A 72,089-nucleotide genomic window follows, 5' to 3' on the forward strand; every position below is an offset into this window, starting at 1 on the left:
TCACTGCACCTGATGGTAAGTGATGTAGGGTCCAATAGAATGTCGACTGACGTGAGATAACTACCAACAGGCAGTCGACATAATAGGGTACCGGACTCATTTTTGTTCTTTACTATTATCAAATATTAACATCATATAAATTATAACACTGAAAGAATTATTAAAATCCGGTAAAAAATCAACAAGTTATAAGACTTTGAATTTCAGTGGAAAGGGTAATTTACAAGAAACAGAAAAGAGACGAAATACGCACATGTGACGTCATCGGGAATTACGACGCGTGCTAAAGAAAGAGATGAAGCGATATCCCCACATCGCGCCCACTTCTGTACATTACAATATTTTAAATATGAATTGCTCGCTCATTTTTAAACCAATTTTTATGCAGTTTTCGCAGCAGTGCTTCTTTTTCGTATTATTAAACATTACATATAGAATAATGTACAAAATCAAGCATAGGCCGGTCCCCTATTATGTCGGCCTGTTGGAACCGGATACACAGGCTGGTCCTGGAACGCGACACTTACGTACGCCACAATGGCGGGTTTTAATACCTTGTACTGTGGTCGCTATCCGGGCGGATATAAAATATATTCTACCACGACTCTGGAATATTCTGTTGCTTTATAAATATGCGGTACAATGCTGCATAAAAATTCGTTGGGTGACATCAACAGGTAGATGAACTCCGCTCTCACTCAATAAAAAAATATATGATATTTATTTCACAATGTAATCGCCGCCATTATTATTTATGTTAGTGTAAGTTTTCTAGCATTAGTAAGTAACTACCTGGGTAACGTAGTTGTCTTACGGTGAGATTGCCATGCCGAGGACTCTGGTTCGTTCCCTGGGTCAGGCAAAGTGATATGTTCCTTTTTTTTTTATTATTGCTTGGAATGACGAGACGAGCCTGCCCTTCGCCTGATTGTAAGCGATACGACCGCTCATGCACAGTAGGAACACAATCCAACACCTTGAATTATAAAGTATTGTTTAGTATTCCACTGCGCTCGCCATCCTGAGACATGGGATGTTAAGTCTTATTATGTCCAGTAGTTACAATGGCTACAATGTTCTTCAAACTGGAACACAACAGTGACTACAAGCTGCTGCTTGGCGGCAGGAATCAACATTGCGGTGGTACCTACCCAGGCGGACTCTCACATATGAGAAACCTACCACCAGTGTATTTTAAGTATCGATTCAATTTAGATCCGGTATTGCTAATTGCTGACATCAAAATGCGGGTGTGGTGACACCTCTGCCCCGCCTGAAAATGGCGTCATTTAACCTATGAAATTCAGGGAAAATAAATATAAAAATGATTTTAATTTTAATTTTAGGTAGCGGGTTATTTGGTGTCGTTCATGGCTATGAGGTATCCTTGACTTTTTGCAGACGGGAAAATATAATTCGTGATATTTCGCATGAAAATAAAATTAGTATTAAATTAGTAGTATGAATTATGAAATCATAAAACAGTGAGGAAACTAATACTCAAGCACACTTGGGTTATATTAACGGTTTTTATATGAATAACTCGACAGTCCCCACGAAAAGTATCGAATCAGCAAAATTGCATTTTGCAGATGCAATACTTTACGTAGGAACCGTGGAATAAACATTGCTTGTTGAGTGTTAATTACCATGGCGATAAGCACTTTGATCCTTATTGTCTTAAATAAATGCAGTTCATTTTAATAAGGACCGTTTAAATATCGACAGTCCTTACGCAAAGTAATTTTGCAGATTCAATACTTGTTGCGTAAGTGCCTGATATGGCGATAGTCTCGCCCCCTTTCATATCCTGGGACGGAACACACTCGGCGAAAGGTGGGTGCCCTGGTTGCACCTCTGCATACCCCTTCGGGGATAAATGCGTGATGGTGTGTGTGTGTGTGCCTAATTTTAATGGAATATTTATTCGTATACATTCAACTTACTTAGCTTTATTTTGACTGCCTCGTTGGCGTAGTTGTAATTGTGCACGGTCCAAGTACGACTACCGCGCTGAGGTCCTGGGTTTGAAACCTGGGTCGGGCCAAAATATTTATACTCAGATGCAGTTCGGAGTCAGGAAGTTGGCGGTGTGATATTCTTGTGCCTCGGAAAGCACGTAAAGCCGTTGGTCCTGCACCTGATCCCTCTCCGGTTATGTCGGATTGTTGTCTCACTGGACTGAGGGAGTGAAGGAACAGAGAGTGCTTGTGTATTGCGCACACACTTATGCAGTATAATTATCTCCTGCGTACCTGGCTGATCTCTGTTGAGATTGGTCGCCGTGGCGGAAATTAGGCTAGGAGGACTCATTCATTCATTCATTTATAACTTTATTTATCTAGCATTTTTATATGTACACGGCATAGATGTGGAGTCTTCTATTTTAATAGTTAAATGAGGAATGATCGCCTTCATCATTGTCAACATTATCATTATCAACATCATCATCAAAATCACTACTATCATTTTCTTTTTTATATGTGCACGGCAAAGTGACTCCACTGCAACTGATGCTACGTACGGGTCCAATAGAATGTTAACTTTTATTTATTTTATGTCCAATACAGGGTCATTTTGACATTGCGTTACTAAATGAAACCACATACTCGTCTTCACCTTTGCTGATATTGTGCCAAAAATCATCCAATTTTCACAAAAAATTCAGGTTTTAATTTTCTGATTTCTTGATCGTTTTGTAGTTTAATGCGAATATGGCGTGTGGATGAGTATTTCTGACTGTAAGTATTATGTCGCTACGACGAATTCTCTTAATAAAAATAATAATGGCATTAGGGCGCATAAATTTAAAATAATTTTTTAGTAATATTTATTTTGTTCGAAACTTACACTTTTTTATTTCATGTGGTTACATTTAGTATGTCAAAATGAACCTGTATAATATGTGTCTAGTTATACATATAAGCGACTTTATTAAGGTAATATTTAAATATTCTCATGTACCTTGACTTATCATAAGTGCAACTATGTTCGCCTACGTAATGAATAAAGCATTTTATTTGATTTTATTTTATGAATGCGAACGGAGCCGCGAGCATAGCCTAGTCAGTTTATATAATTCGCTGTGTGACCTCTTTTATCACGTAGGTAAGTATTAATAACCTTCGTACGATTACTCTTATATATAAACAAATTATTTTTATCAGTTCGTATCAAGTTCTCAATACGACGAAATTAAAATTAATTTATTTTACTTATAACTAAAAAGAAACTGACTGCAAAAATCATTATAATCAAAATAAAAATAAACTTTTTATTTCCTAATAACTTATATTGTAACCTTTATGATGCTCAAAAGAGCGTCGACAGCCGAAGACAGGGGGGGAAGGGGGGCAAGTTGATATGTAGAATGAGAAAATTATGGATTGTAGGTAAATTCGAGGGCACATGTTCCTCCCTCACTCGCCCTCTCTCGCTTTAATAATAACAGAGCGTAATCGAAATACCAACATTCCGATGATAAATGTGTAAAAATGTACTCTAATAACCAAGTTAACAGTTCCAAATAAAAAATTACAAGAATGTTAACAAGTATAGTTTTTATCATTTTCCCTTAATAGGCGCCCATTACCCCGCGCTCCCCTACGGAATATTAGGAATGGAATTGGTGAATTCATTCGAGTTTTAACGTACGGGAATGATCGATCAACCAAATCAAGTTAAAGACTTAGGACTTTGCTTTACATTTGGCAACTTTTTTAGAATCTCTAGCTGCCCCTCCCTGCCACCCTTGGTAACTCAAGATACAAGCGCAGCTTAGTTTGGGTGCCTACTAAGTATGTATTTGAAATGGATAAATAAATAAAAATAGAAAATACAGGTTAATAAGGAACTATTAAAACTAAAAACAATCTTATCTAGTTTCCAATTCGTGCTTTTAGGTTCATATGAACACGAAATACTTTTTGAAGTTGGTGACTTTGCAACGCGCAAACTTTAAAATGCTGGGCCAAGACGCTACAAATACTACATACTGCTTTACATACTGATATCTCGGAAAGATATTACGCGTGTAAAGCTAAAATAATTCGCTCGGTTACTATAGGTAATTGTCTAATGGAAACAATACAAAAGGAACGCATGACTGTTTATAATTGTTTTAACGAATACAATCATATAACTCTGTAGGTTGATTCCCTATGCTACTCGCGATAACACACCGTAAACGCGTGTTGTCAAAACAAGCTCTAAACACAAACGCGTTTCATACACGCGCCACGATGTGTAATTGAAAAATAGGTATTGTGTATGCCATACGATAGGTTGTCTATGCTTAATATTTTTTTATATTACGATGTGTTAATGCGTTCAGAAATCTTTCCTCCCCTCGAATCGGCAAGTATCGGTTTTTTTTGAAAAGGCTTTTTTTTTGTTTGTATTCGTGATATTAAATGATGTAACTCGAATAAATCACTGCCAAACTTTATTTAATCCCATTTTTGTATATACTTAAATGTAAGAAACATGAAAGGAATATAAAAATAATTTAAAGAAATTTCTGTAGATTGTGATTGTTTTCAAACGAAAAAATATAACTTCAAAATTATTGTCAAATGTCAATGTCATTGACTTATTTACTTGATTTGTTTACTAAAGCCACATTTTAAAAATTGAATTGAATTGATATATTGAATGCTACTGAAGATTTTACACGAATGCTGTTATATGAATAATAGTAAATGCTGTTGTGCTTATGCACTTTATGTTAAATTAGCGCTAACAACGTATATTAATAGGAATTCTACGGACCTTCCATTATAAAATTTGTTGCAAAATCGACAAGGCATTAACTCAAATTCTTTTTTTTATTTAGTTAAATAATGTGACGAGGATGCCGTTTACCTGATGATAAGCGATACGACCGCCCATAAACAGTTACAATGCCATCCGGAACTTTGAATTGTAAAGCACTATGTGACGTTCCACAGTAGGTTTTCAGAATGAGACAAAGATTTTAGGTCTTATAAAGTAATTACGCTAGTTACAATTTCCTCTAAACTGGTACACATCAGTGCATGGACACAGTTTAACTTGGCTATAGAAATAGACATTGCCGTAGACACCTTATAACTATTAAGACAGACACTCACATATAACAGACTTACCAACAATAATTAAAATAAGTGTATATTGCCTATTAAACGTTATTTTTAAAAATTTATAGCTCTATTACCTAGTAACTTCTATTTGCCGCTCAACCGGCATTAATCTTTTGGAATAAAAAGTACTCTATTCAATCCACAGCTCACTGTCTGAGTACCATATTTCATACACATTCATTTAGTTATTAAGGTGAAACTGATTAATTAACAAACATTCAAACTCATGTATAGAAATTTTACTTAAGTATATTATGTTATCTAAGACTGAACAACAAATAAAAAAATAAAACAAAAATAATGTGTTGTTAAAACTGAGTATATTTTACTATTATTTATTTGGAATATCTTGCATTACATTCACTATCCTGTAAAAGAAATTATTTTTATTATTACATTTGATATTATCAGTTTTGTTAACATTAGTATTCAATGTAAGATGCCTTTGGTCTCCTAAAATAAAAAGGAAGTGTTTGTACAAACAATTTTAGATTTAACATGATTACATACTTTTGTTTGTAATTGTGTAAAATTATTGGGATTACCTACATGAAATTTTTGCTTTGTTTCCCTGGATCGATATTCACATTTAGAAGATTTTGATATTTAATTTAAAGCTGGCTAAGCCCTTGATTAAAACCTCTACCGATTACTTATAACAATAATAATGTATAACTAGTAAAAATTTCTTCAATAATCTTTATTGTTATCAAACTTTATAGGTACAAAACTTTCACCACAAAGAAACTACATAGTATTAATTGTAATGTACATAATTAAGAAAACATTGTTTAAAAGATACCTTCATTAGTGTTTTATATTTGTTTGGCCTATCTATTTACTAATAGAAATATTACATCGAAGTAATAAAAAATAAACTTGATTGACCTCAATTGTTGTCAAAAGTCGGGTTGCCAGTAGTAAAGTAGCTTATTTTTCACCGCTGAGCCCATAACACAAATTTGACTATCAAGATACAAAAACATAGGTTTGAATATTAATTCGATCATTTAGGATTTATGTTTGTTTTTGTTTCTGATAAGGTAGAATATTATATTTGAGTTTTCACGATGTAAAGAGGATACTATCGTCAATACAAAATTATACAGTCGTTGTATCTAAATAATTAATTTGTCTAAACGCGCATAGACGCGCTGGATTGCCGCACGTTATTTTGACAATTCGTAACATGCCCGTAAGGCGGATGTGTCACACCTCATCGTGTTCATGAAATGTCAAATTAGCATCCAGAATACTCTTACACAGTCATAACACGAAGTTAACGAAACACGCCGTGTTACAAGTTCGACATTGTCGTAGAGAATCATGCCCCTGGTGCGTATAATTTTAATGATGTGTTTACAAATAATAGTTAATTAAGGGGAAAAAACAAACATGATAAAATAATTATTTCTTGTTTACGCAAATGTTAGGTAACGAAATAGAACTATTTAGGGATTTTATAGCGGTTTTTTATATTATTACTTTTTCCCGACATTTTGAGGATTACAGTCTTGCTAGTCACGTGGCGGACTGACGTGTTCGAAAGGTCTAAGTTACAATATCTAACTACATTTCAAAATTATACAAAAAAAATATATTTATACAAATTTTTACGAACTGTTTCGGAAGTTACTATACATATTGCGTGTTATTGTTATTATGTGGACAATCGAACCGATAATCTTGTTCGTCGTCGCAGCAGCCGCTCCAGTAGTTTATCGTCAGTTTCAGAAGCTCCAGAGCCAGACTTTGTTTTTGTGAACAATTGCTTCATCTGTGCCAAAGGGATTCAGGATCCAAGTAATTCGCGTACAAGCCGACAACCGCGGGTTTGTGTTGTACGTAATGAGAGTACAAAAAAAAGTATTATGAACCTTATAAACACACGTTCTGTTGACGTTGCAATGGACATTGCTTAACATTGAATTTCTTAAGATTTTCGCTTATAACTTTTTTATTTATAGTTCTACGACAAAAAGTTACTGGACCAAAGTTGTAGAGAATTCACGGGCCTCCTCTACTACTGAGAGGGATTAGGCCTTAGTCCACCACGCTGGCCCAGTGCGGATTGGTAGACTTCACACACCTTCGAAATTCCTATAGATAACTCAGATGTGCAGGTTTCCTCACGATGTTTTCCTCCACCGTTAGAGCGAACGATAAATTCACAAAGAATACACACATGATTTTTTAGAAAAGTCAGAGGTGTGTGCCCTTGGGATTTGAACCTGCAGACATTCGTCTCGGCAGTCCGTTCCACAACCAACTAGGCTATCGCCGCTTATATGCATCCAATTTTAAATTAAAAAACGTGCGTCCGCATTTTCTAGAGTCTAGTCCCGCTGACGTAGGTATAGGTAACTTAAAGCAAATAGACAAAGATGGAAAAAAAATAGTTTTCCTCATTTCTCTCTCAGCTGTTCCTCGCAACGCTCAAAAATAAAACAATAATTAACTTTTGCTTGCAGTTTAGCCGCGTGAGAGTGTTTTTCCCCAATAAGATTTTTTTCCTTTGAATGACGAGACAAGCTCGCCGTTCACCTGTAAGCGATACGAATATAAACAGATGAAATACCATCCAACACCTTGAATTACAAATTATTGTTTGTTATTTCACTGTGGTCGCCATCCTGAGACATGAGCTGTTACCTAAGTTAAAACTTAGGTAACATCTCATAAAAAGTTATGTTCAGTAGTTACACTTGCTACAATATCCTTCAAACCGGAACATAACAGCGACTACACAATACTGCTTGGCAGAAATAGACATTGCGGTAGTACTTTGTAGCTACCCTGTCTCATATGAGAGTCCTACCAGTAAAAGTTTTTAAGTCGAAAAAAGTATTTTTCTCAATTCAAATATCGAACACACGTTGTTATCGGTTGCGACTAATTAATAAATATAATACGGCTGGAAATTGATTTCCTTTACCTGTTGACATGAAAACATATCCGCCATATTGAGATGACGCGTACGTCTGCGCAGTGCAGGATACGTCATTGTTTGTATTTGTTTTATGATGAGACTAAACTGATATTATGCACTAGTGCCCATAAATAGTAATATGACAATATTACTAATTAATTCGTCACTGTTCTGCGGTCATCTTGGATTCTGAGACATTGGATTTTCAATCTCGTTATTTCCAGTAATTACAGCATTCTTACCCCCTTATTCATAAACGTTATTTATCTAAGGACGCAGCATTGCTGTGATAACAAGTCTGTTTCTCAGTACTGACGGCATTGTAGCCTTCGCAGTTCGTTGACATAGGGCCGTTGTGATTGGCTAATATTAAGATACAACTTTATTTAGTTGGCTGTCAGATAAACAAAGCTGAGAACAGACTTATTATCACAGCAATGCTCTGTCCTTAGATAAATAACGTTTATGGAAAGGCGTTAGTCTATACCAGTTGGGCATCAAGAATATACAAAAGTAGACACGGGCCCATAGAATATTATATTTTAATAATAACCTCACATAAATAAAATGCTTGTTTAGTTTTATCCGGTTCCAAATAGGCCGGCATAATTGAGTCTACTGGCGATGAGTAGTCATCACTCGTCACTCGACATTCTGCCTGGACCCAGCTCTATTTCTCATCAGTAAAGTCCCTTCACTATAATAACAAAACTTAAATATTATAAACGAGTGCATATTGCATAATATGCAACTGGCATTGTCACTGGTGTAATTCTTTTTTTTATATAAAATACATTATTGTTACATCACTAGAGGCACAACACATCCCTACAGAGCGTCTGTCATAAAAGAATGCAATCAATGGCCGTCATCGCGATTTTCATCATTTCATTTTCATTTAGTTTATTGGTCTCTGATTTTCATCTTCTAGCAATAACATATAATACATATAATTAGTACATACACAACATTTATTATATTAAATATTTAGAAAAGGTACCTATTGGGTTACGTAATAGGTATCACAGGATATAAAACTATTTTAAGGAATATGTATAAATTCTTTTTGCGAATAAAATATATTACACAATTACTTATATGTATATAAAATTGTCATAAAGATATTAAACCACGTTTACAATTATGTATAGTAATAAACATTTCAAAATAAATTACTATGTCATACGTATAGAAATAATTATTTACTTACCATTATTATTTCATTGCACAATGCGGAGATGACCTCACACCTATAACTTCAAGGGATCCATCTCTAGTAATGAAATAACGATTTAATTGTTTGATGAAATATTAGCCCCTTATTCATAGAAGTTATTTACTTATCTTACGTTGAAGCATTGCTGTGATAACAAATCTGTTTCTCAGTGCTGACGGCATGGCACCCTTCGCCGTGCGTAGATGTAGAGCCGTTGTGATTGGCTAATATTGAGATACAACTTGAACCTAGTTGGCTGTCAGATAAACAAAGCTGAACAAACAGCAAGCTGTCAGATAAAGCTAAGAAATAGACTTGTTATCACAGCAATGCTCCGTCCTTAGATAAATAACGTCTATAAATAAGGGGGTTATTTTATAGCCTACGAAGGCACACGAGCTGACATTCCATCTGATAAATGGCCATTGTCGCCAATATACCTACTTAGACAAAACCAGGAGCAGAATCAAGCTGTTGCTTACCGCGAATAAAATAGCTTTGTTTGAAGGATCTTATTTTCGTATCTTAGGATGAAATAGGCTACACCATGACTATTACAATCCCTCGAATTTGGTTTTTATGATATAATATTTTCCCATATTAATTATTGTTGCTAGGTATCGCATCTGGAAATGGAAGTATAATTCTGAGCCCAAGTATTATTACCAATTAGAAAAAAATAATCAGAAAATCGATGCGATGGTAATCATGAATAGTTCGTCTCATAACTTTCAAGGCGATAAAACAAATTAAATGTCAATAATGTAAGTAGGCGCAAGCGGCGATAGCCTAGTTGGATGTGGAACGGACTGCCGAGACGAATGTCCGCAGGTTCAAATCCCAAGGGCACACACCTCTGACTTTTCGAAAATCATGTGTGTATTCTTTGTGAATTTATCGTTCGCTTTAACGGTGAAGGAAAACATCGTGAGGAAACCTGCACATCTGAGAAGTTCTCTGTAAGAATTTCGAAGGTGTGTGAAGTCTACCAATCCGCACTAGGCCAGCGTGGTGGACTAAGGCCTAATCCCTCTCAGTAGTAGAGGAGGCCCGTGCTCAGCAGTGGGCAAGTATATAATACAGGGCTAATATTATTATTATTATTAATGTAAGTAGGTATACATACGATAAATTTTAAAAATATACTTAATTCTATCTATTAAGTACTTAGTAGGTAGCTGGTAGGTAAATATTTTACCTAATTATTAATACAAATGACTCATCTAGGTATTTACTTCAATCTAAAATTCCCATATTGATAAATTTGATATCGGCATACGTTATGACCCTACATATTATTATGGTAAAACCCCAACAAAGTGGGTCGCTAGTCGCTACTAAAACTGGTTGTACACTAAGATAAGTTTAATTCAGCCCACATATATAACAGCCGTTTTCAATAAACGATCCCAATCTCAACCTTCAATCCGATTCCGAGCATGAATCAATCAAAATAACTCATTTGTAAGCATGTCAAAAAATATTTGTTCTGATTGGTAAATTTTTGAGATAGATCAAAAAAAGCGATAAGGATCGTCAATTTAAAATGGCGGTAAGTCTTATAAGCCATAACTCTTGTCGTTACTACTTTGCGTAGTAGTAGTTATTGTTGTATATATAATTTAACTGCCTTGAAAAAATTGAGAAGGGTCACACAATAAGTTAACGGAAGGTGTTAAATTCTCGAATTATATACAATAATTCAACCCAAGTACTAATACCTAGAAAAAGTATGTAAGCTGCGCTGCCACCTTGTATACATTGGAATGCCGATTGAGTACTCATTTCAAGTCTTACCCTGTTTCATCATGTTAGGCAGCTTCCATTGTGCAGTTGGTGGTGAGCCGATTATGACCTGTGGGACCACCTCACAATGGTTTAGATTCCTGCAACACGAGATAATTGTGAAATCTATGAGATTCAAGGCCGACCGCAGATCAAGAACGAAGGTGTATTAGTTAGGCTTAGATACATTACAGTCTGCAAAAACTACAAAAAAATGTTTATTACTTAACTCTTAGACTAAATTAACTCAGTATGGTCGAAAGTGAGACGAGTATGCCAAATTAGTTCTAGTGTATAAGATCTATATTTTCCATTAGTAAAAACAACTTAGTTAAATATGTTAATTTGAACTTTTTATTAACAAAATATAAAATAGAATATCAATGAGCAATACGATTTAAACTTTAATCTTCACTTTCTTGTTTCAAATGTCATTTTTTGGGCTGGATCCTTTTAGCGTATAATAATAATAATTTTTATTATACATAACCGAATTTGTTTACAATTTCAATGGTTACAAATTACAAGCTTATTATGAAAAACAAAAAATATACTTATTTGCAAGGGGTGCCAAACTAAGCTAGGCCTGTACCCTGGTATACCAGAAACAAATTAAAAAACATAATTTGGCTGTCTATAATTTTTTGGCTAGGTGAGCACTACCTGGTAATAAAATTAAATAAATAACAAAATCAAGTGAGGTTAGTATTTCTTTAAAACATAATATCGTAAAAAAGGTTTATAAGTCCAATTGCTCTTAGTATACAACTAGCTTGTTGTGACCTTTGAAATCTAGTCATAGTTAATTGCATGACTAGTTTTATATCTCGAAATGGTCGACTATTTGTTTTTCCTTGTGTATAATGCGAATAGGTATCAAATAAAAAATATAAATGTAGGTAACAAATTTATTTCTTGTATCATTGAATGGGTACAAATCACATTTTCAACAAGTATTGTGGGCTGCCAAATCTGCCCTGCATTTCTCATTCTCTGAATAAATTACTCTTTCTATAGACATCACTATATTACAAAATGCGTATGTGTAACTTCTAATTATAGTCACTCCCCTATAATAAACATTCTTAAAATTCAAGTCTTCTTTTTGCTTAGTCAAATGATTTGACAAGTCCAAGAGACAGCATATCAATATAAATGTACAAGAACGGTTTCAAAAAACTGTTTTACATATTATTGATTCAATATGTTTATAGAGAGCCCTTATTTTAAAGTGTTTTACTTATTTGAATAGTGTGTGTGACTTATATCTAAAGACATGTTAATTTATTTTAAATTAAGAATTATCAAAATACATGTTATTTTTTTTTGAGCATGAGAAATGCAGGACATGAGAAAATATAGAGAACATTTATTATTATATTAATGACTTCCAACTTATAAACATTTTAAAACAGTGAGTTATTTTGTCACATAGCTTAATGCCTACTTTATAAGTAAGAGAGACAAAAAATGGCAACACTGAATAAAATGCTCTTAAGAAGGTTAAATATCAGTCAAAAATTGCTTATAATTACAGAGTATTTAGCTGCAGTCTTCAGACCTTAAAACTAACAAAATCTTATAAATAGAATTTAGAAATAAATAACACATATTTAAAAATAAAGCTCTGTTAGACACCTTAGTTAATTGGGCCACCTGATATATGAAATAGGATTTTAACAAAGTTCGAAAGGAGGATTTTCTCAATTTATTTGTATTTTTTTTATCCAATTAGACATAGACATCAAACTTTCAATACTTATGTTTTGCTTAGTATCACAGAGTATATTTTCAATTTGTATATGTTCAGAATTACAGGTTATCAACCTTGAAAAAAGGTTGCCCAAATTTTATTTTTTATTTTTTTCTTTTTGTTATTTTTATATTTTATACATTACATTTTTCATAACATGCTAAATGCCATGCTTATAACAAAAAAAAATAATAATTGAGGTATAAATGACTTGAATACAATAAAATCACAATTCACATGTTTAACATGGCAGTTAACATTACATGTTTAAAATATTTTTTTTAGTTTATTTTTGGTGGGAAGACTGCTGATTGGCTAATAAATATTCTCTATTTGGGCAATATATATCACAAATAAATGTAAAATCCAGGCAGCCCACGTTTTATTATCACAAGTTGTATTTTCCCAGTATTCAAGTTGTCAACAGGAAAATTAATTTTACCTTGTGTGATGCAACTGTTTTGTATTGCTTCACAGTATATAGTATGAGAGTATTTAAATATTGGACAATAGAATGAATAGGACACAATATGGTGTAAAACTCGACAAATATTTAAGCAACTGTTTTATATAAAAAATTGTTTTACACCAAAAGAATGCCTATTCTTTTACTTATAAGTATATACTAAGAGATTCAATGTGGATCAACTTATTGAATTATTAAATATGCACTAATCATACCATTCATGGATAGTTTCAAATGTTTAATATTTGAAAATGGTACAAACTTATGTTGACTAAACTCAACTTTGTTTAGTAAAGAAAAGGTTGTTTGTATATTCCTCCAAAGACAATAGTATTTGTAACTTTTTCTACAATTATATATGAGAATGGCCTGTTCACTTCATACCTAATAATGCCAATGCGGTTACTAAACTCAGCAATAGTGACACCAGAGGCTACTGTGCCTTCTTCGGTCACTTCAATCTCGGCTTTATGTAAAACTTTGGAAACATACATTGGAGTACGAGCCATGTATGGCAACGTAGCTTTATTCTGATCAAACAAGGCTTGAATGCCCATGGCATTCTGTAAAACTTCACTCATATCCAAATCTGCCTCAATTTTGAATCTTGGAAGGAAACAATCTATCTCATCATCGCCAAACTCTTCAGAACTCAAACGCATTTCCTCGAAAAAATTATCTAAGGTAAAAGTTTTAAAATTTAAAAACATATCCTCTACAGAGACGCCTGGGTTTGGCAGCATTATGATCATAGATAGTCTATTTTCTGAACCGTATGGAAGCTCTATCACTCTGGCTTGTAGTTGTCTCATATTTGCGAATGGGTATATTTGTCTGTTATACATCATGTTGACTTCACCGATTTTCTTACCATAACTGTCATGGAATGGCATTTTTGTCGTCGACGACGCATTGAAAGGCACAGTCCACTGCGCTTTGAAGTACAATGCACTCGTCAATATCATTTTGCTTTCTTTGAAGCTCTCGCTGTTAACTATGTTCTTGATGCGGCCATGCGTGACGTTCGAAATTTGTCTATTGATGACATCCGCGGCGACGTCAGCTTCCTCGAACTTAAGCGGCACCATGTTGGTGTCGTAGATTTCTTTAGCGATGGCGATGAAGTCCTCTTGAGGTAAACGTTGCTGATCAACGAATATTGCATTGATTTTTGCAAGTTCCACTGTTTTTGTCTTGACCACAAGCCAATTGGATATTTCACGGTAGTTAGCGCGAGTTACATTTTTATTCCTGTTTGTTATACGTAGCGCGTGGTTAATTTCACGTCTCGTATTGCCAGTAGCGCCTTCGGAGATCACAGCCAATGCCGTCCACACTGTGATAGGCGACAACACCAAATTTTGATTTTCGGGTTGAGATTTCGACGTGTGGTATAACAGTTCGATAGAAAAGTTTCCAATCTTCTCGGTTAGCCCGTTTCTTACTTTCGCAGGTAAATCGTCACAATAACATGATACAATACATAATACAATCACTAACACACACTTCATATTGAGTAGGTTGGTACTCACAAAATGAATTAAACAAATTATTATTTAGTTTTTGCTATACGAGCATGTCCACGGCCGATGCGAATGTGAGCAGACTGCGATATACAAGGAAACTTGTACCGGTTACTAGACTGTTAACCGGTTATTTATTTTTATCGTAGCATATCTGTTTCCTCTACATAAATTAAGCAAATCGCGCGCAGCTCACAAACACAAAGTATACTAACGAGGATAACACAAAACCAGCCTTTTATTGTAAGCGGTGACCGCTGACGATTTTATCATTTGTGACGTCAATTGACGCGACCGACAACAGCCGACTGCAGACCTGCGACCTGCTTGTCATTGTCCTGAGGCGACCACTCAGTAATTTATGCAGGGTTATCAGGTAATCAGGCGAAGGAATAAAAAATGTAATAAGATTTTCACTTTTCGCATTTTGGGATTTGTTTTTTACTCTTTTACAATAATAAAATCTGTACCCGATGTTTGAAATGTTATACCTACATATTGTTCGTTCATTTTAGGATGTTCCAGAGAGTGGACTGTGGAGGTCACAGTTCACACTAGGTAGGTATTCTACAAATAAAGGTCATTGATTAAAAATGTTTCATGTCAAAGTTATTAGCACCTGGTTGCCAAGTCTGTTTGTCGAACCTGTAAAAAATATTGTTCTATCTAAAAACGACTCTAAGTTAGATCTTCAGTCAATCCACTAAAAGTCTGAATTTCCGGTAGCCTTTTATTTAGACTTAGTGACATAAATTTCTTGCGAGCTTTTTTAGGTCGTAACAGACTGTTTTAGCAACGTTCACGTATACACTATTATTTTTGCTGCAGTGTGACGAAAGGATTAAAATATTTAAGTATCGACGGAGTCTAATCTATCAGTTTCCGAGGTAAATTTATTAAGATGGCAACATTGTTGGCGCCACGCCACTGATTGAATAAAAACCTGATTAGCGGTGGAGGCCTTAGGGGAAGGGATTATCTGGCTATCGCCCGAGCCCTTGCGCTATAGGGGGATCGTATGTGTACCTACTTATTATTTTTTTAAGACCCATCCATGTTACCTTTCAACATAAGTTGAAAATTGACAAAATTGGTGCCTTTTTTGCTCCCATCCGGTACCTTGCACTGCCTAAGGCCGCCATTACTGATTAAACCGTCGTAACGAATTTAATTAGTTCAGAAGCTGATCATTAGTCATGCCATGTCACACAGGTGTAGACTGTATTGTTTCTGAGCATTGTTATGATACAAATCATGTTGAGATTATTTAGCCTCGGCCATCTGAGTACCTAACATCTATATGTACTAAGTATACGTAGATAATGTTGTATTAAAAATAAATTGATATCTCATTGACACAAATTTAATGACATGTATTCAAGGAAATAAAACAGTTTTTAAAGTTTCTGATTATGCTCGGACCTCAGTCAATTACCTGTGCTAAGTCAATAAACTCCAACAAAATAAACAATGAAAACCTAAGCATTTTTTTATAGGTACACGGTAAACTGATCCCACTGCACCAGATGGTAAGTGGAATGGGGTCCAATAGAATGTCGACTGACGAGAGATGATTACCCGGCAGTCGACACAATTATGCCGGCTTATTGGACTTTAAAAAAGCGGCGATAGCCTAGTTGGGTGTGGAACGGACTGCCGAGACGAATGTCCGCAGGTTCAAATCCCAAGGGCACACACCTCTGACTTTTCTAAAATCATGTGTGTATTCTTTGTGAATTTATCGTTCGCTTTAACGGTGAAGGAAAACATCGTGAGGAAACCTGCACATCTGAGAAGTTCTTTTTATGAATTTCGAAGGTGTGTGAAGTCTACCAATCCGCACTAGGCCAGCGTGGTGGACTAAGGCCTAATCCCTCTCAGTAGTAGAGGAGGCCCGTGCAGCAGTAGGCAAATATATAATACAGGGCTGATATTATTATTATATTATTATTGGACTTTGGAATTTTATATTTATATAGGTACGAATTATTCCTAAGTCTTCTATTATAAATACAAAATATGGTATTTTAACTATTTCATACAAAATACAGTCAGGTGTTAAGTAAAGTAAATAGACCAGAAGAAATTTTCCGTTTATGAACACTATATTATTTTAAATGTGACTGCCTCCGTGGCGTAGTTGTAATTGTACACGGTACGAGTACGCCTACTGCGCTGAGGTCCTGGGTTCGAATCCCGGGTCAGTCCAAAGTAACTGTGACTGGGTCTTACCAACTTAAAATTAGTTAGTCGCACGTCGGAGTTAGGAAGTTGACGGTGTGACACCTCCGTGCCTCGATAAAGACGTAAAGCCGATCCTGCGCCTGATTCTCTCCGGTCATGTCGGATTGCCGTCTCAACGGACTATGAGAGAGAAGGAATAGAGTGCACATGTGTATTGCACCCATTTGTGCAGTATTATATCTCCTGCGTACTTGTTGATCTCCGTTGAGATTGGCCGCCGCGACCGAACATCGACTAGGAAGGAATCACAATTAATCAGATCGGAAAAACTAGGTACTACAAGGTAGGTAGTTAGTAGGTACTATAAGGTAGGTAGTCCGTAGGTACTACAAGGTAGGTAGTCAGTAGGTACTACAAGGTAGGTAGTCAGTAGGTACTACAGGGTAGGTAGTCAGTAGGTACTACAAGGTAGGTAGTCAGTAGGTACTACAGGGTAGGTAGTCAGTAGGTACTATAAGGTAGGTAGTCAGTAGGTACTACAAGGTAGGTAGTCAGTGGTTACTACAATGTAGGTAGCCGGTAGGTAGGTGTCTACCTACTAGGTAGGTAGACATCGTAGGTAGCTTGCTCGGCCCTGTTCCTTGGCCTTTCACCTTTTTCTCATTTTTTTTTGCTCGTTGGGCTTTTTACATCTAACCATTTATGTACAACAAATAGTACTTAACCTTATTAAGGCGTTTAGAAAGATTAAAAACAACGAAATATATTTTATCATTTATTTCAGCTTACATATTCAATATTGCTCTTCCCTTCTATGTAGTCTGTATGTGCTTCGACCAATATCCTTCCAATTACTTTGACAAGCTGCACTTTGAACTCGGATATTGCGGTATTTTCATCATACTCTACGCTTTGGAAGTCTCTTTCTATGTAATACTGGAATGTTTTCCACAACATCTCTCTGGCTTTTAAGATTTTCTCTGCGTGACTGCAAAAAAAAAAACATAATTCAGGGTTGCCATACATTAAAATTTTTGATGAGTGAAATTAACACACATATCATGTATTTATCCCCGAATGGGCAGGCAGAGACGTGAGCAGGGCACCCACTTTTCGCCAAGTGTTCCGTCCCATGATGTGACAGGGGTTGAGTCTATCGCCATATCAGGCACAAATTCCAGACTCGGGGCTGATATTGAGCAGAAAAACCCAAATATCGCTTTACCCAACCCGGGATTAAAACTCAGGACCTCACAACGCTGCCATACCGCGCATGCAGTACAACTACGCCACCAAGGCAGTCATTCTTAAAACGTTAAAATTGTGTTCGATGTTTAAAAAAAACTTAATAAACTGTCATAATTTGTTTAAGGCGATACCTCAAGGTCCATTTTCATACATTTTGTTTCGGCTTTAATCTGGGTAACTAAACAAGTATTGGCAAGTAAAGAATTTAAATTCACGTCTAGTTAGTGATTAGTTCTCGCAGTTGAAAGAAAAATGTAAAATAATTAATAATCATGGATATTTCGGCCTTTAAAATTTAATATGACGAAATTTTAAAGGCAGAAATATCCATGATTATTAATTATTTTTACATTTTTCTTTCAACTGCGAGAACTAATCACTAACTAGACGTGAATTTAAATTCTTTACTTGCCAATACTTGTTTAGTTACCCAGATTAAAGCCGAAACAAAATGTATGAAAATGGACCTTGAGGTATCGCCTTAACGAACACTCAATGTATAATAACATGAAAGTCCTTTCACAATAGATAATATGAATATCCTTATCATGCACCACTAATGAAAACAAAGTCTCCTACCGGGTCTGTCTCAACGCTATGAACTAAAAATTACCGAACAGATTTCTATGAAATTTGGTATGGAGATAGTTTAAGAATATGGGTGAGATATAGGATTGTTTTATAATGTTTATACACTTTATGTACACAGAAGAATATACTTAATGCCACAGGCATAGTAGTCTGACTCTCATTTTAATAGCCAACAGTGTGGTTCCATAGAAATATAGATTGAATGGCGAAAATATGAAGTTACATCCACGAGGGGGACACTTGCGAAGATTGGTAGAAGAGCGAAGGTTCTTATCATGACTTACACAGATATTAAAAGATAAATACTTAAGTATGAGGAGTCTTTTATCCCGGAAATACTTTTTCAAAATAAAATCTAGTATTCAAATAAATTGTTCTTAGAAATAGTATACCTATTCGTTAAACTATCATTAAAATCCTGCATGTTGCGACGTTCTTTTATGTAAAATCAAATGTGACATTGGTGATTAATTATAAAATTATTCGTTTAGGGAAAAAATAACTTTATTTTATAAGACTTAAATTTCATCATGCTAAATGTATGGATTTAAGTCTGGCAGACTGGTAGGTAGACAATGCTTATAAATATTTATATATAAATATACATTTTTATTGCTTTGTGAATTTGTCGTTCGCTTTAACGGTGAAGGAAAACATCGTGAAACCTGCACATCTAAGAAGTTCTCTATAGGAATTTCGAAGGTGTGTGAAGTCTACCAATCCGCACTAGGCCAGCGTGGTGGACTAAGGCCTAATCCCTCTCAGTAGTAGAGGAGGCCCGTGCTCAGCAGTGGGACAGTATATAATACAGGGCTGACATTATTATTATTGCTTTGAATGACGAGACGAGCTAGCCGTTCGCCTGATGACAAGCGACGATCGCACGTAAATAGTAGAAGCACCATCTAACACCTTGAATTACAAAGTATTGTTTGGTAATCCACTGCGCTCGCCATCCTGAGACATGAGATGTTAAGTCTTATTATGTCCAGTAGTTACACTGGCTACAATGTTTTAAATCGGAACACAACAGTGACTACACACTGCTGTTTGGCGGCAATAGACATTGCAGTGGTACCTACCCAGGCGGACTCTCACATATGAGAGACCTATCACCAGTAAAGTATTATTGTTATATTGTCGGTTGAAAGAGTAATTGTCTTAAGCGACATTTTCATGTTATCGATTTTCTCAAAATCTACTGAACGGATTTTTATGAAGTTTCGTATGGATATAGTTGACCATGGGAAGGTTATAGGCTACTTTCTATCCCGGGAAAATATATAGCGGGACTTTTAACCTGGGAAGCTACATCACGCGGACCAAGCCGCGAGCAAAAGCTAGTAGCTTAATAAAATAGACAATGCGGTGGTACATACAAAGACGAGTTTTCTTGAACGAAATACCATCTGTTTAAATATTAAGTATTGGTAATGAATTAATTAATGTCGACACTAATATACCGAAAAAAATTAACATTTAAAAAAAAAATAGTTCTGATTTTAAATATGTATGAAACTTCAAAAAATCACAAAAAAATGTCGCTTAGGTCAATTAGCCTTTCAACCTTCGATATGTATTATTATATTATGTATATCGGTATATGTATTATTATTTAATTTTTCTATAAGTACATAATTGTACATTGACCCATAAAAGTACTCGTTCAGTTTAATTCATTTTTGTTTTGAACGTAAACGCCTCATATTTTATTTTTGTGAAAAAAAATGTTCTTAGGAATATCAAAGGCAATATAAAGTTTTGCACTTGTACTGCGTCCCATGATATATGCGTATCTATCGCTATATCGAGCAACATCGGTTCAGTGTTAGCCCCTGAAAACGTTACAGATATTGTCACTAGCATTCATATAGGTATCAATAATAATTTTGTTGTGCAACATATTGCGCGTCTTTGTTCCCGACACCATCATGCAGCTTACAACATAAATAAATGTAATTTCCTTTCTATTGTTCAACTGATATGAACACATTGAAATATGTCGTAATAAAAAAGCCATGACATCGTACTGGGGCCTCATGGCCTGGGGTCAAATTTGTGTGGAATTGTATTCTGTATGCCAATTTCTGTTGTATCGAACGTGATGCGATGCGATAAGAGCTTGTTACGCACTGTAAAAATAACGTGTCGTATAGAGAATAAGGTGCCTGGTTTATTTTTTATTTTATATCAGCGCACCGACGCGTTTACATGTAGAGAGAAAGAAAATGTGTGCTCGCACCTTTCTCTCTTCCCTACAGTAATATACGCAACGTAACTCTGTCTCTTTCTATCATCACTAACTTATATTTCCCTCTCAACTTCAGTTTGCTTTGCCAGATCACACTTTTCGCAACTCTCTCGTCACGCATTACCAGCTTACTCCCCAAGTCAAGCGAGCAAAAAGAAGTTTTACTTCAAAAATCTCTGCTTGCACTCCGCCATATAAGCAACAACAGTAGTGACAAAGGCGCACGGCTTCTTTCAAAAAGCTTTTTTTTTATTCCTTTGAATGGCGTGATGAGCTTGCCGTTCGCCTGATGGTAAGCGATACGAGCGCTCATAAACAGTAGAAACACCATCCAACACCTTGAAGTATTGTATTGTTTGGTATTCCACTGCGCTCGCAATCCTAAGACATGAGTTTTTAAGTCTTATTATGTCCAGTAGTTACATTGGCTACAATGTCCTTCTAACCAGAACACAACAGTGACTACACACTGCTGGCGGTAGAAGCAGACATTGTAGTGGTACCTATCCAGGCGGATTCTCAAATATGAGAGACTTACCAGTATCGTTAGGATGTACCATCATTTATCTACGACTTTTAAATTGCCTATTAAACTGATATCTCGGGGGAATTTTAGAGTATGGATTCGTGAGCCATTTGGGAATACCTTGGTTTCTTTCGCAGATTAGGTAACATACTACGAGATTGGACGTACCAAGGGGGTTTACGTTGGACGCCAGTGGAATATCATCGGAACAATTATTTACAACAATGGATGTTTATTTATTAACCTAACCGCACCACACGTATCTTATTAATATATTCATGACTAAGGTATATTTAGGTATGCATAGCTATTCGTCTGTTGTTTAATGTTTTCAACTGTTATTGAATGAAGTATTATTGTGTTATTTTCTGCGATAAATAGCCTATGTGTTAATCTAGGATATGGGGCTGTATTTGTGCAAAATTTTATCGAAATCCATTCAGCAGTTTCTGTGTTCTTACATTAAAGAATTTTCCAAATTGCGCATATCACTTTGTACCACTAATCTTACTAGTATTGACAGCCTCAGTGGCGTAGTTTTAATTGTACACGATACGAGTACGACTATCGCGCTAAAGTCCTGGGTTTGAATCCTGGGACTGGCCTAAATAATTGTGACTGGGTCTTTCTAACTTAAAAATTACTCAATCGCAGCTCGGAGCCAGGAAGTTGGAGGTATGTTACCCCCATGCCTCAGGAATCACGTAAAGCCGTTGGTCCCGCGTCTGATCTCTCTCCGGTCATGTCGGATTGCCGTCTCATCGGACTATGAGGGTGAAGGAACAGAGAAGGCACCTGTGTATTTACACAGGTGCACTCTTTGTTATCTAATGCGTACTTGACTGATCTCCGTTGAGATTGGCCGCCGTGGCCGAAATTCAGTTGGTATCACTTACTAACTTACCAGTATTATAAATGGGAAGAGTGAAAAAGTTTGGATGCTTGTTAGAAGTAAACGTAGAGACAATTGAACGAATAAGCTACTTTCTATACCAGGAAAATGTATAGCGTGACTTTTATCCCGGGAAACGCTTCACGCGGGCCAAGCCACGAGCAAAAGCTTGTACCTTAATAAATATACAATGCGGAGTTAAATACGAAGACGAGTTCTCTTGAACGAAATAATACCTGTTTAAATATTAAGCATTAATAATGAAGCTTGTATAAAATGCATTAATTAATGTCAACATTAATATACCTACAGAGAAAATGTGTTTTCCTTTGTGCGATCATCTATGAAATTACTGAAATTATATCACAGATATCAAGCAACATTGTGTTTGAGTAACACACGCGCATAGGCGTAGCTAGGATCAGTGTCCACCTTATAAATGTCTATCCACCCTGGGAAAAGCATTGGATTTATACAAAGGCTCCCGTTGTATAGATTTTTTTACGTCCAAAATCGGCGGCTGTCTTGTCCCCCTAGCTGCATCCCTTCAAAATCCCTACGCCAAACCACAGCTGTTAGCTCCAAAGGGGTAGGCAGAGTACAACTAGTCTACACATTTTCACACCCAGTTCCACTGCCCTACCTGGGATTCGAATTTCGAAGCCGAGACATGAACGCAATACCCCATCGAGGCGAGTCGTTAAGTATAACATTCCTGTAGTGTTCCGGTAAAATTATTCCACGAGGATGTCGCGATGTTGAAAATAATACATTACATGACGCAATTGTTATGATTTGTATATTGAGAAGAATTTATTAGTCATAGGCCATTTAAAGTATCACAATTGTGCAATAACGGGTACGAAATATTTATAATAACAAAATTTTCATAATACCGGTAACCGGGAAAAAAATCACGGTCACGGGACATTACAATTTCGGTAGGTAATACCCTGTGGTGCAACATAAAAAGACACTTACTCATGGGTAAGTGTTTGGTTTTGCGTTAAGTCACGGATGCCAATGTCACAATAATGATGCCATAAATTACGTCAGGAAAAAGACTTTTTTTGTATACAGGGACGACGGTGACCACACTTTACGTGATGGAAAGCGGAGGCGGATGTAGGTAATGTCGACTGGATGAGATTATATCTCGCTGTCGGTTAGTTACGTTACCGCAAACTGACGTCGAAATAAAACTATTTTCCGGATTTTATTGCGGTTTTTGTGTTATTATTCTCTAAACGTTTCGAAGACTGCCTCAAAGGTCACTGGTGTAGGTGTCGTTCGAACGAAAAGTCTGTAACAATATCTACCTACAATTTACAATTATACTGTCGGTTGAAACGCTATTTGACTTAAGCGACATTTTTTTCGAAGAAATTTAACTAGGTTAAAAAAACAGAAAAAAGTGCTAATTTTAAATAGGTATGAAATTTACAGTCTTACTTATAAACTTGTTTTAGCTTAAGAGGTCGTTAAGAATTGCTTAAATAGCTGTCAAAAACACCGTTTCCTAGTTTAAGTTTAAAAAGCAAGATGGCGTGTTCTGACTTACAACTGATCGAGTAAATTTGTTTTTTAACTAAGCTTTATATTTTTTTTATAAGTGAAATTGTTAGTGTCGCAAAAAATGTCGCTTAAGTCAATTTAGCTTTTCAACCTTCGAATTACAAAATTTGTTTTTAAACTTAGCTGTTGATGGATTGATGATTATGTTTTTCGATCTACGCGGAATGAGCTCAGAGTGTCTTGAACCGTGGCAGCCGGTCTTTTGAGCTCCGGTTTAATTAAATGTAGAGCAGGATCCTAGGCTTGTCCAAGATTTACCCAGTCCCGTATGCGCCGAAGAAGGCGACCCCGGGTTTTCGTTGGTATGCCGGTGTAGGGTGTACAGGGGTAGGGACTCAGTCCAATGCTCGCTCGGATGTTATACTCCCGAGTGTCGACATTGGGCCGTAACACCGGTGAAACCAACATAACCGTTCCACTCATCCCCTAAGTGGTGGTAGCGATAACGATTTTTTTCCGCGATAAAAAAGGCTTGTACAAGCTTCCTATTGAAATTCCTTTTTTTTTAATTTAAATAGCCTCGTGGTTCATGGATCGGTGTTCTTGATACAAATAATACTTAGGTACTAATTATACAAAAGTTTTAAAATTCCGACAACTTGTTTTATTTTTATGGCAATTTAGGTATAGACTTATAAGAATAATAATGTAATTTATTCAGTAGTAGGTACTACAATCTTTGTTTGTTAAAATTTTTCCTGATAAAAATATCCTTAAAACACTATACTATTGAACAATTCGATGGAAAAATACATTATTTCTCATAGCAGCAAATTACTGGGATAAATAGCATATATAAGTTAATCAAGGACATGGTCTATCCGAGTACCAAATTTCATCCAAATTCGTTCAGCTGTTTCTGCGTGTACTTCTAACAAACATCCAAACATTTTCACAAACTTTCGCATTTATAATATTAGTGAGACTTGTACAGGCAGCCAAAATATACTGAACAGATTCAAAATCGAAATTATTAATATGTTCAGATACCTTTTTGGCTGACTGTACATGTTTTTATTTTATAAAAAAGTATTATAGTCCAAAGAACTCACCTAGTAGGTAAATATATATTTAATTTGTGCTTTGGCAATGTTACAATCGTGGTGTCTTCATTACTCTCCTGCGAACAATATTACAAATTATTTATATGCTTTTCATAGGATATTTATTTATTTGCACTCTGTAATCTGTATATAGGAGTTTTTTGTTTTCTATGAGCAAAAAAAGCGGCAATAGCCTAGTTGCTTGTGGAACAGACTGCCAAGACGAATGTCCGAGAAGTTCTCTATAGGAATTTCGAAGGTGTGTGAAGTGTACCAATCCGCACTAGGCCAGCGTGGTGGACTAAGGCCTAATCCCTCTCAGTAGTAGAGGAGGCCCGTGCTCAGCAGTGGGACAGTATATAATACAGGGCTGATATTATTATTATTATTATAAGCAAAGTGACCTCGCTGCGCCTGATGGTAAATGGAGTGGAGTCCAATAGAATGGTGGTAGGATATATTTTATATCCACCTGGATAGCGACAGCTGCATACAAGATGTTAAAACCCGTCGTAATGGCCCAAGTGTGTTGCGTTACGGAATTTGCCTCTGTATACCCGGTTCCAACAGGCCGGCATAATAGGGTACCGGACTCATTTTTGTTCTTTACTATTTTCAATTATTTACATAATATAAATTATAACACAGAAGGAATTATTAAAATCCGGTAAAAAATCAACAAGGCTCTTTTCTGTTTCTTTTTAATTAGAAAAGGAAAAAGAAAAGAGACGAAATACACACATGTGACGTCATCGGGAATTACGACGCGTGCGAAAGAAAAGAGATGAAGCGATATCCCCACAACGCGCCCACTTCTGCACATTACAATATTTTAAATATGAATTACTCGCTAATTTTTTAACCAATTTTTATCCAGTTTTCGCAGGAGTGCTTCTTTTTCGTATTATTAACCATTACATATAGAATAATGTACAAAATTAAGCATAGGCCGGTTCCCTATTGTGTCAACTGCCGAGGGGTAATCGATCACCAATCAAAAATCATCTTCCATCAGTCAATATCCTATTGGACGCCACTCCACTCACCATTAGCTGAAGTGGAGTCACCACCGCGAAAGTATAAAAAAAATTACCTCTACACAACTATGTACAACTCCAGGTGCGAACAGGAGCACCGCGTGTGGTGTGACCTGCGAACTCTTGGAGACCAGCAGGGCGCGCCGCTCCACCGAGTGGTGACCTCCGAAGTACGACAGGATGTGGGCCTTGGGAGACCCCTTGATGACGTTGTGGTTGACACTGTCGCTTGAGATGTGCACGCGGTCCCCCGCACTGTATACATTACGGCAACTATACAGCCGTGCTAAGCGCCAAAGCGGTATGTCAACCTTATTTCGAGATAATCGTAGTTTTGTAAATATAGTTTTATAATTTTGTATGTAAAACTGAGGTAGAGAAACTCGTTAAGGTTTTTCATAACAAGTTCTAAACAAGATACCATTATTTAGGTAAGTTCATTAGATGGGTATTTCTTTAACCCAAATGCCATCGGAATGATTGGAATGTCAGCCGGCTAACATGACAGATACATGACATTACGCGTGTCACGGAAAAATAACCTTATTATGTAATAAATAATAAGGTTATATTCCGGTGACTCGCGTTGTGTCATGTAACTGTCATGTAGCTGTCATGTTAGTCGGCTAACATGTCAAGCATTAAGTAGTTAAGCTATCTGACGACTAAAAATCAAGATTTTGATTATTTTTGAGTTACCGCTTTTGAACTTAGCACGGCAGTATATCGACGGTTGAATTGTCAGAAAAATTGTCTTAAGCGACATTTTTTTGCGACACTAAGTTTCATACATATTTAAAATCAGCACTTTTTTTATGTCTGCGTGTGAGCAGGCGCTCTTGTTTATATGTGGGTGTGAGCGTGCGCGTTTGTGTATGTGTGTGCGTATTGTGATACAGTACGGCAAATATCGACAAACCTGGTATACAATTCCGTGACAGTAGCGAGCTTCCCCTTGGTCTTCACACGCCTCCTGCTGGTGACGAGTGCGTTCGCGCCGGACAGTAACACAGCGCTGTACAACTGATCTATATCGCAGAACCGGTTCAACTCCTGCACATCTGACGCTGGGTCTATTATGCTGGACTTTAGTATTTGTTGCAGGTGAAGACTGGAGAGAGCTGGAAAAGAATTGATGATGTAGACGGGTAATATGGCGTTTCATTAGCTTTAATAATAATAGCGGCGATAGCCTAGTCGGGTTTGGAACGGACTGCAAAGACGAATGTCCGCAGGTTCAAATCCAAAGGGCACACACCTCTGACTTTTCTAAAAATGATGTGTGTATTCTTTGTGAATTATCGCTTGCTTTAACGGTGACGGAAAACATCGTGAGGAAACCTGCATATCTTAGAAGTTCTCTATAGGAATTTCGAAGGTGTGTGAAGTCTACCAATCCGCACTAGGCCAGCGTGGTGGACTAAGGCCTAACCCCTCTCAGTAGTAGAGGAGACCGGTGCCCAACAGTGGGACAGTATATGAATGAATCTCTCTTAACCGAATTTCGGCCACGGCGGCCAATTTCAACGGAGATCAGCCACGCAGGAGATATTATAGTGCACAAGTGTGTGCAATACACAAGCACTCTCTGTTCCTTCTCATAGTCCGGTGAGACGGCAATCCGACGTGACCGGAGAGAATCAGGCCCAGGATCAATGGCTTTACGTGCTTTCCGAGGCATGGAGGTGTCACACCGCCAACTTCCTGACTCCGAGCTGCGACTGAGTAATTTTTAAGATGGAAAAACCCAGTCACAATTATGTTGGCCCGACCGGGATTCGAACCCAGGCCCTCAGCGCGGCAGTCGTACTTGTATCGTGTACACTAACAACTACGCCACCGAGGCAGTCAACAACAGTATATAATACAGGGCTGATATTATATTATATAACAATATAATATACAGACATCGGCCTGTTACAATTTTATTACGTGTAAATAATAATATTAGCCCTGTATTATATACTGTCCCACTGCTGCACGGGCCTCCTCTACTGCTGAGAGGGATCAGGCCTTAGTCCACCACGCTGGCCTGGTATTGGCAGACTTCACACACCCACGAAATTCCTATAGAGAACTTCTCAGGTACGCAGGTCTCATGTTGAATGATTATTATATTACTAACCTCTGACATATCCCAGTCGTTCCTTCCTGATCCCGTACCTCTCACACCAGGCGTCGACCCCACTCCAGCCGTCTTCTTCTAACTTCAGCTCGAATTCATCCTGTATCCAGTGGAGTGCGGAATGGTCTGACGTCGCGCTGTACTTGCGTTTTATCGACCTCACTTCTGGAATGTGAGAATGAAGTTAATAAGACAATTAATTAAAATATTAGATTATTAAAAAATATATAAATAAATAAGACGTAAATAAATTAAAAATCCGTACATTATTATTATCTACTTACATCTATTATCAACCAATCCTATTTTTTAACCGACTTCAAAAAAAGGAGGAGGTTATCAATTCAACGAGTTTTTTTTTTTTTTGTATGTTTGTTACCTCAGAACTCGCTCATCTATTTATTTATCGTTAATGTATTTATCTAGCTTAACTAGCAATTTTAATTAGGCACCGACTCCAAAATTGGTATCCAATATATACTTGTTATGTGAAATTATTTTTTGGTTTTGAGTGGTTTTTGAAGGCGGTTTAATTTTTTGTTAAAATTATTTTTATTTGCCCTTTTCTAAGCAGGACATAAGGGAGACGCAGAGTGAGAACGCGTTGCGGAACATTATCCAGCAACAGTGGCGAAAGGTGATATATTCCGAAAGGCAACCCAACATTAAATATAGGTAGGTACTATTATGCATGAATCGGTATGCAAATGGTTCTAATGATAATTTGATTCCACATAAATCTATACATGTTATAAAACAAAGTCCCCAAAAGCTGTCTGTATATATTTGATTTTCTCAAAAGCAACTGAACGGATGTTTATGAAGTTTCATATGAAGATAGTTGGCCCTGGGAAGGTTATTATAGGCTTCCTATCCCAGCAAAATATATAGCGGGATGTATATCCCGGAAAACATCACGCAGGCGAAGCCGCGAGCAAAACCTAGTTCTATAAAGGGAATACGGAATCGGATTATACAGACCCATAGCCAATTCCGAACCAGCTAAACCCACCAGCCAACTTAACCCATCTCAAAGGTTTACAACTCACCGTCTCTCCTGTCGGGCGCATTCCCATCTCAAAGACCTCTCAAAACTATGCTAGCTCACCATCTCTCCTGTCGGGCGCATTCCCATCTCAAAGACCTCTCAAAACTATGCTAGCTCACCATCTCTCCTGTCGGGCGCATTCCCATCTCAAAGACCTCTCAAAACTATGCTAGCTCACCATCTCTCCTGTCGGGCGCATTCCCATCTCAAAGACCTCTCAAAACTATGCTAGCTCACCATCTCTCCTGTCGGGCGCATTCCCATCTCAAAGACCTCTCAAAACTATGCTAGCTCACCATCTCTCCTGTCGGGCGCATTCCCATCTCAAAGACCTCTCAAAACTATGCTAGCTCACCATCTCTCCTGTCGGGCGCATTCCCATCTCAAAGACCTCTCAAAACTATGCTAGCTCACCATCTCTCCTGTCGGGCGCATTCCCATCTCAAAGACCTCTCAAAACTATGCTAGCTCACCATCTCTCCTGTCGGGCGCATTCCCATCTCAAAGACCTCTCAAAACTATGCTAGCTCACCATCTCTCCTGTCGGGCGCATTCCCATCTCAAAGACCTCTCAAAACTATGCTAGCTCACCATCTCTCCTGTCGGGCGCATTCCCATCTCAAAGACCTCTCAAAACTATGCTAGCTCACCATCTCTCCTGTCGGGCGCATTCCCATCTCAAAGACCTCTCAAAACTATGCTAGCTCACCATCTCTCCTGTCGGGCGCATTCCCATCTCAAAGACCTCTCAAAACTATGCTAGCTCACCATCTCTCCTGTCGGGCGCATTCCCATCTCAAAGACCTCTCAAAACTATGCTAGCTCACCATCTCTCCTGTCGGGCGCATTCCCATCTCAAAGACCTCTCAAAACTATGCTAGCTCACCATCTCTCCTGTCGGGCGCATTCCCATCTCAAAGACCTCTCAAAACTATGCTAGCTCACCATCTCTCCTGTCGGGCGCATTCCCATCTCTAAGACCTCACACAACCATGCAAGCTCACCATCTCTCCTGTCGGGCGCGTTCCTGAACAGTTCGAGGTGGTCGGCGCAGTGCGTCAGCACGTTCGCGACGGGCACCACGGCCCCCAGCACGGCGCCGTGCAGCAGGCTGCGGCCCAGCCGCGGGTGCAGCGTGAGGCGGGACAGGAGAGTCCCGAGACGGGTCAGACGCTCGGAGGGGGTCAGGGCGCCTGAAATTAAAGAAAAAAATAGGTAAAGGTTTTTAGGGTTAAAAATAAAATTAGATAAAGGTTTTTAGGGTTCATAGACCCGTTTTGTATTATCTCAGGGTATAATGGAACCTATATTTTAAGTTAGATATCTAGTAATATATTGGTGAAAACTGCATTAAATTCCATGAAGTAAGTTTTGTGTGATGCGTGTACAAACATACAGATAGAAAATCTTAAAAAGATTTGTAATTTGCTAACACAAAACCCTGACCTAGGTGACAATTTATGCAAAATATAGTACACTAGCTTTTGCTCGCGGCTCCGCCCGCGTTATAAAGTTTTCCAGGCTAAAGTTTTCCGTTATAAAAGTAGTAATTTCCCGGGAGCCTATGTTCTTCCCAGGGTCTCAAATTGTCTCCATACCAAATTTCATCTTAATACGTTGGGTAGTTTTTGAGTGTAACACGTTCAGGCAGACATATGCAGCGGGGGACTTTGTTTTATAATATATTTTTTAGAATTTTTTAAGAGGAACAATCCCGTCATACATCATTGTTGCATAACTTTAACCGTTTACGCAGCGCACGCAACGGAAGCTCTCAAAACTAATAATGTTTCCCCTTTTTTGCAACATGTTTCATTACTGCTCCGCTCCTATTGTTCATAGCGTGATGATATATAGCCTATAGCACTCCAGGAACAAAGGGCTATCCAACCCAAAAAGATTTTTTCAGTTCAAACCGGTAGTTCCCGAGATTAGCCATTACTGCTCCGCTCCTATTGGTCATAGCGTGATGATATATAGCCTATAGCGCTCCACAAATAAAGGGTTATCCAACACAAAATGATTTTTTCAGTTGAAACCGGTAGTTCCTGAGATTAGCCATTACTGCTCCGCTCCTATTGGTCATAGCGTGATGATATATAACTTTGAGCACTCCACAAAGGACTATTCAACACAAAAAGAATTTTTCAGTTCGAATCGGTAGTTCCTGAGATTAGCCATTCTGCTTCGCTCCTATTGGGTATAGCGTGATGATATATAGCCTATCACTCCACGAACAAAGTGCTATCCAACGCAAAAATAATTTTTCAATTTGGACCGGTGGTTCCTGAGATTAGCGCGTTCAAACAAACAAACAAACTCTTCAGCTTTATATAATAGTAAGTATAGATTCTGGATTAACATACAAGCTATCTCTATTTCAGAAAAGAACAAAGAACTTATGCAGCTTCACCTATTACACTTTAGTTCAACAGAGGTTGAAGGTCTTAATTTTTTTATATAATTTTATTTTCTAACCTATCCTAACCTAGCCTTTTCCTTCTTCCTCCCCTCCGCCCATCCTAAAAGAAGGTCCCTATGCTCCCCCAATACTTCCCTCCTCTCCTTCTCTTGCTCAACTCTGCTCCAGGGCCCTGCAGTCGTATCCTAGATTCCAGTAACCTATTCATAGGGTTCCCCAGGAGAAGACTACAGGGACCCTTGAAAAAAAAAATAGAATATGGCTAAGTTTTATAACATACCCAAATCCACAAGATCGTTGACGGCAAATCTGATCGCTTGTCGCGTCGGCGGCTCGGGTAATTGTGACAAGAAATCTTCGACCTTATCCTCTGGGGCGTACGACTTACAGTCTAATACTGTTTGTTCTAGAGGTATCCTGGAAAAATAAGTTGATTTAGTGTGCACATTATATTAACGAAAAAAATGACAATAAATAAAATTAAATGGATCGCATTTTTTTGGCCAAACTCTTATTTTTTTATAGAAAAAATAAAATAAAATAAAAATATATTGACACCGCAGTCACTTTGTGTTTTTTTTATTTTTTTCATAAATTAACATATTAAAATGGTTCTGAATTAATTAGCCTTAGCCTAATGAATTCTCCAACAAGAAGCATTTATATAGAGTGGAATATAAATACTTTTTTTTTTTATAAAAAAAACATTTTTTTCTAATTTACATTGAAACCATTGTAAATAATGACTTTAGAATTAAACAAAATACATAATTACCTCAATATTTCAGGCGTTGTGTGTTCAGCGAACTCAGCCTCTTTCTCTTTAGTGTAGAGTCTGTAGCAATGACCTGGAATGTACTATGATAGTTATATCTAATTATAAATAACAAACATGTTCGTATTTTTTTACTGCCTCGATGGCGTTATTGTATTACATTACGACTGTTCTGCCGAGGTCTCGGGTTCTATCTCCCGGGAGGACAAAGCGATATTGCGTTTTTCTACTCAGTATCGGGGCCCTTATTTTGTATGATAGTGTAAACGCGTATCGCGGCCGTGTCGTGTTATCTTCGAGGAATGTGCGTGGAATGGTATTCTGTAAGCCAAATTTCTATAGTCCTAAACATGATGCGTTGTGTTACGTGCTTGTAACGCGCTGTTAAAATAACGTGCGGGATAGAGAATAAGGACCCAGCCCGGAGTCTGAAATAAGTTTCCTATATTGCGACAGGCTCACCCCCTATCTATCACATCATGTGACGGAATACACACGACGGTAAGCGGGTGCGTCAGTTGCGCCGCTGCCTACACCTTTGGAGATTAAAGGCGTGAGTGTGTGATATTGACGTGAACTGGTATATATATTTCATAATGGAGGTCGCTTCTAAAAGGTCCATGTGGAAATCTTTAGGAAAGGTCTATGTTTAGCAGTGGACCTGCGGCTGATGATTATATTTCATGATTGTAGTTAGTTACCCGGCTGCACTCGTCCCGCTCTCCCTGTTCTTTGCTTAGCGCCTGCCTGCGACACCCACACTGTTTCCAGACTAGCTGTCCCTGGAATAATGGGATAAATAAGGAATATAATATACTACATTGCAAATACAACGACAATCTAAAAGAATTTAAATAATTTCATAAATTTGTTAATTTTAATGTAATTGGAACATGATGTATACAAATTCACATACATGGTGTATTTTTACTTCAATCCAAATTGTCCAACAAAACTGTGAATGATAGCAGTATTCTCCAATTTGAACACTGAATACAAATGCACGAGTATAACATTGATATAAAGGCTGTTCATTTTTTTACTGCAGTCAAAACTGTCCAACAGAACTGACAGTCTAAACTATTGATTCCCAATGTGGTCCTAGGTGGACTCCCAGGGGTTCACGAGAGACTCGATGAGGGTCTATGTTGGCATGATCAAAAAATAATCATTCTTCTTAAACGGGGTTCCATGAAACTTTATCTAGTTTTGATAGTAAAGAACTAAATTATTGGCTTGATTTCACCTATCAATGTAGGCAGATAATATTTTAAACTCAGCGACTGTTACATGTAAAGACTTTCATATTCTGAGGAATATGGTAGAAATTTTGCTGCAGGGCTTTCACCGAACAAGCAAAATTTTATTATTATTATTTTGTTATCAGGCAGGCAGTTTATTTAACTGATATGCCTGTATCCTGTAATTATGGATTCCGGTTTCACTTCCCATCAAAATACACTACACTACTCTTCTCACTTTATCATGTACTGTAGTCTTTACACTAAACTGATTGAAAAGAGCAACACTAGAGTTTCTTGCCCGTTCTTCTCTGGTGAGAACTGATTTCCGAACTGGTGGTAGAGTTAATATTGACGGAATCCAAATAATGTATAACATTTTACAGATTTAAATAAATCATTTCATTTCAATATTTGTCAAGTTTCTGCTACAGCCACATCCTGTGGGAAGTTGTTCCACGCTCTTACTACTCTGTCCGTCAAGAAATGCATATGTGGTTTGTTATTGGACAAGGTGGAGAATAGTTTTTTTTTTTAATGGAAATCCGAAAAAAAATTGAGCAACTCTGGTTTGAACTGATATGATAAATATATACTGTATTTACCCGTATTTTCCATAATTCTGTTCTCCTTATGCGCCCCGGAGTCTATAACGTGCACAACATCAGGTATTGTTATGGAAGTCTCCGCTACGTTTGTCGCTAGGACTATTTTCCTGATGCCTAGTGGCGGCTTGCTGAACATTTTGGCTTGATCTGTTGTAGACAACCTTAAATACATAAATATATCTTTCAAAATTCGAATAGCGAAAAATACTCGAGGACTTATAATAAAAAATTAATACGGCATAATTAGATTTTTGGCAAATATTTTTTTATACAGATATGGAATTATATGACTTGGAAAAATAAATACATACTGTATTACTGCACTATTCAGTAGAATCGATGATGAGTTAAAATTGTAGTCAATAATACATACAACACAACAAAAGAATATTAATAATTTGAACACACTTGTTGTATTCAATTTTATATTTAATTATACATGGTGTTGAAAAAAATCAGGTTATGTTTTTCATGACATTTTTTAATATTTGTATATGTATAACGCGCCGGAACAGGTCGCGGATGCCCCTAACCTAACCTAACATCACCAAGGTTAACCTAACGTCACGCAAGTCAACCTAACTTAACCTGAACACAACGCAACTTTAATCAATATGTGTTCACCCGAACCAATAAAAAGTTTTAAAAATCAATACCAGCTTATTAACGCCCCCAGTAATATCATATACATTGTAGCCAGTGTAACTACTGGACATAATGAGACTTAACATCTCATGTCTCAGGATGGCGAGCGCAGTGGAATACTGAACAATACTTTGTAATTCAAGGTGTTGGTGTTTCTACTGTTTATGGGCGGTATTATCGCTTACCATCAGCCGAACGGCAAGCTCGTCTGGTCATTCAAAGCAACTTATATTATATATAGTTCCTAGAAATACAGTAAAAAAATCCTCACCTAGAATGCACAGGTAAGATCAAATGCAAACTGGACTCTCCATAGTGAGCCTCCAACAGTTCCTTGGTTTGTTTTATCTCAGACCAACCCGGGAGAAACACTAGTATCGCGCCTTCTTTCTCACTCTTATCCACTGCTTTTATTACTTCCGCTACCTATAAATATATTTTATTCATACGGGCACGGCAAATTGATCCTTTTAGACCTGATAATAAGAGTGGGTAGTATCGAATTATAAGATAATTCTCCATTTGTAGTCGACACAATTATGCCGGCCTGAGACCCTATCATCTATAACAGTAACACGACCATGTTTTTTTTGTTAAATTAGCGTCGAATGGTATTCTGTATGCCAATTTCCATTGTGTTAAACGTGACTCGGTGCGTTTCGCGCTGTGAATTTTCCAAGGAAGCGTACTGCGTTTTGCGATCAGCCTGTGTATGGATATATACAGGCTGATCGCGAAACGCGTTCCAAAAGGCCGACATAATAGTGTCGACTCTCAAGGGGTAATCATCTCTCGTCAGTCGACATTCTATTGGACTCCACTCCACTTACCATCTGGTGCAGTAGGGGCCACTTGTCTTGCGAGTATAAAAAAAGAACGCGTGGGTGGATTACGTTGGTCACTATGGCTTTTACATCTTGCATACGATCGAAGATACTAGTGAACACATAGGCTACAATTTATAATGATTTTGTGTAATTTGGTCATATTATAACGGTACATATCAAGTAAGCCGAAAAAAAAATCCAGAAAATTCCTTCACGCGGGCGAAGCTGCGAGCAAAAGTTAGTAATATATAAAAGCCGCGATAAAATACGAACAGTTTTCTTCAATACATTAATTTTGATAAGACTGATGAATGTACCTCTTGGCAGTTGATTTGTGGTTTCCTCGCTTCCTCGCCACTGTTCTGAAGAGTGTTGGGCAGGTTTAGGTTGAACTTTTTCTGTATGTCCTTCAAATGCGTCACTTCCACTGGGAACGTGCGTCCCGGCACTTCTATGACTGGGCACGGGTCGAAATATCTAGAAAAAAATTAAGTCAAATTGTTACGCAATACACATTGTTATTTTTCAAATATATCGAAATATAAAAAAGAAAAACAATTCAAATTGTTACGCATTACAATTTTTTTTAAAATTATATTGCATTTTTTTATGTTCTTAAACAAAATGACTATGAAGTATAATCATTCTTAGATATTATAAGACAAAGTCCTTACGCTGGGTGTGTCTGAGCGATAAAATCAAAAACTGCCAATCAAATTTCAATGAATTCAGTATGAAGATCGTTTGAGATCTTGGAAACGACATAGGCTACTTTTTTATCACAAGAAAACTGTTTCAGGCGGGCGAAACTGCGAGTAAAATTTAGTTTAAACTAAGAACTATTGAAGTGTAAAAATAAATGTCGATAACCAAGATACGCTACAATATAAATTGATTATACGTAAAATCGATATCATCGAATCGAATCGATTTACGAGAAAACAAAGTTTAATCTATTATAACGAATATCGACATCATCGGATCGATTGGATTAATCCAGAGGTTCCCAATTTTTTTTTCATAGACCACTTTCAATATTTTGCTGGTTCCGGTGGACCTTTTTTAGTTCTTTACCATCAAACCAGATAAGTTTTCATGGACCCCCGATTACGAATTGTCAACCACCATATTTTGGTTACGCCAAAGTAGACCTCCGTTAAGTCTTCCGTGACCCCTGGGAGTCCACTTTGGAAATCAAAGGATTAATCGATTATACCAATCACCCTTCTTTTTTAAGTCACACTCAAACCAACTTACTTAGTAAACACGCCGACGTCCAGCGTGGCGCTCATAACAACCACCTTCAAGTGATCGTTGACGTCCAACGCCCGCTTGAGGAGCAGCAACGTGACGTCGGTGTTGACGTCACGCTCGTGAGCCTCGTCTATGAACACGTGCGAGCAGCCCTGCAGACCTGCAAACATTATACAATATTAATGACAAGTGTATGCGAATGCTTATGTGCATGGTCGCTGGATACGAGCCGCTTCCAATAGGTCGATCTGGAAATATTTAGGGCAGGCCCATGTTCAGCTGTAGACATCCTGCAGCTGATGTTGATGTAGCTAATTTTTATAGATTTTAAGGCGATTATATAGAGTAAAAATTGTATATAAATCGGGGTAAATCCTAGATTTATTTCAATTATAGAATTTTTAGAAAATATGCCAGCTCAGTATTAATCTGGTTGACGTCTACCTTTATAAGTTAAGGCGTGATATTCTTTATTCATGCACCATATAGTGTATATCAGCGTGATAATGCCAAAGGCTTAATTTCAAAGTCAACCTTAGAGTGGTGCAGAGATAAACAAGGTAGGTGCATCAAGGTAGCCTGTGTTTTAATCCAGGACATGGTCTAACCGTGTGCCAAGTTTCGTCCAAATTCGTTCAGCTGATTCTGTGCCTACTTCTTCCAAACATTATTTTTTTTTACAAACTTTCGAGTTTATATAACTAGTAAGTAAGATTATTGTAGCCAGTGTTACTAATGAACATAAGACTTAACATCTCATTTCTCAGGATGGCGAGCGTGGAATACGAAACAATACTTTGTAATTTAAAGTGTTGGTGTTTCTACTGTTTGTGGGCGGTCGTATCGCTTACCATTAGGCGAACGGCAAACTCGTCTCAACATTCAAAGCAATAAAAAAAAATTCTACACTGTCTTATATTAACTAAACAATAAATTTACCTGGATTCGCCTGCAATCTTCTCAGCAGCACGCCAGAGGTGCAATACAGTATGGCGCCTCCAGGTGGCCTCGGCGGCTTTGCATGGAGTCGAACTTGATACCCTACAGAGTCTCCCACCTGCAAACAACCAAAACAATATTTTTTTATATTTGCACGGCAAAATTATCCCACTGCACCTGATGGTAAGTGGAGTAGGGTCCAATAGAATGTCGACTAACGAGGGATGATTACCCCTGGGCAGTCGACACAATTGACAACATTTAATTTTTTCAACATACCAAAATGTTTATATTTTATGAAACTAGATCTAAAATGATGAAACCCATATTTTTTCTTTTTTCGAAATGCAGTTATTTTCATTCATGATTTTCACTTTGAATTTTGTTTTGTTCTAAAACGACGTAAGCTCCAAATGACGTCACATATACGGCTCAAAACGCAATGACCTTTGCTTTGCAGTAAAAAAAAATTAAGTGACAGTTTTTTTGTTTCTGTCTCTCTCGTTGAAAGTGTCAGTTGTGACGTATCTATTGTAATATTGACATTTGACATTGACAAATGACGGTGTCTTAGTTTTTTAAAATAAATAATAAGGTGGACCAAGGAACTATTTCATTCAAGCGTATATGTGACGTCATCAAGCATTTTTCGGTTTTTAATTATTTTTTTCTCCGAAATTAAGTATTAAAAAAATATTAAAAATTCATAATCGAACTCAGAGTAGGAAAATTAAAAAACGGTATTTTTGTTTTAGGCACGTTTACATTTTGAAATGTCAATTATGCCGGCCTGTTGGAACCGAATATACACAGGCTGATCCCGGAACGCGACACACCTACGTGCTCGCGTACGTTGCTCTTAACCCACTTCAATTTCTGGTAGGGGCAAAATAATTTTGCATAATTTTTACTAATTTTAAATTTAAACTCGTTCTAATTTCGTTGGTATACGGTATTTGACTATGTTTAATTTGTACATTTTTTAATATATAACAGCATTTAGTACAAATAAAAAATCCGTCTGTGTAAACAGTATTAAAATTCGATAAGAAATGAGGCAGTAATTCAAATTTCAAATATTGTTACGTGCAAGAGTGGGCGTGGAGTGGAAATATCGTTGCATCTCTTTCTTTCGCACGCATCGTAATGCCCGCTGACGTCACATGCAAGTATTCCGTTCTTTTTCTGTTTTGTGTCACTCTCCCGTACTATCTAATTTCAATGACTTATAACTTGTAAATTTATCACCAGATTTCAATGATTTCATTCATTTTAGAATTTTTAAGACATACATATTTCATAAAAATTAAAAATAAAAATAGGTCAAATACCCTATTAAAATTGTTTCTGAAACAGGTAATAAATAAGCCTCCATAACTTACATCCTCTCCTAATTCACTGGCAACTCGCTCAGCGAGACCGATGGCAGCCACTCGCCTCGGCTCGGACACTACCGCTGTCATGCTGGCTCCATAGTGGCGCAGGACAGCGGCTGGCACGCGAGTCGACTTGCCGCACCCAGCTGCCCCTACTATGACCACTACGCGATTGTTATCGAGCGTTGAGGTTATTTGTTCACTGAAAAAATAATTTATAATAAAATATTAAGGGAAGGAATGACTTACGGCCTACGAATGATAAAAAACGTAACAAAATTTATTAAAGGAAGGAATGAGTTAGTGCCTCTTTCACAATATCTGAATAAACACAATCGTTGAATATTATCTTACTAATATTATAAAGCAAAAGTTTGTGCAAATATTTTGGTCTTTGCTAGAAGTAAAATAAATCGCTGCCCTGATTTGGATGAAATTTAGTACACAAATAAAAAAAATGCCGACGTTAGCCTGTTTGTGAGGTAAACGGACTGCTAACACGAATATCCGCAGGTTGCAAACCCAAGGGCACGAAACTTTGATTTTTCTAAAGTTATGTAAATTATTGGTTGTTTTAACGGTGAAGAAAAATATCGTGAGGAAACCTGCATTTCTCAGAATTTCTCTCTAAGAATTTTGAGAGAATGTAAAGTTTCCTAATCTACACTAGGCCAGGGCGGTGAACTAAGGCCTAATCCCTCTCAGTAATAGACGAGGCCCGTGCTCAGCAGTGGGCAAGTATATAATATAGGGCTGATATTATTGTACACAAATTAACCATCTTCTTAATTAACATATTAGAATACCTATATCTCAGAAAAGTAGACTAACGACGACACAATACAGTAAGGGATCTCTTTTTAATCACCTTCCAAAAAACGCGGAGGTTTTCATGTCATTTACCTAACTTAAGGGCATTACATACATATCATTCTTGTGCTGTTGTAAATAAGAACTATTTTCGAATGATATTTCATTACCCTCCTTTCAATTTACAATATTCACTTACGATGTAGAAAATAGAAACTCAGACTGACACGAAAACGAATTTCATCGTGCATTGTGACACACTGACACACTTTCGCGTCACAGATCGAAAGTGAACGATATCGGGAGTGAGCGAAAGTGAAACGTCATTTACGTCATACGCGTCGTTTGACGTTACCCGCGTCACGCGCGTTTGACGTCACGAGGCGTCACGCGCGTCGTTTGACGTCAATAGGCGTCAACGAAAGCGAGAGTTCGCTTTCGGTTTCTACGCGTGACGTGTTTGGGAACACTAATGTTAAATGTGAAAGTGTTAGTCATTGCACATTCACTGGTGACGGATTTAGACTGTCTCGGTGGCGTGGTATTAGGATACGACTGCTGTGAGGTCTTGGGTTCGATCACATCGTTGACATTAAATTTTTCTTAGTATCATATACCAAATTCTTGAGACTATTTAAATAATTTATAAAACGGTTTTAATATATTTACCTAAACAGGTTCTTTAATAGATTTATATTTGAAATAAAATTATTCAACGGATTTATCGCGGATTTATGTTTAGTCACGGGGCCCTATTCCGTCTACGGAGGAAAATCCGTCTTTCTGTAAGTAAAACCATTCTCATCGAAGACCTTATAGGTAGAAAGTCAAACCCCTTATTGAACTATAGAACGCCTATCAAAGCTGTCCGATTAGAATGCCCGTATTGCAATAAGACGGATATGAAAAGACAGTTTGCAGCCTTCATTAAAATAAATAAAATATTTTATTTATCACGTAGGTGAACAAAGTTCTACTTATACGTCAAAACAATTCATAAGAATAATAATTATTATTTCTGAATAACATTATCACTAGAAGGAGCGGAAAAACCCGAAAACACTCTCATAGTATTATTTAATTATCGAATATTCGTGTCCCTTTTCAATTTCCACACTACCATTTTTAACGGATTTATACCTAGAAATACAAAACTATAATAATATCAACCCTGTATACTGTCCCTCTGCTGCACGGGCCTCCTCTACTACTGAGAGGGATTAGGCCTTAGTCCACCACGCTGGCCTAGTGCGGATTCGTAGATTTCACACACCATAAAAATTACCATAAAAATATAATGAATTTCTAAGGCATGCAGGTTTCCTCACGATGTTTTCCTTCACCGTTAAAGCAAGCGATAATTCACAAAGAATACACACATAATCTTAGAAAAGTCAGGTGTGCCCTTGGGATTTGAACCTGATATATTCGTCCGGCAGTCCGCTCCACAACAAACCAGGCTATCGCTGCTTGAAATATAGAACTGGTATTCTCAAAATCCAGGACACGGTTCACTTATGAAAGGCCATGTCACGACCTTGGCACAATATCGACAAGAGTCTGGCATTGTCCTATTTCGCAGTTACTTGCCCTTGTGACCGAATTATTGTTTAAGACTTACCGGTGTGTTTTGACTGCGAAAAGTACTTATTGATTGATCTATAGGTATATTTTATGTTCAGTATTTTATGAACCGGTAACGGCGTAAATTATTTTCGCCTCGAGCTATGAAAAACATTCGTTACAATCTATTAGTGAAAAATTACTTTAAATTTATTAAAAAACTATTTTACTCAAAAAGAAGAAGGAAAAAACAGTTGTTCATATTCCACCTTTTTTAATTATTGTAATATTATTATCATACCAATGTTTTATAGTTTTTATTACTTTATGAATCTTTCGGCGTAAATTATTTTCATTACATACATAGTTCACAGTCGTTAGTTTAAAAAAAATATAAAAAAAAAAATCATATCACCTCTTTTAAAATTATTGTAACCCAATTCTCACACCAACATTTTCATACACGTGACCTTTCACCAATAACCTAGAACCGAACCGGCACAACAAAAGCAGGACAAGCGAGGTCACGACCGCGGCCGGTATTCCCGTCCTAATTCCCGGCACATGACCGCGATTCCGGGACCCGAGGTCGCGCGACCTTGACCCCTTCGCACTTTTGGAGTTCGCGAGTTTGAGGTCACTAGTGTGTGGGGTTATTTGAAGGACAGCACTATTTTTTTTTTGATGATTTGTTTGTGAATTAATGTAAAAAAAAACTGTATTATTTTAATAGGGTATGTTTAAATAAGTAATTTTACGCACTCTAAATCGACTATTTCTACTCTAAGAAAATTCGTTGCAGCGGCAACATCATACTTTCAGTCAGAAATATACTTACGCACACGCCATATTCGCATTAAACTACAAAATGATCAAAAAATAAAAAAACTGGAAACTGGAATTTTGGCGTAAATATTCATTATCAATGGATGATTTTTGGTACAATGTCATCAAAGGTGAAGACGAATATGTGGTTACATTTAGTAACGCAATGTCAAAATGACCCCGTATATTTTATTAATATTTTTATGTTTAACTTGGACAAAAATATTTACACATAAATAAAAAATCCGAACAGGGTTTTAGAGAGTTCATTAAAACTCGTATATAAGTTTAAACTTGACAAACTTAACTTGGCTATTCAATCCCTAAATACAGTTATTGCACCAACCGCGCATAATAAGTTTGTAATAGCAAATTCGTTCCTTTTTTGTTATTGAAAATATATACATTGAAGTACATATTTACGGTTGCAGATTTTTCCTTAATACATGTGCTGTAAGGCATCGCTTCTTGCCAAGTTTCATAATTCTAGGTCAAAGGAAATACCCTAAAGGTATTGATTCTCTTGTGAAATCGCAAAATGTGTGACATAAATGGTCATATAATTTGATCGCGTTGACTTACTTACTTTTGTATTTTTGCTCACAACATCACAGCTGAAAGAGACCGTAAACCCGAATTTTTGACATAAACTTCAACTTTATATAGGTATCTACAATGACTTTTTACAAATAGACGCGTCATACACTAACAACATTGCGCACAAAAACAGCACATTATTTACTATACTCACAGCCCTAGCGGCTCGCATTGATACAGCCAAGGGGGCCCGAGTGTGCCCGAATGGGCCCGAGCGTCGACCGCCCCGTCGCCATGACAGTCGAATAAAATGCATTTATTATTTAAAAAATAAGTTAAATAGTGTATACTTAGTACTAAATGGTATGAAACGTTTTTTTCATTCAAAGTTGGAGTATAATTTGTACATCGTCTAAAAATACAGGAAGGCAATTTATTTATAAAAATACAAAAAGTTAGTAAGCCGCCTAGCCGCGACTGTGGTTGCAGGTTGACTAAGTGAATGTCGGGTAATTACCTTGCTTTCATCTTGCCAGTATTGAGCTCGGACAACGTATCTATGTAATAAAAACATCTTAGGGAATCTACACGTTCTTGAAAATAAGGATGACATGACAGACAGACGGACAACAAAGTGATCCTATAAAAGTTCCTTTTGATAACCTCTGGGTGATGCAGAGTTCAACAAAATAGGCAGGTGATAAAAAAATCTATGGGAAAAAAATACTAAAAACAATATAGCATAAAAATGCAATTATAATTAATGACACGGATACACTCAATAAACATAATAAACAAATTTACAATATAACCCCTTATTCATAGACGCTATTTATCTAAGGACGGAGCATTGCTGTGATAACAAATCTATTTTTTGTTGTTTCTCAGCTTTGTTGATTTGACAGCTTGCTGTTTCTCAGCTTTGTTCATCTGACAGCCAACTAGATTCAAGTTGTATATCAATATTAGCCAATCACAACGGTCCTATGTCTACGCACTGCGAAGGCTGCCATGCCGTCAGCACTGAGAAACAGACTTGTTATCACAGCAATGCTCCGTCCTTAGATAAATAACGTTTATGAATAGGGCGTAAATATATATACACAAATATTAATCTATATATATTAAAACGAATCCCTATTTCCCTTGGTCACGCCATCACGCGTGAACAGCTGGACCGATTTCACTATTTTTTTTCTTATGTTTGTTATTGTCAGGAGAAGGTTCTTGTGAAAGAAAAACTTGCGCGAAACAATTTAAGAAAACTTAACGACAATATTAATTTTACATAACTGTCAATTGTTTGAAATAACTGTCAGCGATTGACAGAATGCGCGCTGCAAATTCATAGTTAAGACGGGACAACGTCTGTCGGGTCAACTAGTCTATACTTCTATACTTATAATAAATCTGTAGAGAGGTCAATTCTGTACATGAAATATATTTCCAAAATAAAATAACTATCAGGGGGTGATTAGGGATCGATACTGATGCCAAAAATGCAATTAGTAAAATTTTTGTCTGTCTGTCTGTCTGTATAACCGTTATAGAAACAAAAACTACTCGACGGATTTTAACGAAACTTGGTACAATTATTTGTCATACTCCTGTTCTGGTTATAGTATACTTTTCATCACGCTACAATTAATAGGAGCAGAGCAGTGAAGGGAAATGTTGGGAAAACGGGAGAAGTTACTCCATTTTTTAAGCTTCCGTCGCGTGTGCAACCTTAATGGTTAAAGCTACACAGAAATCAAGTATGACGGAAATGTTCTCCTTAAAATTATGCAATAAATATCCCACGACAGCATATGTCTATCTTTTATGGTTGACTCACAATAACACGTGTAACTCCCGATAGCTTAGCAGTTCGAAGCTTTCTCATTATATTTGTCTACTCCTACGTTTATAACACTCTCAGTCATCCCTTAATAAAAAAGTTAACATTATTAAATATTCCATAAAAAGAATCATAGAAATCGGTATAGAAACACCAAAGTTATACATGAAATACGCTAATAATAAGCCATCATGCGTGAATACTGAATCATGCTATAAGGATTATTTTTGTATATATATAAGGTCGCGAACGCACAGGCAGGCGGCTTGCTTGGCACCTAGAGGCTAGCGAATCACCTAGCGAGTAGCTTCGTAAAACGAACATTCTCGAACGTTCGCGACCGGCTCCATTTTTGAAGTCCGAAATCCACGCGGGCGAAGCTGTGGGCGGAAGCTAGTAATATATAAATCTATACTTACGCATACTCGTCAATCGGCAGAGGTGTTAGCTCTTCATTGTATTTATCAAATATCCTCTCCAACGCTCTCTCCCGCCTCTGTATGGCTGATTGTGTAGGCGGTGTTATATATTTGCCAAAGACTGGGTGTACATTCGTTTTTGTTTCTAAAAATAAATGATAGGGTCAGTCCATAATGACATGGCATATAACATGCCTACTACGTTTATATGTAATTATTGGTTAAGAGACGTTTATAATGTCGTATAACAATGTCTTTAGTACTTTGTGGTACTCTGAATGATATTGGTATTTGATGCTATTCTTACAAATGATATTTCTATGTATAAGAAATATCGTTTGTAAGATATTTTTATCTATTTCTATGCACATATACTAAGTAGACTGTTTCAAAATACTTTATTTGATCCTCCATACCTGATATATCTGTTTCTTCTGCCATTGAATCAGCATCATTCTCCGAGAAATCGTCTGTAACAATATACTCATGTATATAATTTATCTTTAACATAACTCTCTCAGTAGTTTTTAAATGCATAGCATTGTTTATATAATAATATCAGTCCTGTATTATATACTGTCCCAGAGTTGGGTTCCGGCCTCCTTTACTACTGATAGGGAATAGGCCTTAGTCCACCACGCTGGCCTAGTGCAGATTGGTAGACTTCATTAAGGCGTAATCCCTTTCAGTAGAAGAGGAAGCCCGTGCCCAACAGTGGGACAGTACTACAGGGCTGATATTATTATTATTAAACATTTTCATAGAACAAATACCTTCATCAATAGTAGAATCTTTGTTTAAAGCCACCGGGCTAACTGATAACCTTTGCCTCGCCTCTTTGAATGTGTCTTCGTAAATGTCCCCTGAAACAATAACAAAAATAAAATGTTATTGGAGCGAGACTGGTTCAAACAGGTTGGTCATGCCACGCCCATGCACAGGTGGCCTTTGTCGCGGCCCTAGACACACAGTTAAGTGTGTATATCTCATGATTGCCAATTCACATTGAGGTCTATAAGGGCTCGTGAACAATCCCAAGAGGTTTCCATATCCTTCCCCCAGATATCCCCTCCCAACTTTCCTCCAGGAACCTGCAGTTGCTAAGCCCGGGGGATTCCAGTATCCCATTCGCGGGTTTCTCCCAGTGTTGACTGAGGGGTCCGATTTATAAAACACAGGTGCTTTTAGCAATGGCCTCCGCACCAATGGCTATCCTGTGGTAGATAAATGATCTTTTTGGCTGTGTTGAAGGTATTCATGATTAATCTATTGTTGTTGTTCATACATAATTGCCATATAGGCGTAAATTTTTTCATCTCATCTTCCAGTTTTAAATAAATACATTGTTGGCAGCTGTGTCCATTGTAGGGAGAGACTATGGTTTACTACTTTGATTACAGGACACTTATTTTGCTTCCTTCACCTTCATTATTCTTTTTATACATTCAGGGTTCTTATGAATTATGAACAAAAATGCTAGTATGCGAAGGTATTTGATGGTAAGTATTAAAATATGGGCTTCCCCAAAGATTTTCAGATTGACCTATTGGAAACGGACCGCATCCAGCGTCCTGCGACTTTTATGACGTCATCTGTCCACCTTGTGGATGGACATCTGATGATGATGATTCAAATATGAGTACTCACTTATTCTACTTTCATATTCAGTCCATATCTTCTCAATCCGTTCTGCTGATTTATCACTGATAGTAACTCGTATCTGCTCATTGAGTGTACTCCGTAGATCATTGAGAACTTTCTTGTCATACACTGGTGTTCCATTTTGATCTATTCTATTGTTTATATACAACCAGTGTAGGGCCAGCGTGGCTGCTTTCTCTTGCGCTTGACGTTTTGATATTGCTGTGCTGGAAATTTGAAAATGATTGTTATTGCTGGTGGTAGGGTATATTTTATATCCTCCCTGATAGCGACCAATGTACACAAGGTGTTAAAACTCACTAGTGGAACACGTACCCCATTCCACTTACCAATAGGTGCAGTGGGGTCACTTTACCATGAAAGTATTAAAAAAACATTGGAGTAATTTTTTGCGATATGTAGACTTTAATTTTTTTTAAGGATTTGGAAGTAACAGCGTTATAAGAATCATAAAATAATTTCTCTAGTTATACTATAGGATTTGCTGGAACACCTTCCTACAAATTCATCAATATCAAAAAGTTTGATTAAAAAAAACTCAAATTCGTTGCCTCTGCATATGATTTAGTCAACATTGTTTTTTTTATTGCCTTAGTAGCTATGTGTAGATTCTAACACTGTTTTCTAGCATTGGCCTAACAGAATGAGCTGACATTATCCTAGTCACACACAGCCAAAATCCTGGTTTAAAAAAAGACTGTCTTTTTTTAATTGCCTTTGTGTGCAAACAAGCGAACGGTCCGCAGATGTTAACCAGCATTCGCCGTCCATGGACTAAAGCAATGCCAGAGGCACAGCCAAGCCATTGCCTACCAGGAATGTTCTTATTCCAGTTACACAGTTGGACCTTTATTGCAATAGAGGACTTTAATAAAGACGTTAGCAAAACTAATTGAGGGGCCATTCAAGTATTACGTAACGCAATTTGGAGGAGAGGGAGGTCTTGTAAAACGTTACGATACGTTACAGGGGTGGGAGGGGAGTCTCGTACAACGCGTTATGTAACGTTGTTTTTTTTTATTTAAAACAATAACAAAGGTATTTACGCGACTTTCAGGTATCTTGTGTAAAATAATTGTGAATATTAGAAAAAAAATAGAAATTTAGAGTTACATAACTTTTGGAGGGGGGCGTACTGGAAAATGTTACGGCGCGTTACATGGGAGGACGGGGGGTTCAGAAATCTTAAAAAATTGCGTTACGTAATACTTGAACGGCCCCTAATATAAAATTCAGTCAAATTACCTATTACCTCTCAAATTTAATTTTCTCAGGCCACGTAAACACATAAGTACAGTGCCAATCATTGTTTTGAATAGCCTTCTTCTTCTTTCCTTTCCCTTTTGGTGTGACCACATTCTGCTTGAATTGTATTTCAAATATTTTATCAGGTGTTTTTGTCTGTAGTTCGTTCAGAGTCACTCTTGGTTGTGGAAATATTTCTGTTAGTTTCTTTAACTCTGTAATAAAATATTATTATAATTATATATTTGAAATGGTTTTTGATAATAGCAACATTTAAATAAAAATAATGTTATATAATGACACTATTACAAAAGTATTATAAATTTGAAGACTATTGGACAATACTATACTATACAAAATTACTTCCATTAGGTACTAGAGGTATATAACATTAGGTTAATATTAAAATAAGTATCAAACATAAAAATGAAAAGTATAGTGTAAAACTATAACCAAAATAAAATCATACCTTTTTCATGTCTCAACACTTCAGATGCATCTGGCGGTTCTTTGCAGTAACATCTTTGGTTTATTAAATTATATAGTATTCTTTGTGAACGGTTTTCATTAAAAATAGTAAAATATGATGATCTATTACAAATAATACCTGAAAATTATTAGTTTGTATTTATTATGTGTGATTTTGATTATCTATACTAATTACAATGCTATTGTTTATGTTTTTTACTAAATCACATGTGATTGACTGAATGGATTAAGAGGAAATTGGGCACAGAGATAAAACATAGATTTTTGCATAATGTACACTTGTTTTAAAAAAAATATGTTTAAATATTGGAAATAAAGAACCGACTGGACAATTACTTAGCTGCAAATGAAAACCTGTAGTAATAGCGAGATACGGGCATTATCAGTTGTTTCAACTGCCTGCCTGATGTATATAATAATAATAATAAAAAGATCACAGTTTAATGGGACCCAGACTACTTTTATTCCAAGAAATCAAATAGTGACTTTTGTCCTGGTAAAACTCATTCAATCAGTGAACCTTTGAGCAAAAGCTAGTGTACTATTTTTTAATAGGCTTTAAAGAAAGTAACTTGCATGAAATAAAGAATAGATACATTTATTTCTGTCATTATATAAGTGTCCAAAAAGCTATTCTGTTCATGTTGGAAAGACCCTAATCTATATTGATCTGGCCATATTGAGCCGAAGTTCGTAACCCACTAGTAGGTAGCCTTCAGGTTGTAATTTTTCAAGGGTTGCAAGCACCTAAAGCGTCACCCAAAAATCTGGTGTGTTTGTATAAGCCAACCTTTGTCATGCTAACAAACGTAATTCGGGTAAAAAAAAGTTGGAAAGAGCTGTTATTATTAGCTCATGTAATTGGCAATATGTAACTTAAATTACAATTAAAAACCTTACAAGATTTTGTAGTTTGAAGTTTATGGTAGGTAGTATTGCTATTCATTATGAGCAGTTATTGCTTACCATCAGATGAAGAACTGGTGTCATCATTTAATACATAGTCAGTTTTATATTCTTCAAAATTATTCAAGAACTTATGTTGGTATTTGTTTTTTTTTTATTTCATAACTAAATACTTAACCTAACATTTATTTCACATGAGTTAGAACTTACCATTGTAATTTCGTAATTGATTGCTTAAATTAAAAATATTCTCAGTCACTAAAAACTTCTTCTTTAAACAGGCTCGCAATGTAAAAAAGTTTCGTAACATCATTTTAGTCAATATAACCTAAAAATATTCAGTTAACACTGTTGATTTGTGGGACAATTTCTTATCCAGAATTAATTCCTCGAAGACTTATTTCATAAATACTGTCTATCTTTGTCCAAAAATTTTCGAATTTCACATGTTTCGGTAAATACCCGGCTTAAATGTCACTGTCAAGTGTCACATGCCAAATATGAGTTCTGTTTTCTATATTGGTTAGGAAATATAACATCAAATATTGGTTTCTTCATAATATGAAATATACTTATATAGGTATCGTTGCGAAATTTTTAATGTTAAAAATATTGTATCATAATATGTTTGATTAGTCCGCAAAAAATGTTTTTGATCATTGTGCTTCGGAAATTTCCTGGACCTTGAACGCTAACTTTATGTGTGAGAATGACGTTTTCTAACGATAAACTTATCGATAGCATGTGTCATTTTTATAGATTTTCTATTGATTTTAACGGTTGTAGAAAAATAGGCTTGTGTATTACGTGCACAGTATAACTTTCGCTCTAGAGTCTCAGGTTTGATTCTCGGATGGAACGAAATGTTATTGAATATTTTTTCTATTGAACAAAATGTTATTGGATATTTTATCTATTGGACGAAATGTTATTCGATATTTTTTCTATTGGACGAAATGCTATTGAATATTGTTTCTATAGGTAGATAGGTACTATGTACCATCCACTACCATTCGGCTAGTAGCTCGCTTGTTTGATTCAGTCGGGCTGATTTACAGGACGTAGTAGGAACAGATTACAAAAGTATCTATAGGTTATCACCTAATTTACAACTCATTCACTCACTTAGCTAAGAATCAGCTACTAAATAAATTAAATATTTGCATAATGCGTTTCCAGACACATTTTGCCTACATCTATGTTTATTGTTTACAAGCTTTTAATATCCCAATGACAGCTTTAAAACATTATCGCAACGACTTTTGACCTTATCGGATATCTTTAAATGTTTATTACAGAGTTATCACCTCGGTGGCGTAGTTGTAATGCGGTACAACTGCAGTGCTGAGGTCTCGGGTTCGAACCCCGGATCAGGCAGCGATACTGGGTTTTTGTATTCAGTATCAGCCTGGAATCTGGAATTTGTGCTCGGTATGGCGATACGCTCGCCATCTATCGCATCATTGGATGGAATACTTACGGTGACAAGTGGGTCCACCAGATACCTCTGCCTACCCTTTCGGGGATAAAAGATGTGTTTGTGTATGTTCTGTGCAGCAGTAGAAAACACGTCAATAAAACAGGTTTTTACCGCCAATAGGTATTTAATAGGTTTTTAATGTCTTTAAAAAAATACAAATGTTTTCCTCCTACTAAAACTGTAGAGAGATAAATATAAAACATAGTTATGTATAAATAAGACTTAAGATCTTTACTCATCGAAACACATTATAAATATGAAGTGCTGTTATAGAACCTATAGGAAAATTATGACGACATATTGATGTAGTTCAACAAAAAATATTCAAGACACGATCATTAACTCGAAATAGTTATAAACGTGATAATATGTATCACGGATGACTGTTCAAGACACCCCGGTCTCCATTAAAAAAAATACCAACCGCACTAAATCAAACAAGTTGTCCAAATTTAAATTTGATTTTCGAATTATCGAACAATATTAGTGTTGACCTTTTTGCTAAACTGCGTCTTAAAAATAATCAGTACACAGTGGGTTTAGAGTAAATGCCACTAAATATCACAGAGTAAGTAGTTTTTTCCATGATGAAGTACAGGAAAGGTCTGTTAGCATGGAAGGAGGGGGTCGAAATCCTGTCTGCGAAGCTCGCTGTGGTCGCCGCTGACGCCACAGTACCAGCCTCGGTAACTTCTATATCAGCTTTGTGCACAATAGCGGATACGAAGATATTATCCTTAGAAACTCGTTGGAAACTGGCTAAATCAGGCTGGAATATATCGTACACCCCCATATCGTTCAGCGGTTTGTTTAGCACCAAATTGGTACTGATGTGGAACCTCGGAATTTTCACATCTATGTCTTCTAAACCGAAGTATTCTGCATCCGTTTGCAACTTCTTGAAGACGTCCTTCAAGCTTATTACAGCTAGGTTTTTGTACATGTCGTCGATTTTCGTATTGGGATGAGGAAGGAAAATTAACATTGAATATTTCTTTGTATCTCCGTAAGGCAATTCAATGGCAAACGCCTTCAAGTCACGTATGTTTGAGAAGGGAATCTGTGCCTTCTGATACATCATGTTAACACTCCCTATAACTTCTTTATTTTCGTTATAAAATGGTTCTAAAACCGTGTCGGATTTGTTGAAAGGTGTCGCCCAAAGCCCTTTAAATGATATCACGTTGGTCAACAGCATCCTCGATTCTTGGAAGTCGTCTGATTGGAGTACGTTCGAGACTCGGCCGCCAGATTTTTCTATGTACGTATTAGCAATCCTTGCTGAGTTCGGATCGCCGAAATCAAGCACTTTGATAGCAGCACTGAAGTCTTTTTGAAGCCGTAGCCTAAAGTCTGGATACACGTTGAAATCATTGTCCAGGAACACAAAGTTCTTGCTGGTCAGAGCCACGGCGTTCGACGAAGGATCGAGTACGACGTTGGTTAAACTTTTGTAACCTTCTGTTAACGTGTCTGGGTTTTTCGGCAGTATGAACGCACGGCTAAGTTGTTTGTAACTGTTACCGGTGGCACCCAAAGCGATTCCAGTCATTAGAGTCCAAATTCCGAATGGAGATATCACAACATGGCCGCCGGTTTGCAACTGCGTGTGGTAAAGAAGTTCAATGCTAAAATTCCGTGGTCGCTCGTAAAAATCCACATCACAGTAACACGCGCCGAAAAATAACACGAATATCGCGCACTTCATCATCATTCGAGCGAGCCTCGTCGCGTACTGAGCAGTTTCCACAGAATGAGTATGCGACTAATTTATACATATTACTTTAATCACAATAACAAGTGATTGTAGCCTTTATATTTTATGTAATAAGGATGTTATTTACTGTGCAAGTGGTGTTTAAGTTTAATAAGATTGTAAAGTCGTGGAACCAGTATTCGTCATAGCTTGGTGAATCTTATACATTTCGTGTCTTGTTTTAGGGTACCGTAATAAGATTGTAAGTTTTGAAGCGCCAGTTTTTCGTTATGTATGTTAGTTTACCTCTAGCTATTTCAAGATACATATTGAGTGATGTAGGCTCCGCTACGTCTCTGGCAATAGCAATGTCTACGGCTTGTGACATTTAAATTAGGACGACACCTAAGGTCATCTGCCTTTTTTTGTAATAAAGTCCTACGCAAGCAGAGGATACGTTCAGGTTATGGGCCATTTTCCCATATCTGGATGTGGACTAAACCTCACGGTTGTCTTAGACGTATGAGCGACTCCTTGGTTACCTAATACTCTCAGATTACCCAAGAAATTGAGTCTCCGTCATACCACCTATAAAATCAGCATTACCTATTTCATTTTCAGGATTAATTGAAATCATAAGGGACATCCCCCACCGTTCACGGCGTCGGGAGCTGACGTTTTGCTAATTTCCCATGTTTGTTTATTGCGTGACCAGGAAAATAAAACACTTCTCCACGTCGTGCCAAAATTAAATCTTGTATTAACACCGTTTACTTTAAAACGAAAGCTTAAATGGCGTCTGCCGGGCAGTTTTTTATTTTTCTGTTAATGTTTTATGGAACAAATTTCTTGGCTATGTTAACTATAAAACAAAAAAGCAGTTCAGAAATAGGCTTTCTTCCATACATAATACGGTCCAGGGTATTGTATGGGTAAAGAATTGACCACCGGGGCGGCTTCAAAGTAGGCCTTCTTCCATGCATAACACGGTCTAGGGTGGGTAAGGAATTAACCATCGATTACAAAATATTAAGAAACTGTGCAACACCATCACTTATTATCTAGGCAATAAAGTTCTTATCGGGATACATTAACCCCACTCATAAGGGAAGCCCCCGGCGCGGTGTCAGACAGAAGATCAAGTGCAATGTTTAATTTATAGCGAGATTACTAAGTATATTGTGTGCTTATTTTTTTTCAATTATCCTCAAACAATAAATATTAGGTATACTGTACTTGTGGAATTTTCGATTATACATATATTGTGGTTATTCTATGATAGACTTCCTTAATTCTTATCTAATTAACACTGGTTTAATTAACATCACCAAGATTTAATTAAAAGTGGAGGCCATAATATTTCTATGTGAAGACAAACATTTTGAATCAAGAGTCTTAATGAGGCGATCATCTCTTTTTTCACTTCTGCAACTTGATTAGAGGTATAGTCTAAAGAGTAAGTCGGCATATATCTTGTATTCACTTGGATTTTCTGTCTAATCTCCTAACCTCGTGGACATAATAATCGCAAAAAATGTTGTGGTCAAGGCAGTCTTTACCCAGGAGTGCAATGGGTGCAGAGACTAAGGGAGGCGGAAATCGAACGCCCGTAAAAAAAATCGCCGTAAAAGTAAGTGGCCATGTTTTTTACTGAACCTTATAAAAATAGGGAATATATTGTTTTTTTGTTACTGAAGGGGGCTTAGGCAGAATTTCTCGTCCACGAAGGTTAGGTAAGCTTTAGGCCAATAAGGTTTAAGCAGCCCTGATTGTATTGAACTTACGTTTTATAAAATCAACCCACGCTTTGTCAGTTTTTTATACTAGTTTGTTATAATGAATTATATCGTATTCTTTATTTTTCAAATTAATTCTTTTTAATCTAGAAGATTGAATGACTAGTGGAATAGTGTTTTGTTTGAATTTTAATGAAGCTTTATTTTATCACTAGTTTCCGCCTGCAGCTTCGCCCGCGTTGATTTTGGACTTCAAAAATGGAGGAGGTGCTCAATAGGGGACCGGCCTATGCTTGATTTTGTCCATTATTCTATATATAATGGTTAATAATATGAAAAAGAAGTACTCCTGCGAAAACTGCATAAAAATTGGTTAAAAAATGAGCGAGTAATTCATATTTAAAATATTGTAATGTGCAGAAGTGGGCGCGATGTGGGGATATCGCTACATCTCTTTCTTTCGCACGCGTCGTAATTCCCGATGACGTCACATGTGGATATTTCGTCTCTTTTCTGTTTCTTGTTAATTACCCCTTCCACCGAAATTCATAGACTTATAACTTGTTGCTTTTTTACCGGATTTTAAAAATTCCTTCTGTGTTATAATTTATATTATGTAAATATTTGATAAAAGTAAAGAACAAAAATGAGTCGGGTACCCTATTTGTCGGGATGTTTTTTTAATGTATGGTGGTATGCAGGTGGTCCGATTGTCCGGTCAGGGTCTGATGATGGGATCCTGGTGAAATCGAAGGAAGCATATAGCATGATTCAGTATTCACGCGTGATGGCTTATTATTAGCGTATTTCATGTATAACTTTGGTGTTTCTATACCGATTTCTATGATTCTTTTTGATGGAATATTTAATAATGTTAACTTTTTAATTAGGGATGACTGAGAGTGTTATAAACGTAAGAGTAGACAAATATAATGAGAAAGCTTCGAACTGCTAAGCTATCGGGAGTTACACGTGTTATTGTGAGTCAACCATAAAAGATAGATATATGCTGTCGTGGGATATTTTTTACATAATTTTAAGTAGAACATTTCCGTCATACATGATTTCTGTGTAGCTTTAACAATTAAGGTTGCACACGCGACGGAAGCTTAAAAAATGGAGTAACTTCTCCCGTTTTCCCAACATTTCCCTTCACTGCTCTGCTCCTATTAATTGTAGCGTGATAAAAAGTATACTATAACCAGCACAGGTGTATGACAAATAATTGTACCAAGTTTCGTTAAAATCCGTCGAGTAGTTTTTGTTTCTATAACGGTTATACAGACAGACAGACAGACAGACAGACAGACAAAAATTTTACTAATTGCATTTTTGGCATCAGTATCGATCCCTAATCACCCCCTGATAGTTATTTTGGAAATATATTTCATGTACAGAATTGACCTCTCTACAGATTTATTATAAGTATACAGATTTATTATAAGTAGAGAAGATAAAGAACCAGTTAGAAATATCCATAATAGTTTTGTTGCGTTTTAAAAATACCGGAGACAAAAGAGGTATTTGATAAATGAAAGCCATTACAATATTATTATTTTTTCTAAAGTTACTTATTTACATTTTTATATATATTTCAAAAATAACAATGTATATAAAAATATTAAAAAAATAATCAACCTCCGAGGGCGAAGCTCAAGACCCAAGCCACCGGCGGTTATGGCTTCAAAGTAAGGAATCTCCTCATAATGCGCGCCGTGTCCAGGAATACTGCCTTCTGCATCTGGCCTCCGACCCAACGGCCACTTGGAAGAAATATTATTAGTTTTTAATTATATTTATTTATATGAATATTACTTATTGTTATGGTCGGCTTCAGGATCAACGGACCCTTGCCAACGTGTAGCATTCTACGTGTTAAAATAAAATCACCAAACAATCAACTGCGCTCCAAAATTCAAATTGCCGCTGCTTAGAAAGCCGCTTAGCTAAAATAGGAAAGACCTGGTCACGTCAGTCATATGCCTGACGAGTTTTAGGCCAGAGTTGCCAGTTTGTGCCTGATACGCCTCTTGGGCGTCGAGGTAGAAAAGAGATGACGGGACCAACTAGACTCATTTAAAAATAACTGGGTCTCTACAGCGCTGGATCGTGATTCCTGGAAAGATCTTGGGAAATGCCTTCGCCAAACGTTATATTATAGGCTAAAATAACACAATAATATATTTACCAGTTATTTTATTTATAATAATAAACCAAAACCAAAACCAATAAGAGATTTGACAGACATTAGTGACTAAAAATAAATTATTTAAATTTTTGCATGACAAATGTTATTACTGTTTGAACGATTATCTTGATGATGTTAATGTATAGAATGTATTCTGTCTTCTGAATGATGAATGTAAGAATGTTAAATTGTTGTATGCTATTATAGCGGGTCATAGCTGTACTGTAATATAAATGTATAACACCTTAATCCTACCTGTGTACCACAATAAATATAATAAATAAAATAAAAAAAAATATATACCTACAGGTCTACAGGGACTGAAAGTCCACAATTTTATTATACTAACCCATGTATCACTATGTATATTTGTATAAAAATACTGGATAAGTGTGAGTTAGACCTGTGCACTGAAGGTTCATACAAAATTGCAGATAAGGTTTCTAAGTAATAAGTATATAGGTTCAAACTTGACAAACTTAACTTTGCCGTTCGATCATTAAACACAGATATTTCTGCAACCGCAAATAATAAATTTGTAAAGCAGTTTCGCTTTTTTTGTTATTCAAGTACATTTTACAGTTTGAAGATTGTTGACATGTGCTGTAAGGCATTGCTTCTTGCCAAATTTCATGATACTAGTTCAACAGGAAGTAGGTACACTAAAAGTTTTGAGTCCCTTTAAAATCCATTAAAATATGCAAGTATATGGGACATTAATAGTCATATATTGTGATCGCATTGACTTATAAGTTTGATTTTTTCATAGCTAAAAAAGACCGTAAGCTCAAGTATGTGATATCAATATCAACCCGATACCTCTAGAGGTTCTTGAAAATAAGGGTCGTGACAAACAGACAAAAAAGTAAGCCTGGAGTTTCTTTCTGCCTTACTTCTTCGGGTAGTCATCGCTTAGGTAGCTAGTGAAAGACTGGTAGGTTAGCTAGGCTAGGGCTCATGTCCTCACCGGTGAGAATCGCGACGCGTTAGCCTTATATTTCCCCCTACTTGCCAGCCCGAGCTGGCTACTTTGTTTTACCTTATGCCTTATATTCCATAAAAATAATATTCTTAATTTAAAATGTCCGTAGTTATATGAGTAATCTTAACTGTTATTTAGAAAAAATAATAATTATCCTTATGAATTGTTTTGACGTATCATAAGTGCAACTTTGTACTACGTGATAAATAAAGTATTTTATTTTATTTTCGAGGTACGAAACCCTGAAAACAAAGAAAACAAAACGCATTACGCCTTTAGGGATAACCCTAAAAGTGTAGGCAAAAATGCAATTAGGGTACTCTCTTTTCGCCGTGTGTTCCGTCCCATGATATGCAAAGGGTCATACGAATCACCATATCATCATATCATACTTTTGTCTGTTTTAATACAAATATCGGGCACAAATTCTTTTGCGATATTTAATAGAAAAACTCGAAACTTTTCCCTACCTGGGATTCGAACATAAGACATTAGAGCGGTATTGCACTGCGCACGCAATACAACCATGCCACCGGCAGTCTCAAACTACAAATATCTATATTTTTCAATTAATATTACAAGGAAGATAAACACGCATCCAAAGGTCAAATCAAATGCATCATGATTAAGACAGAGGTACACAACATGATGGATTGTCATTTGGTTTGAAGGTCATTAGCAATGGATGTTATCGTTCTTTAAGTATAAGGAGAGAAGGTTTATTTGGATTGTGGAAGGCTTATAATAATGCAAGAGTGACAACTGAGAATCGCAATAGCAAATATAACCATTTTACGTTGGTTTATCTTAGCAGAATTAGAAGGAACTGACTATAAGATGTCTAATGAATTACTAGGCGTTATGAGCTTTAACAACTTTGGGTGGATATTGATTTGAAAATATCATCAATCTTGACTCTTAAGCATAATATTTTTCCGGAGTTTTCAATAAAGGTTTATAATCTTAATTTTCCATCCGATCCCAAGAAAGAACCAATGAAAAAGTTATTTTTAGCTTACTATAATACCTAAGGTACTGTTTTAATTAATGTTAGAAAAAAAAGATTTTATATTTTCATCTTGCAAAAAATTTTAAGTGATAAATAATCATGGTACCCCGTTTATTTTTTCTTAAGGGGTTTATTAGATTTTTTTACTAAAAACATGGAGTATGAGATATTATTTATAATTCAATTTGTGTAATAAATATAACATACATTGTAATAGTGAGACGGAGTTTTGTAAGCATGTCAAAACAAACTTTGTTCTAATTGGTCTATTTTAAGCGATGGATCGAAAAAAGCGACGTGGATCAATTATTTGAATTAGTAACTTCATCAATCAATCATATATTAAGCGCAGCACAGATGCTGTATGGTTGAACTAATTTCTTATGAATATGCTACCCAGACTTTTCGGCTCAGGATTAACCCGGAGTTTTCAATAGTGTGTCCAATATGGCCATAGGCTAAACCCCTATCACATCATGGGACGGAACATACATGGTGAAAGGAGGTCGCCGTGATTTTACGAGTTTTTTTTTAACCAAATACACTTACTTGGTACTTGGTTCACTTGTTTTGTCAATCCAATACTTGAACTACTTGTGGGCCACGTCCAAATGCATTTAGCTTTTTTTGCGCTAATCTAATAAAAATTCAAACAAATTTATAATCTATTAACAAACAATTTAACCATACATTTTTTAGCGCTAATTTCAGAAAAAAAATAATTATAATATCTCTAGAATTAGCTATCCTTTTAACTATAGAAATTATACATTTACAGAATGCTATTCTATTTTTATTTTTTGTATACGTAATACAGAGCCGCAAATATAATGTATGTACGTCAATGGCCGTAAACAGAAGTTAGCTCTATAAAATACGTGTTTTACGGGGTAAATATAGGAAAAATTCATTCATGCAAAGCGGATTTGCCCGACCTTGATAGTAAGAAACGTAATTACATTTCCTTAGTCATTATAAATCCCTATGATCTACGTCAATGCCTAAACGTTGGCATAGCGTTTTGCTTCCTTTGCCAGACTAATATTATATTCTCAATTCCAAGTAAGTATTAATAGTATCATGAGGAATTTATGAAGAGATAGCTTTTGCTCGCGGTTTCGCCCGCGTAAGGGAGTATTCCGTGATATTTTTTTCCAACTTACTTGATATGTATCGTTATATTATGACCAAATAACATAAAATCAATATAAATTGTAGTCTATGTATTATTTCGATGTATAACTAATATTACTGTAAAGTTTCATCCAAATTCGTTCAGTAGTTTTTTCGTGAAAGAGGAACAAACATATATCGATACATCCATCCTCACAAACTTTCGCATTTATATTATTAGGATGTTAACATTTTTAGGGACCCGTGCTTAAAAGAGAAAGCCTCTTATGATCATTTTAATGTCCGTCTGTCTGTTTGCCAAGAGACAATTTCTCAGGAACGCATTGAGGCATGGAGTTGAAATTTACATCAAATTCTCGAGTATACAGTCACTTTCAGCTGTGAAAATAACAATCTTGTATGTCAACGCGATCAAAAGATATGACCTTTATGTCACATACTTTGCAATTTCACAAGGAAATAACACTTATAGGTGTACCGTTGATCTACAATCATGCGATTTGTTAAGAAGCCAATGCCTTACAACACATGTAAAGGATAAATTTGAAAAATGTGTACTTTATTAAAAAAAGAAAGCGTATTTACTATTACAAACTTATTATTTGCGGTTGGTGAAATAACCGTGTCTAAGGATCTAACGGTAAATTTAATTTTGTCAAGTAACCTAGTTAGCCGTATTGTTTGTTGTATTGGAAGCGTTAGTGCACGAATACAACAAGCACTTAACTGTTTTTCTTTCGGGTCGAATGGTAAATTTTGTTGATATCTCATACGTATTATATACTTCATACATAATATGACGCCTTTTTTGTTTTTAGGGGTGGGTAGAGATATCTACCACACATTTCATATTAATGTATTAGGGGACATTTTGCTATTAAAGGCATAGTTCTAGTCTAAATGAGCAGAAAAACCACATAAATAAAAATCCCAATCTGGGTATAGAAAACCCGTATATACACGGCGTAACTGTAAGATGGCATGACGAATATAAGACCATGATGCAAGATCTCCAATAATTTTGTACGATTTTTGGGAACTAAAAAAATTTTAACAAATTACATTGATATAGATTTATCATATTAAGACCCCATTCGATTAATTTGCCACGAGCCCTATATGGTATTGCGGATAAATTTGAAACTCAGCCCTCAGGAGTCCGTGAGACTTATTTATTTATTTATTAAAGAAATGCCAACAGTCTATAGGTAAATATTAACTACTCTTTTATTACAATTTCTTATATCTTATGACAGAGTTTTCATAACACAATATATTACCTGATATGTACACCCATAATAGGCATTTATACCATTCACAACAGCAAGAGGTATAGACATTCGCTTATGTTAAAGAAACCGTGTATTCGTTAACAAAAGGGAAGGAAGTAAGTGATACTTATTAGGTAAGTAGGTTATTACTATGTTAATATGGAAGTAGCATCCGTATAACAATCTAAGGAGGTCGAATTTTGGTTCATTGTTCTGGGGCCTTGACTCGAACAATGCTCGATTTAACATCTTAGTAGCATAGAATTTTAGACGTTAAGGGCATTTATTTGGAAAGGAGAATGAACAGCATATTATAAAGTATTAATTAAACAAGTAACTGTTGTAAGGTTAGTGTAAGCTGGGCGTACCCGGTACGAGTACGACTATCCTTGAGAGTCAGGATTCGAATCCCGGGTCGTGCAGATAAACAATTGTGACTGGGTTTTACAACTTAAAAAATACTCTGTCGCAATTCGGGGTCAGGAAGTGCCTCGGAAAGCACGTAAAGCTGTTGGTCTTGCGCCTGATTTCCCTTCGGTGAAGTTGGATGGCCGTCTCACAGGACGATGAGAGCGAAGGTATAGAAAGTGCGCCTGTGAATTGCGCACACACATATTATGCACTAAAATATCTGATTTTCGTTGAGATTGACCGCCGTGGTTGAAATATCGGCTAGTAGAAATTCATTCAATTAAAAAAGCACATAATTATGCATTGGTACAGCCAAATTGTAGACGAAATATCTGTCCATACCATAAATGGCATGAGGTCCTTTAACCAGAGCGTGAAAAAGCAATTGCAGGCCGGAATAAAATCATAATTGTGACTATCAAGGGATTTCGTCCCTGCCCGATTGACGTTCTCCTTGGAGTTTTGTTCTTGCATTAGGCGCTGTCAAGTCATCCTTTCTTAATATCATTTGCGAAGTGGTCTTTCCACCGCTTATCTTGTTACCTGCGACAGCTACACCGTTAGGTTTACGGTTATTTTAACCCTCCCCACGCGGTTATATTTTGATACCATAAATATAATGTGGCTTTATTGTATCAATCTTGTTTTAAAAAATGCTGATACGTCATACGATTATTAGGCGCCCATTAAAACTGTTAGATCACATTTGACGAGCCGAGTATGTTCTATGGACTACCTAGAAAGAACTAACAGTCGTACCCCCTAATTCATAGACGTTTTTTTATCTAAGGACGGAGTAAAGCTGTGATAGCCATGCCGTTAGCACTGTGAAACACACTTGTTATCACAGCTGTACTCCGTTCTTAGATAAAAAAGTCTATGAATAAGGGGGTTACTCTATAACATCTCTTTTAAACCAGGATCTTCTTTGGAAATCCCCTGCTGAACATTGGACACTCCTAAAGATTTCCAGATCAACCTGTTAGAAGCAGCTTGCTCTCAGCAGGTTCCAGGAACCTTTACAAGGTCGTCTCTCTACTTTGTAGGAAGACGCCCAAAGCTGCGTTCACTCAGGGTCAGAAAATATTCAGTACCTACATATATGAAGGTGATAGAGTCTCTGGGAGCATTAGTATGCCATAAAGTAATATATTCAATAAAGGGTTTCTTAAATTTTTTCAACATCTCTGTCCACCCCGTAACCACGAAGGTGTCTTCGAAACGTCGGGAGACAATCATAATATAAAAAACAGCGATAAAATCCGAAAAATAGTTTTATTACAATGTCTAACATTCGTGTGAATAAAAGAAATCATTTTGTTATTTTTTTAAATTTTCTCGTAACATTAAATTCCTGTTCGTGAATTACACCCTCAGTAAACGGTTAAGGTATTCATTTGCACATGGTTGAGACTCGGGACATATTTGTGTTACTTTATCCTGTTCACACGCATTAAGAGCATGAGCAGAATTGAATGTTTACTTTGATAAGGGTTTGGGAATCCCATCCGACACTTTGCATAAATTAGGTACTTTTTTATTCGTTTGAACTTGGCAAGGATCTAAATGACGCATGTCCTCAACGCGTGCGAAACTTCAAGCAAAATCTAGTACTAAGGTCAGGGAGCCTAATTCTAACATAATTAACCAGTGTAACTACTGAACATAATAAGACTTAAACATCTCATCTCTTAGGATGGTGAGCGCAGTGAAATACCAAACAATAATTTGTAATTCAAGGTGTTGGATGGTGCTTCTACTGTTTATGGGCGGTCGTATCGCTTACCATCAGGCGAACGGCAAGCGCGTCTCATCATACAAAGCAATAAAATAATAATATCTCAAATAGGTTAGCCCATATTTCACATGATTTTTTTTTGTTGTCAATACGAAGGTTTTACGCTATGAAGAGTTTAATACTTTTTAATACAGTCCTAATATTTAATTTAGCTATATTAGCATAAGCTGCTTTTTAAAATTTTGACTGGACGGTTTTTCCATCCAAAATAAGGAAAACCAATCATATCAGACCATCATAAATGTCGATCTAACTCTATCAAGGACGGAATTAAAACACAAAAATCACTTTACCTTCCAAGATGTAGGCAGGGGTGCAACTAGGATAGCCACTTTTCGCCATGTATCTTCCCTACCAAGATATTATACGGGGCGAGCCTATCAACATGTCAAGGGAAAATTCCAGATTCCAGGCTGATGGTGAGTAGAAAAATTCATCTCTCAATCATTCATCATTTTTATGACCTTATATTCTATCACGTCTTTATTCTAGTCTTTATTTAGTCCTACTTAGGGAACAGATCATAGTGACTTCGCTGTCAATAAAACCGAATAAGTACTAGTTGGATTCGCGCAGCGAGGGTTCCGTACAAACTTGTAGGTAAGGTATCTAAGTATATAAATTCCAGCTTGACAAACTTAATCCTAACCTTCGAGCCTTAGCCACCGTTATTGCACCAACCGCAAATATTAAGTTGGTAATAGTAAATTCGTTTCTTTTTGTTATTAAAGTACTTATATACTTACTTAGGTATTCAGATTTTTAAGAAATAGCTTTTTCCCAAATTTTATGATTCTTAGTACAGGAAGACCCTACAGGTTTTGATCACTTGTGAAATCGTAAAATATACGAAATAAACGGTCATATCTTTTGATCGCGTTGACTTACAAGTTTGATTAATTCACAACTGAAAGAGACCGTAGACTCGAGTATTTGATATATTACACTAGATACCCCTACGCGTTCCTGAGAAAAGGAATTTTGACAGACAGATGGGCAACAAAATGATCCTTTAAGTATTCCTTGTAAGAGTACACAGGCGCTGACATATAACACATCGGTCAATGAGTCCCGAGCCTAATATATAAATTACGCTGTTACGGATAAATACTACCGATTTTCAAAAATTACTGACCTCTATGTAACGCATGTCAAAATTTCATAAACATTTAACAATTTGTAAAAAAGTTACAGTGATTTTAGTGATGCTACTTTGAGTGTCTCTAAAACAATGGACGAAAAAGAATTTCGAGTGTTGATTAAACATTGTTTTCCAATAGGAAAATATACCGTTGAAACAAAATTTTGGCTCGAATAATGTTATGAGATCTCTGCTCCATCAAAAGCAACAGTTAAACGTTGGTTTGCTGAATTTAAACGTGGGCATACAGACACCAATGATGCTGAACGCTCAGGACGTCCAAATGAGGTTGTGATTCCAAATAACATAAAAAAGTACACAAAATCGTTTTGAAAGATAGTAAAGTGATGTTACAGGAGATAGCCGACATTCTAAAGATATATAAAAGGCAATGCATTTGTCATTTTGCAGGAACATTTGTCCATGAGAAAACTCTGTTCAAAGTGGGTACCGCGTTTGCTCACCGTTGACCAAAAGCATCAACGTGTTGAAGAATCAGAGTGCTGTTTGGAGGTTTAAGGCGAAATAAAACGGATTTTTTCTTGCAATATGTGACAACGGATGAAACCTGGATCTACCACTACACTCCAAAGTCAAAACGGCAGTCAATTGAATGGACGGCAACCGACGAAAGGCGTCCAAAGCGACCAGAAACACAAATGTCAGCTGGCAAGGTTATGGCTTCCGTGTTTTGAGATGCGCAAGTTATAATATGCATTGACTATCTTCAGAAGGGAGAAAGGATCAATAGCGAATATTATATGGCATAAATGGTGCGTCTGAAGCATGAAATCGCGAAAAAACGGCCTCAAATGCAAATGAAAAAAGTGCTTTTCCATCGTCGCCATAATTGCAAAACTGCATGAATTAAAGATTGAGTTGATGTCTCACCCACCATATTCTCTAGTTTTGGCTCCCAGCTTCTATTACCTGTTTGCTAAACTGAAAAAAATGCTTTCCAGAAAAAAAAATGGCCCAAATGGAGAGGAGATCGCTGAAACTGAAGCGTATTTTGAAGGGTTAGACAAATCGTTTTATAGGAAGGGTATAGAAATTTTAGAGAAGCGCTGGATTGATTGTATCACCTTTGAAGGAGACTATCTTGATAAATAAAAAGGAATTAGGTTAAAAAAAATTTTTTTTCTTACTTAGGCTCGAGACTTATTGACCGATGTAATAATAATATCAGCCCTGTATTATACACTTGCCCACTACTGAGCACGGGCCTCCTCTACTACTGAGAGGGATTAGGCCTTAGTCCACCACACTGGCCTAGTGCGGATTGGTAGACTTCACACACCTTCGAAATTCCTGTAGAGAACTTCTCAGATGTGCAGGTTTCCTCACGATGTTTTCCTTCACCGTTAAAGCGAACGATAAATTCACAAAGAATACACACATGATTTTTTAGAAAAGTCAGAGGTGTGTGCCCTTGGGATTTGAACCTGCGGACATTCGTCTCGGCAGTCCGTTCCACACCCAACTAGGCTATCGCCGCTATCGCTGACATACTTCTTGTATACGGGCAAAACCAAGTGACCCTACTACATCAGTTGGTAAACAAAGTCCAGGTAGGATGTCGACTGACGAGAGATCATTATCACTTACCAGTCCACACAATTTAAATGTCATCGCACCCAATTCTTAATAGAATAACAAGGGAGCGGCATTATGCAAATAATAACAGTTATGCAAATAATTAATGGTTGTAATTTGTTATAGTATTTAAAAATGAAATGTGTAACTGGAGAAACATATGAGTTTTGGAAAAGTTTCTGGGTTATAAAATAATTGTCTGTTAACGATATTTATAGGTAATTATCTAATAGGGCAATAAATACTTATTTAGATGCGAAATGCACGGGCGAGGCCAAGTTAAGTATCGGAGAGGCTTCAAAAATAAAACAAATGTGCATTGAACGATGATCTTATTTATATGAAAAAAAGTAACAGAAGTTTATCAGCCCTTAATGTTTAAAATCAATTTTAGTTGAACAATTTTTATTTTGGTTTTGGGGGGAGGCTTAAATCCCTAACCTCTGTAATATGTTATATCCAATATGTTATATCCATGATATGAATTGTAGGTATATTCCTCATTTCATACAGTCACAAAGCAAGCAAACCGCTTGCCTGATGCAAGCGATGCGGCTACCCAAACGCAGTAGCAATACCATTCGAACTTTGGAGTAATACGAAGCATCATGTGTCATTCCACAAGGTTTGTCAACAAACAAACAACAACAAAAAACAAATAGTACTCTTTATTGTCAGCCTGAGAGGTCAGAATTCCCGAAAGATAAGGCAGGGGTACAACCATTCGACACTTCACTGTTTTATTTAATAGGCGCAGAAGCCGTATGCTTTTTAGAGAATTACGTTATGTTATATAATAAGGCCTTTAATTCCAATTCTTATCCCGTAACCTTACGTTTTATTTCTGATTGAATCACACTCATAACTTGCGCAACGTATACATGGAAACTAAAACCATACGTTCATATCAAAATATGCTGCCATGAGATCAATATTGCGACCGCTAAATCTCATAAGCTTAGCAAATGGCATTTGTGGTTTTAGCGCCAACTATATTTTCACATTGTAAAAAGGCATAAAGATGTGTGTCTAGACATTTAGTTCTTAAATTAGTTCAATACTAACAACGCTAGATGGCGTTAATATTCTTTAATGTAGCACACTTGCGGCTGCGCAACGTAATGATCCGTGTTCCATCAGTGATACAAAATGTCATTAGTTGATGTATATAGTATTATATTTATAATATTATATATAACATGTAGTGAAGTCAGTCTTAACACAAAATTATCGTCGCGTAAATAAGTTTGTGGAGTAAAAGAATTACAATACGCTTTCTAAAAAAATATGGTCTGGAAACATTTTTTTTTATCACGTCCTGTAGCTTATACCTTACACTGATTTTGAAAAGAGCAACACCAGTGTTTCTTGCCCGTTCTTCTCTGGTGAGAACTGCTTTCCCAACTGGTGGTAGAGTTACTATTGACGGAATCTAAATAATGTATAAGATTTTACAGGTTCTATTCATTTCAATATCCTTACTGTGATGTTTACAGAAGACGACTTCCACAAGTTATTTTTGCGTTGTAAACAATCACGGCAAGTTATTCTATAAATAAAGCGGGACTTGCAGCAAATGCATGTGAACTGTTGAATTATTGCCGCTAGTTATGGATAGAAATATAGCATCTGGAAATTCTGCGCGATATATCACTGCAAGAACTTGCTAGTATAAACTTAGTATAAGAATGTCGAAGGTATGTGAAGTCCACTAGGCCATTGTGGTGAACTAAGGCCTAAAACCTTGACTTCCAATCTGAGGTTTCGGGTTCGATTCCCGAGTCGGGCAAGTAATTTTGGGTTTTTATTCTCACTATCACGGAATTTTACCAGATATGGTGATAGCCTAGTTACCTATCCCATCATGGAACGGAACACACACGGCGAAAAGAGACTGCTCTAACTCTGCTTATCCCTTTGGAGACAGAGTGATGTGTTCTTGTAATAAACAAACAAACTTTCACATTATAATAATAAGTTGACCTTATTATTGCAAACTTCGACCATGTTATTCTACTTAAAACTTTATTTCGTTGTGCATTATGTAAAAATTATGTAAGCATTATATTTATTTTAATACAAAATCGCTTTGTTATTGTAATTGTCACGTAAGCGATTGCCTGGGACGTAATCAGGAGAAACATTGGGGGTCATATGTTTGATTTTAGCTGATCTTACTCTCTATCGTCTCCTATATTATCGATGTATTCTTACTTAGTATTATAAAAGTTTGTCTGCCTTGGTGACGTTGTAATTGTACATGATGCGGATACGGCTACCGCGCTGAAGGCCTGGGTTCGCATCCCGGGTCGGGACAAAATAATTGACTTGGTTTTTCCATCTTAATAAATATTCGGTCGCAGCTCAGAGTCAGGAAGTTGGCGGTGTGATATACTCATGTCACGTAAAGCCGTTGGTCCTGCGCCTGATCTCTCTCCGGTCATGTTGGATTGCCGTCTTAACTCTTAGCACTAGCAACTTAAATATTCGTCTCATCATTTAGTAATAAAAAAGAGAAACCAAAAGATCACAAGTAGGCTCATGACATTGTACAGCGTTTCCTGTATAATAAAATGATGAATAAGTCCAACATCAAGCAAAATAAATAGATATTTTTTACTTAAAAATTATGAAATAGCATAATCTATATTAACTAAATTGCTAATTTTATAAGCAGTAGATTGATAGTAATTTCAACTAAAATCTGACCGATAATTAATGCATTAAAATTTGATATTAGCAACTTAAAGCGGTCGTTTAATGAGGCGTGTGTAATTAGAAGAGTTAATTATATTATATTAATCGTAATTAGTTTAGGGAGTCCGCGTGGTGTCTAAATAAGGCGAATAATTATAATTAAAATGAAAAAAATGTATAGAAGTATGACCAATAATTGTTTCTTTAAAATATTACTTTGAAAGGACATGCAAAACATTACTGGTATTAAGATATATTAGAGTCCGCTCGGATAGCGACATGTATAGAAGTATGACTTATAATTGTTACTTTAAAATATTACTTTGAAGGGACATGCAAAACATTACTGGTATTAAGATATATTAGAGTCCGCTCGGATAGCGACATGTATAGAAGTATGACTTATAATTGTTACTTTAAAATATTACTTTGAAGGGACATGCAAAACATTACTGGTATTAAGATACATTTTAATCCGCCCGCATAGCGACAACTGCATACGAGGTCTTAAAACCCTCCATAGTGGCCGACGTAAATGTGTAGCACTTCGAGATCAGTGTACATCTGGTTCAAACAGGCCGGCATAATTGTGTCGACTAACGCGGTGTAAATCTTATATAATCAGTCGATATTTTTTTCTGGAGCCACATCACTTAACATTGGCAGTGCGATCTCACTGCTGTGCCCGTTAAAAAAAAGGAATTCTATAGTGAGAGACACAATAGGGGACCGGCCTATGCATGATTTTGTACATTATTCTATATGTAATGGTTAATAATAAGAAAAAGAAGCACTCCTGCGAAAACTGCATAAAAATTGGTTAAAGAATGAGCGAGTAATTCATATTTAAAATATTGTAACGTGCAGAAGTGGGTGCGATGTGGGGATATCGCTTCATCTCTATCTTTCGCACGCATCGTAACTCCCTATGACGTCACATGTGGATATTTCGTCTCTTTTCTGTTTCTTGTCAATTACCCCTTCTCCCGAAATTCAAAGGCTTATAGCTTGTTGATTTTTTACTTGATTTTAATGACTCCTTCTGTTTTATAATTTATATGATGTAAATATTTGATAATAGTAAAGATCAAAAATGAGTCCGGTACCCTATTCTTTACATTGACAAAGGGAGACAAGCTTGGTCTCCACCTTTCTAGGGCCCCTCTACCTACAATTGATTGTAAAAGATTTGGATTGAAATGTTAATGATAATTGCTTTTCAAAGGGCATTGAGAGACCAGTTTCTTGGTTTCAACTTTCTTTTATATTGCTAGGACTTTAACTTTTAACATTATAGCTATGGGCAACAACAAGGATTGATAATGGAAGTGTTTTGAATCTATACTAATATATAAAACTGAAGAATTTGTTTGTTTATTTGAACGCACTAACCTCTGGAACTACTAAATTGATATTGGATTTTTTTCTCTAATAGGAAGCTACTTTATTTTTAAGGATTATTGTTTACTTTTTTTATGTGAAAAACTTTTCACACGAGCGGACCCGCACGCAAAAGCTAGTTAAATATAAAATTATGAACAACAAACAATCTATTCCAGTAATTAGTACAGAAATGTTCCATGTATAATCATTCCTGTTTATTTCCGCATACAAGCATCTGTTTTAATTTGTTAGAATATATTTTTTTACTTCTACCGTCACACAGCAGCGTTATATTTTGAAACGGAATCTTTAAATCGTTGTTGTTATAGGGTTTTTATACTGTCTTTTATGTTCTGTCAGTAAAGGCAAAATTTGGATATACCCACACTACCGTACTAACTCCGGACCCGATATAGCAGTATTAAACGCAACGCAGAGTGTCAGTCTTACACGATATCATAGCAGGTAAGAATGAAAGGCATAACGGAGAACACTGCCTATAACAGTTCGAATAAAAAAAAATATAACCCTATGCATGAAGTTCTCAAGTTATAGCTATAGAAAATTCTAAAATCTACACCTTGATCAACACTTTCTACAAATGTCACTTATTCCAATGTTTTTAAATTTAATTACTGATTTGCAAAGATAAATAAATATAGGGAATTATAGAAAATTGGTAAAGCATAAGTTATAGGGGACATGACCCCCCACTCCTTCCTAACTCCATACCCACCATGACATCACATTAATAAAAAAGTTTTTAAACAGTCGTGACCGTGCGAATATAATGGTTTTAGTTAATTTTCAACAATTACCCTTGACCGAGGAAGATCCGCGTTCTCAGTACTTATGTCAAACGATTATAGACTTTATTAATATTGTGTTTTGTAGGTGACGCTTTAGGTATCCTGGTATAAAAGTTCCATTGAATATAGTGGCGGATTTGCAGTGCTAGCCGTTCTAGACCCGAGGCTATGTGCCGCCCCTTTCTCAGCACCTAAAATAGTGATTTAGGAAGATTACAATCATAAGGTACGCGAGCCGTTATTACAAGATACTTTGCATTTGAGTTATTTCGTGTAATCACCGTTTGGACCGTTTTACCGCTCTTATCTTCTATCTAGCCGCGCTAGGCTCAGGCCTACTGCCTTAAGGCAAATCTGCCACTGATTGTATATCTTACTGGGATTAAAAGAAGTGTCCGTGTTTGCTAAATGACATCTATATCCCTTGAGCGATTTTGGTACCTATTTCCAACAAATCTTAAGGCCCTATAATTACAGCTAGAAAAGAATATGTAACCGCACTAAAATCCGAAAAATAGATTAATTTTAATGTCTAACATCCGCGTAAACATAAGAAATCATTATGGAGCAAATTATTAACAGCTACAACAAAGGTTTTTTTTGAGTATCGGATCCCGCAGTCGACACCTCGGGAAACTCAAGAATGGGATACTGGAATACCCTGGCTTAGGGACTGCAGGCTCCTGGAGGAACGTTGGGAGAGGATAGATGGGAAAGAAGTGTGGGGGAATGAGACGGAATCATCTTAGAATAGTGTTGAGTATCGGACCCCGCAGTCGACACCTCGGGAAACTCACAAATGGCATACTGGAATCCCTAGGCTTAGCGACTGAGGCTCCTGGAGGAACGTTGGGAGAGGATAGCTGGGAAGGAAGTGTGGAAAGAGAAAGAATCATCTTAGAATAGGCGAAGGGGAAAAGGCCAGGAAAGGTTCGCGTACCCTTATAGGCCTCAATGTGAATTGGCAACCATGAGGTATACACGCTTAACTGTGTGTCTAGGGCCGCGACAAAGGTCCCCGTGCATAGACGTGAATTTGGTGTGTAGACCTAGCGCATAAGAA

At 36.6% G+C, this 72,089-nt stretch overlaps 3 protein-coding genes across 4 annotated transcripts; all 3 read right to left on the minus strand.

The window, feature by feature from the left end:
• Nucleotides 1–11,944: 11,944 nt before the first annotated feature.
• Nucleotides 11,945–15,117, minus strand: LOC115442293 (serine protease inhibitor 77Ba). Its single transcript, XM_030167302.2, has one exon. It carries the CDS (start codon nt 14,778–14,780, stop codon nt 13,557–13,559), a length of 1,224 nt encoding a protein of 407 aa, XP_030023162.2. The 5' UTR covers nt 14,781–15,117; the 3' UTR covers nt 11,945–13,556.
• A 2,621-nt stretch (nt 15,118–17,738) lies between these two features.
• LOC115452720 (ATP-dependent RNA helicase DHX30-like) lies at nt 17,739–50,275 on the minus strand. 2 transcript variants are annotated; one of them, XM_037443777.1, is made up of 22 exons: nt 49,906–50,275; nt 48,770–48,907; nt 48,308–48,515; nt 47,041–47,261; nt 46,167–46,256; nt 45,810–45,863; nt 45,394–45,538; nt 39,406–39,601; nt 38,024–38,141; nt 37,088–37,244; nt 36,148–36,307; nt 35,275–35,429; nt 34,356–34,519; nt 33,211–33,291; nt 32,510–32,582; nt 32,015–32,151; nt 30,317–30,505; nt 28,265–28,429; nt 27,059–27,260; nt 26,196–26,394; nt 25,112–25,179; nt 17,739–17,964 (listed from the first exon to the last, which is right to left on the minus strand). In XM_037443777.1, the coding sequence occupies exons 1-22, from the start codon at nt 50,006–50,008 to the stop codon at nt 17,757–17,759; spliced, it is 3,231 nt and encodes a 1,076-aa protein (XP_037299674.1). In that variant the 5' UTR covers nt 50,009–50,275; the 3' UTR covers nt 17,739–17,756. The 2 variants fall into 2 exon arrangements, with proteins under 2 accessions (XP_037299674.1, XP_037299678.1); XM_037443781.1 differs by lacking the exons at nt 17,739–17,964; nt 25,112–25,179 and having other exon boundaries at nt 26,313–26,425.
• Nucleotides 50,276–51,279: 1,004 nt separating this feature from the next.
• LOC115452721 (serine protease inhibitor 77Ba) lies at nt 51,280–52,941 on the minus strand. Its single transcript, XM_030181312.2, has one exon. It carries the CDS (start codon nt 52,887–52,889, stop codon nt 51,699–51,701), a length of 1,191 nt encoding a protein of 396 aa, XP_030037172.1. The 5' UTR covers nt 52,890–52,941; the 3' UTR covers nt 51,280–51,698.
• Between the last annotated feature and the right edge of the window lie 19,148 nt (nt 52,942–72,089).

This window comes from Manduca sexta, chromosome 5 (genome assembly GCF_014839805.1).
Source record: "Manduca sexta isolate Smith_Timp_Sample1 chromosome 5, JHU_Msex_v1.0, whole genome shotgun sequence".
In the NCBI taxonomy this organism is placed as follows: domain Eukaryota; kingdom Metazoa; phylum Arthropoda; class Insecta; order Lepidoptera; family Sphingidae; genus Manduca; species Manduca sexta.

Bases quoted from the DNA above. Each gene is read 5' to 3' on its own strand.
- LOC115442293 (XM_030167302.2), bottom strand. From the start codon at position 14,780: ATGAAGTGTGTGTTAGTGATTGTATTATGTATTGTATCATGTTATTGT.
- LOC115452720 (XM_037443777.1), bottom strand. From the start codon at position 50,008: ATGATGTTACGAAACTTTTTTACATTGCGAGCCTGTTTAAAGAAGAAG. The intron at 39,602-45,393 runs GTAAGTATAGAT...TTATTTTTTCAG, and splicing joins CTGCCGATTGACGAGTATGC to TGAACAAATAACCTCAACGC. The intron at 38,142-39,405 runs GTAAGTTATGGA...GGTTGTTTGCAG, and splicing joins CCAGTGAATTAGGAGAGGAT to GTGGGAGACTCTGTAGGGTA.
- LOC115452721 (XM_030181312.2), bottom strand. From the start codon at position 52,889: ATGATGATGAAGTGCGCGATATTCGTGTTATTTTTCGGCGCGTGTTAC.